At 42.4% G+C, this 71,786-nt stretch overlaps 3 protein-coding genes, 1 long non-coding RNA gene and 1 pseudogene across 7 annotated transcripts; 2 read left to right on the top strand and 3 right to left on the bottom strand.

Annotated features, from left to right (window-relative positions):
- The first annotated feature begins 3,406 nt into the window (after positions 1–3,406).
- LOC111962817 (ATP-dependent RNA helicase DHX29-like) lies at positions 3,407–7,352 on the top strand (annotated as a pseudogene).
- An 8,774-nt stretch (positions 7,353–16,126) lies between these two features.
- On the bottom strand, positions 16,127–33,996 carry LOC111961291 (proline-serine-threonine phosphatase-interacting protein 2). 2 transcript variants are annotated; one of them, XM_023983446.2, is made up of 15 exons: positions 33,868–33,996; positions 32,859–32,959; positions 25,160–25,234; positions 24,264–24,298; positions 24,022–24,128; positions 23,696–23,758; positions 20,040–20,138; positions 18,871–18,916; positions 18,662–18,741; positions 17,384–17,482; positions 17,104–17,200; positions 16,776–16,860; positions 16,565–16,596; positions 16,345–16,407; positions 16,127–16,223 (listed from the first exon to the last, which is right to left on the bottom strand). In XM_023983446.2, the coding sequence occupies exons 1-14, from the start codon at positions 33,898–33,900 to the stop codon at positions 16,352–16,354; spliced, it is 1,008 nt and encodes a 335-aa protein (XP_023839214.1). In that variant the 5' UTR covers positions 33,901–33,996; the 3' UTR covers positions 16,127–16,223; positions 16,345–16,351. The 2 variants fall into 2 exon arrangements, with proteins under 2 accessions (XP_023839214.1, XP_023839215.1); XM_023983447.2 differs by having other exon boundaries at positions 16,136–16,223; positions 17,104–17,155.
- Positions 33,997–34,336: 340 nt separating this feature from the next.
- Positions 34,337–43,754, bottom strand: LOC111961290 (activated RNA polymerase II transcriptional coactivator p15). The gene is made up of 5 exons (XM_023983445.2): positions 42,880–43,754; positions 40,769–40,850; positions 38,394–38,522; positions 35,097–35,205; positions 34,337–34,730 (listed from the first exon to the last, which is right to left on the bottom strand). Exons 2-5 carry the CDS (start codon positions 40,847–40,849, stop codon positions 34,651–34,653), a joined length of 399 nt encoding a protein of 132 aa, XP_023839213.1. The 5' UTR covers position 40,850; positions 42,880–43,754; the 3' UTR covers positions 34,337–34,650.
- Positions 41,851–47,147, top strand: LOC139025538 (uncharacterized). 2 transcript variants are annotated; one of them, XR_011477133.1, is made up of 2 exons: positions 41,851–42,153; positions 45,848–47,147. It is a non-coding gene; the product is annotated as an uncharacterized lncRNA (long non-coding RNA). The 2 variants fall into 2 exon arrangements; XR_011477130.1 differs by lacking the exon at positions 41,851–42,153 and adding an exon at positions 43,754–45,739.
- Positions 47,148–47,301: 154 nt separating this feature from the next.
- golph3b (golgi phosphoprotein 3b) lies at positions 47,302–58,685 on the bottom strand. Of its 2 annotated transcripts, XM_023983443.2 has the most exons (6): positions 58,595–58,685; positions 58,111–58,475; positions 57,770–57,976; positions 57,098–57,229; positions 49,637–49,751; positions 47,302–49,358 (listed from the first exon to the last, which is right to left on the bottom strand). In XM_023983443.2, exons 2-6 carry the CDS (start codon positions 58,396–58,398, stop codon positions 48,934–48,936), a joined length of 1,167 nt encoding a protein of 388 aa, XP_023839211.1. In that variant the 5' UTR covers positions 58,399–58,475; positions 58,595–58,685; the 3' UTR covers positions 47,302–48,933. The 2 variants fall into 2 exon arrangements, with proteins under 2 accessions (XP_023839211.1, XP_023839212.1); XM_023983444.2 differs by lacking the exons at positions 58,111–58,475; positions 58,595–58,685 and having other exon boundaries at positions 57,770–57,973.
- Between the last annotated feature and the right edge of the window lie 13,101 nt (positions 58,686–71,786).

The following is a 71,786-nucleotide window of genomic DNA, read 5'->3' as shown; positions in this document are numbered from 1 at the left end:
TACACCAATGCATATCCTTATTTATATTTAACAAGGCAAGTCAGTTAAGAATAAATTCTTATTTACAATGACTGCCTACCCCGGCCAAATCCTAACCCGGAAGACGCCGGGCCAATTGTGTGCCACCCTATGGGACTCCCAATCACAGCCAGTTGTGATACAGCCTGGAATCGAACCAGGGTCTGTAGTGACRCCTCTAGCACTGAGATGCAGTGCCTTAGACCGCTGCGCCACTCGGGAGCCCTTAAAGCTATATACTGGATTTTGTACAGCTTCTGTACAAAATAAACTATACACCCATAATCAATTGTCATCCTGATTGGAGCTCTATTAATATCTATCAACGATTGTCTGTCAGCACCGCATTCATAACCAGAGACCGAGCGCATACAGTGCATTCGGAAAGTATTCACACCCCTTGACTTTTTCCACATTTTTACGTTACAGCCTTGTTCTAAAATGGATTAAATCGTTTCTTCCCCTCATCAATCTACACACAAGACCCCATAATGACAAATCAATCATTTTTTATTTTTGCAAATGTATTAAAAATAAAAACTGAAATATCACATTTACATAAGTATTCAGACCCTTTACTCTGTACTTTGTTGAAGCACGTTTGGCAGCGATTACAGACTCGAGTCTTCTTGGGTATGRCGCTACAAGCTTGGCACACCTGTATTTGGGGAGTTTCCCTCATTCTTCTGTGCAGATCCTCTCAAGCTCTGTTAGGTTGGATGGGGAGCGTCGCTGCACATCTAATTTCAGGTCTCTCCAGAGATGTTCGATCAGGCTCAAGTCCGGGTTCTGGCTGGGCCACTCAAGGACATTCAGAGACTTGGCCCATAGCCACTCCTGCATTGTCTTGGCTGTGTGCTTAGGGTCGTTGTCCTATTGGAAGGTGAACCTTCGCCCGAGTCTGAGGTCCTGAGCGCTTTGGAGCAGGTTTTCATCAAGGATCTCTCTGTACTTTGCTCGGTTCATCTTTACCTCAATCCTGACTAGTCTCCCAGTCCCTGCCGCTGAAAAACTTCCCCACAGTATGATGCTGCCACCACCATGCTTCACCGTAGGGATGGTGCCAGGTATCCTCCTGACGTGACGCTTGGCATTTAGGCCAAAGAGTTCAATCTTCGTTTCATCAGACCAGAGAATCTTGTTTCCCAAGATGTTGTCTGTACCATCTACATCACAGATACAACCTGTACTCAGGGGTAGACAAAWATCGATGACTTGCTCTCTCATAATCAGTCACATTCACCCCAAAACTCATTTGGAAAGAGGAGAATGTTAGCTTTCTAATGAGACCAACATACAAGGTGTGTCACCAAACCATGTTTTTGAGAAAAACACAGTCAAAGTTTGCAGTTACTTTTAAGACATGTATTCAAATAATTAATAACAACTTAATACAAACCACAATACATGAAATCCATTGGCATGAGAGTCCATGTTCTTCTTTCTCTCACTCACTAACGCTCATTCATACACTCACTCAAGCACGCACACACGCACGCACGCACGCACGCACGCACGCACGCACGCACGCACGCACGCACGCACGCACGCACACACACGTACACGTACACTACCAGTCAAAAGTTTTAGAACACCAACTCATTCGAGGGTTTTACTTTATTTTTTACTATTTTCTACATTGTAGAACAATAAAACGGTGGCTATTTGAAGAATCTCAAATATAAAATATATTTTGATTTGTTTAACACTTTTTTGGTTGCTACATGATTCCATATGTGCTACTTCATAGTGTTGATGTCTTCACTATTATTCTACAATGTAGAAAATAGTAAAAAATAAATTAAAACCCTTGAATGAGTAGGTGTGTCCAATCTTTTGGCTGGTACTGTACATACATATGTATGACAGCGAAACACTCTCTCACACTGCACATGTTCACGCTGTGATATGTTCGAGGACTACATGTGACGTCCACGAATATATCATGGTTGTGGCCCATGGTTTATCATGGTTGTGGCCCATAGGCTTGCAAGGATAAATAATGAATAAATGACCATGTTAAATAACATCTTCTATATATCCATGTCACAGAGAATGTGTACAGGCTATACGTCTTGACACGTCACTGGGCACAGCGCACAAAACATGCAGACGTGCCCAAGCAACCCTCTGACAAACCCAGGACCTGCATTTTTACAACAGTCACACAGAGTAAACGACATCTGAAAAGACCTAAAACAAGGAAGTGGATGGAGAGGGTGAGAGCTAAAAAAAAGGTCAGAGTAAAGTCTGGTCTCTAAGCAGCAACTGAAATGAGAAATATTAAACAAAATCTGACCACAAATACACGGCACCAGAGAGTAAGGACAGACAGTCTCTTTGGATCCGATTCGTAGGGGCTTAGGTTCGTGTCCTTGTCACTGGTCCACTGGCTTGAGCTGACGAACGTTTGATACAAATACAAGTATCAAGATTTTTTTTAAACACTCACCAATCATTGTGCTATCCTATTCTACACTGCTGTAAATAGTTCAGAACTGATCCGTGATCTAGAACAGGAACCAATACGTAACTCATGGTGTTGTGTGTGTTCTTCAGGAGTTCATAGTGAAAGTCTCAAGCTCTGGTGGGGCCTTGGTTCKGACCTAGTCCACTTTAGCTGTTATGGGGGATTTTCTGGTGCATGTGTTGTTTTGTCTCGGAGTGTTGAGCACAATCAATGTGGGCTTGGGGGGAGGCCATTGTGTGTGTGTGTGACTGGGCCATTGTGGGCTTGAGGGAGGCCGTTGTCTGGTCCWGTGGGTGTCCTTGGACATGCACCTGCGTTATGAATTAATGTCTGTATTATTTTTTGTATCGTTGCTATGGTTACGCAGCCAATATAACCTATGCCCTTGAAGTATGTGCCAAGAAGGGGAGGAGAAACCAAGTAAAGRCGGTCGTAGACGGACTAGAAGTAAGATTAGGAAACAATCGTGGCAGAGTAGATGAGAATCGTATACATAAAGAGGAGTGACTGTGTCTSTTGTGTCAGACTGAAACTGTACATAAAGAGATCTCTGAGTCTGAGACCGGCAGTTGCTCCATGGACCAGCTCGGCTTATTACTTTGTAATAAAGTCTMYTTTGAACTCACAAGCTCCGGTGTCTAAGAGATATTTTTAAGAAGTATTTCCACGACACTGACGGACCCACCACGGCAAAAATGGATTGAATCCATTTTAGAATAAGGCTGTAACGTAACAAAATGTGGAAAAAAGGGAAGGGGTCTGAATACTTTCCGAATGCACTGTATTTTGTTGATACAAGCTTATAGCCTTCATGGAGAGATTAGTTCTCTGTAGCTCAGTTGGTATAGCATGGCGCTTGCAATGCCAGGATAGTGGGTTTGATTCCCAGGACCAGACGTATGGAAAACGTATGTACACATGACTGTAAGTCACTTTGGATAAAAGCRACTGCTAAATAGCATTAATAACAGATTGGTTTATGTCTCCCTACTCAGGTTCAGACTGGTAGCTCGACACTGTCGTCCAAGGACCACAGGMAGCTGTGTTTACAGTGCCCTCTGCTGGAGTTAGGAAGGTACTGGGGTTTATTTCTCTAGTGCAGTGATGAATTGAGACACTGCTATGAATGAAAAAAGTGAAACAACAATTTCCTACATTACCCTGTCTCTATTTTAGATTGTGCTGTCCACAAACATRGTGGAAACTGGAGTCACCATACCTGATGTTGTGTTCGAATATCAATACCAGAAAGACCAAAGAAAACAAGTWCMATGAGAGCAGYCAGATGAGTTCCCTGGTGGAGACGTTTGTCAGCMARGCCAACGCCCTCCAGAGGCAAGACAAGGCAGGACACGTACGGAAYGGCTTCTGCTTCCGCCTCTACCCCAAATCCAGGTCAGGTTCTCTCTGTGAACCACAGAACAASTTACCCTCTACAGCCTTATTGAGGTCAGCAGCTCCACAAGTAACAACCTGATTGTGAATGTTCCTTCTAACAGGTTTCTGGCCTTTGTGGATTTCTCCACACCAGAGATACTGAGGGTTCCCTGGAGGATCTGTGACTTCATACCGTGGTACAGTAACAATTATTTTTAATCAGAGGCGAACAATTTTAAAAAACACACAAAGTAACCACAGACCCATACTCAAAAATAACTACTTACACATGGGTATAGAATAATGACTGTCTTACCACTTAAACACAAACACATGATCTCACCCCAAACGACCTCTGTTTCCGATTCTGTCCCCTCTACAGCAGTGTGAGTACGGCTCCCCATAGGAGTTCCTGTGCAGAGCCCTGGATGCGCCCCAGCCCCAGTCAGTGAGTAACGCTGTGTGCCTGTTCCAGGGGATTGGGGCGTGCATACCGGAGGGACATGCCCTCAGCCCTCTGGGTTGCCACCCTGCCCATAAATTGGCAAGATGCTCATCTTCGGCACCATCTTGGGCTGCCTGGAACCAATTGTAAGTTACGTCCATCAACGGTGACATAAATGATGTCTGAATTGCAAAATGAGCAGTTATATGTTGTTACTTTCTCTGCAATACTGTGATGGAAGTCATATCGGTAAAAACTCTATAGCTCTGGGTATAAAAGGTGCTCTTTGAATAGGGTAGTCTCCAGTATATTCTCCATACTGAATGTAATTGTATATCCCAGGCGACTACAGAGGCAGCCATCTCGGAGAAGTCTCCCTTTTCCACACCCATGAACCAGAAGGATCAGGCCAACCTGGCTAAGGCAGCCCTGGCTGTTACCAACTGATCACCTGGCCATCTACAACGCTTACTTGGAGAGGTAGCTCTTTTAATAACAGTATGAACGACCAAAATCAGAGGTAGCTAATGCAGGCACATGTTGATTAGGGCACACGGTAGCAAAACATTTTGCAACGGCGGATGAAAACGAGCGTGTCTTACTCGACAGGTTCACTCAGTACCTCTACATTTCAATCCGTTTTCTTCCATTTTGTGCCTAATGAACAGGACCCTGTTTTCTCTAATATAGTAATATAGTCTAACTGAATGAGTGTATTGTTTCTATGCCCTTCCAACTGTTCAGCCAACATCTTGGTTCAGTATAACATATAATATATGCCATTTAGCAGACGCTTTTATCCAAACAATTGTCTTGCTAGCAGGTGGAAGATCATACACAGGTGGAAGAACAGACGCAGTGAGAGATATCGAGCYGAGACAACCYACTGCAGGAAACACTTCCTGAATCGCACTGCCCTTATCACCATAAAGGTACTCTACTCAATCAATATATCAAATCAATCAAATGTATTTTATAAACCCCTTTTTACATCAGCAGATGTCACTAAGTGCTATACAGATACTCATTCCTAAAACCCCAGAGAGCAAGCAATGCAGAAGTACAGTGGCTAGGAAAAACTCCCTGAAAGGCAGGAATCTAGGAAGAAACCTAGAGAGGAACCAAGRTGGMCAGTYMTTTTCTGGCTGTACAGGGTGGAGATTTGAGGACAGATCATTATTCAAGACGTTAAAACGTTCATAGATTACCAGCAGGGTCAAATAATATCCATGGTGGCTATAGAGGACAGTTCAACACCTCAGGAGTTAATGTCAATTGGCTTTATATAGGCAGGCATTCAAAGTTTTAAAGTGTCTCTCCGTGCGGCAGCAGGTAGGGAGGGGGGTTGAACAGCATGTCTACTCTACTCTATTCTCTCTCACACAAACTTGTGCATGTTTTTCTCATCTTGTATCTTACATCATCATGTATCTTGTAACAATGAAGATGTTTGTAACTGATACGGTATACAGTGTAAGTAGTGATCTGACCTTTAGAGTGGTTAGTGAGAACATTTACCGGAGATGGTGTATAATCTTGGTTTGGATCATGGTGGCTCCAGTCTTGACTCAGTCTCTGAAATTCACCTGGATCTCATCCCCATCAGTACATCAAACAGGAGCTGATAAGGATGATGGACCAGGTCGTATTCTCTTCTTCCTCCAAGTCCAGTCGAGGACCAGCTTCCCGGGACCGGTCTGACCYGAGGGGGCSCTAGGCTTCCCTCACCCCTTTGGGYAAGGCTCAGATCTGTGTACTGAACGCGGTGGTAACGGGAGGGCTGTGTGACAGTGTGGGGCGGATCCTCTACACGCCCTCTGTGGATGCGCTGGACCGGGTGGCCTGTTCTGTGGAAAACTCCCAGGGGAAGGCCCACGTCCACCCCTCCTCCTTCAACCGCTGCCTGCTCTTCCAGGAGAAGATCAGTTGGATAGAGATAACACTATCGCTCTCACTCTCTCTGTTTCTTTATCTCTCTGTATATCTATTAATAGACCATCAATACACCTTTTGTATTTGTCTCTATGGTGGGTCCATCTTACTCAGGGAGGCACTGAGGTAGAAGATGTCCTTCTGATTTAGGATCAGATTACCCAACTCCCTCAATCCTATCCATAATCATTTAAGAAGTGAAAAATCTGACCCTGTATCAGAGGTTAGGGGCAACCTCTAACTACTCCTAGGGAGGCCCCAATAAATTGAAGTACTAAATGTGTTTCCTAATCGGATGTAAAAGACTTGATGTTTTAATGCCATTTGGACTCTTCCTCTGATCTACCTGCGGGACACAACCCTGATATCTCCATTCCCCATGCTACTGTTCGGAGGGGACATCGACGTGAAGCACCGTGAACGACTCATATCTCTGGTCGAATGGATCCACTTCCAGGTCAGAGTTCATCTCTGGGCCAGCTGTATTAAATGTGTATTATTATACTGTATGTGTCATGCATGACTAGAGGGCTGTGTTACTGATACAGCAGAGACATTAGGATACACAAAGATAAAGAAAATCTAACTATTGTAGCCAATTTCCCAGACCCAGATTAAGCCCACTTCTGAACTGAAAATGAGTGTTCTTTAGTCCAATACTAGGCTTAATCTGGGTCCAAGAAACTGACCCGTGCAGTTGTTGAGCATACTGTAGCAAGCAAGGCTCTGTTTGATCTCGGCTCCTCCCTGTCCCCTCCCCCRGGCCCCAGTGAGGATTGGAGTGATMTTTAAACACCTGAGGAAGCTCTTAGACTCACTACTGGAGAAGATGCCGGAGAACCCAAGGATGAATCTAGAAAGTAATATTCTACCCTTTCTCTGTCTTTCCCCTCTTCCTTTTTTATCTTGTATCCTTTTCTCATTTTCTAATTTCAAATGCTGTATTTTGTGTGTGTGTGTGTGTGTGTGTTTATGAAATTAAACATTTAGCTCTGTGTTTGGCACTGTGTAGTGGCTGATGGTATTATTTACTCTCTTTGTCTCTCAACTGTAGATGAGAAGACCATCCAGTTGATTAAAGAACTGATCAAGATGTTGTACGTCTCCTGACCCCTGTGACTTCTCATAGGAGACCTCAGTTATAGAGATGTCCCTGAGACAGGATGGGTGGGTAGATGGGACAGATGGATGACCCAAGGATAAGAGGGTGGTGGTGAGTGTATAACGAAATGTAAATCATGAAACAAAATAGCATATTTCTTCTCCAATGATGACTGTTGCCAAACATCAAATAAAACTATCTTTGGTGTTCATGTTGAATATACGTTTTAGGGAAAAATGATTTATTCATGACTCCCTCGCTCGGGATGTAACAGACATTCTTTGGGGAGTGTTTAATGTTTTTGTTTTCCAAAAGACAGAAACAGAAGTGTAATAGCTTTGTGTTTTGCTTCTAGTAAACATCCTTGAAATATTCCTGCAATTATACCACTGGTGCTGCCCAAACATTATTTATTTAAGAATAGAATAGAACATCTCCAAACAACAACGAACGAGAACAGCTGTGCCCAGTGCTGTAACCCAAGACTTTCTCTGTCTGTGACACAAACAAACAACATTACTTCAATGACTATCAAGGGATCTACCCCCACTAGCTAGCTTCATGTATTATGATGTCATTTACTTGACATTTAGAAACCACAGAAAATAAGTGGCCATGCACACACAGGGTATACAAATCTATTTCGATTTTACTCTGTACACTCTAAGAAAAAAGTGTTTCCTGAAAAGGGTTCTTCAGCTGTCCCCATAGGATAACCCTTGTTGGTTCCAGGTATAACCCTTTTGGGTTTCATGTTGAGCCCTCTGTGAAAAAAGTTCTGCATTGATCCCAAAAGGGTTCTCCTATGGGGACAGCTGAATAACCCTTTTAGGTTCGAAGGTGCTAAGTGTACTGTGTACACATGCGAGTTCTGGCAGTGTGGTTACGTTTACACTTTGATTTCCTGAATATATAATAAAGCTCTTTAGGTCCATGTTCATTAGGCGCCAAATGGAAGAAAACGGACTGAAACAGGGAGGGATTACCTTGACTTCTACAATATAAAAYGCTCAGTTCAAACATTTTGAAAAATGTTCCCCTGGTTAATGAACACAACCCAGGTTGGATACCTCTGCTTTAATAAAGTGCAGTCCCACTGACCCCTCCATGACCACTTGCGTGACAAAACATACCAATATTTATGAACACCGACTGACCTCACACAGTGACTGCTCTCACTTGAAAATAATATTTAATCTCAATAAGATCACCATGTTAAACAAGGGCCACATTTTTTTTTAAACATGGAGGTGACTCCATCATGATCTTCTCCTCCCCYGTGTGACAAAACTCTCCCACACATCACAGTTAAGAAACAAATGTTATGCCGTTTCAACCACCAGTCGGCGTTTTGGACAGTAGTATGTTGAAACATTATTTTGTGTGATTTCCAATTTCTGCTGATTCWATCACTGTGTTTTCTCAAGCCTTACCCACTTCTGTATTTGTGTGGCTGAGGCTCGCTCAAAACACAAAGGCCCAAAAATGGACATTACTGTCTTTCAAGGATATGATGTGTATACTTGGTTTACTGCAATATTAGCTCTTAAGGGGACTTGGATGATTTGGATGTTATGTCGGAGATCTGTCTCACTTTCTATGCATTAAAAAAAACAAAAAAACACATGGTTTATTTGTGAATGACAGACTATGAATCTCCACAGCTACATGCCATGCCACACTGAGCAGAAAACAGGAAGAGATCTTCAGATGAAAACAGCAAAATACCCATCTCAAAGAGTTTGCCAGACAGCTGAACACTTTGCATCCATATTARGGGCTCTATTTTAACAAACCGAACGCAATGTCAAATCTTAGCACTGGCAGTAGTGTTATAGGTTCAGGAGTGTGTCAGAAATATTTKWGCTATTTTTACAACCGGAATTATGGGCGCATTAGCTGGCGATGGTGCRAAAGGGCTGGGTTTTGATGAATAAACAAGTTGTTGATGTGTCGAGCCTGTGTCAGAACGTGCTCTATGACTAAATATGGGGTTGCTTCAAGTTCTGTATTTAAGGTCTGTTAGTCCGTTATAGCCTAGTTTGTTAAATAGCCTGCACCATATTTGCTAAATACGTTGAACATGTTTTCAGTCCACATTGTTGTAATTGCATTGCTTCAATATGAAATACATTGTTAAACATAGGCTATAGCATGCGCACTGATATAGCGGCTAGGTCTACTGTAAATTACAGTCTGGACATGGACATACTGTGCCAAACGTAATCAATAAGCAAGATTAAATTCACTAGGCTATTGATAAGGCCTAAAAATACATTGTATAATTCTAATCAAATTCTAATAAAAATGAAACTTGTTTTAAATAGGCTATGTCTAAATACAGTTCCAGGCATCTTAATTGCTCCCTGTGAATGTCTAATACACACAGGGCAACTTAGACTATGGAGGGTTTTACACACATCCAAACTTTTCACAGGAGCTTGATAAGGATTCAATATAAAGAGAAAGGGGGCTTGTCCATTCACCGTTATACTGCTCATGAATGTAATGTTTTATTGTCACGAACCGGCTCAAAGCCCGTAACAAAAGGGAGACCACATGGAGATAAGGAATATCAAAATAGATTTATTAACTAAGGTAAAGTAAATACAATTAACAATGGTGTGTGTGTAGTCAGTAGTGTAGGTGAGTGGTTGCGTGTATACATGTGATAAGTAAGGGTGTTGAAGGGTGCCAACACAAACGAACCAAATAACCACAACAAGGCCACAACCAAAATCTGTCTGTGTCTGAATGGAGAGAGTCTCCTCAATGACTGTGGAAGAGGTCTATTTATGCTGGGACACACCCGGGCCCAGGTGTTTCCCATGTAGCTGACGACCCTCCATACTCCGCCCACCAACATCCTAATAAGGAAACAAGAGCAAAGAGAGAGAGAAAACRGTAGACAGAGTGGGAGGGTCGTCACATTATAAACATCATGGAAYCATCTGACAGATCATATTTGCWCTTCTCCAGAAATAGCAGACGAAGTTGCATTACATTCGAGAATCTTTCCAATAAATTAGGTTTTTAATCAAATTAAAATGAAAAACAATCRATCTGCTTTTTAAATTAACAACAATATTTCTAAATAGGATCGGGTCAGAAGCATAATATCATARATCGCTTCTCTCATTCCATGGTACTGTGTACACACTTATGCCTAAATGTCTTTATGCATAGGCTCCTGTTAATTGTAACGTTGCCTATGAGGCAGATTCTCAAAACAATTGTCCGTTAATTTGGCATTATATGAGGACAATAGTTTGGAGGAGCATGTCTTTGGTAATCGGACGAGGGGTGCTCTTTGAAAATGGGGATGGATCAGAGGAGGCTGGTGGAMGGAGGTATAGGAGGATGGGCTCATTGTAATGGCTGRAATGAATGGAATAGTTGTATTAATGTTTCTAAATATCAGATTCACTGGCACATCTCTCCTTCCATGAGCACTGTGCGTCATGGCTGAATAGGCTGAGTATCAGCTCTAAAAATCCTTGCCATTATCAACTGCGTTTCTGTTAAAACCTGCATTTTATGAGTCTTAAAACTTCGCAGGTTGACRTTAATTGTCATGAATCTTACCCTGGAGGCTGAACTGAGCTATTTCCACGAGATGCGCAAGCTGCAAAGTCAAAATTGGCTAAATCGTGAAAATTCATAAAAACAAAAATGTTAATTTAATTTAAGGTGAGGGTTAGGCGTTAGGGTTAGCAGTGACGTTAAGGTTAGAGTTAGGTTTAAAATCAGATTTGATGACTTTCTGGCTGTGCCAGCTAGTGATCACTCTGCAGAGCTGTCTCCAGGGCAAGATTTATGACAATAAATGCCAACCTGCTAAAACTTCCCATTAGGGATGCATGAAATTGTCACTTTCACACTTGTTTTGAAGGACACACCTCAAACATTGCCACACCTCGCACCACAAGTGAGCTAATGTTATATAGGTACAGTGCTGAACCTGACATTAGAACTAGAAACCGCCAGTGTGGCAGTTTTTACATGACAAAATTGCTAAATAAAGTGCGTTTGACACAGCCAAAAATAGATCCCTAGATGTCAAGCGTGTCAGGTTCCTGTGCACCCACTCATTTGTTCCTCAATTTGATTGTATGGGGTGTCATGACGTTGCCCTGTTGGTGAGGTTTATGACCCCCATAAATACCTTTCCYCCCTTTCTCTCTCTACTCTACAGATTGGACTCTTAGAAAGCCCTTTGTTAACATAGAGAGAGTGGTAACATCAAAAGGGTGGGGAACGGAACCATATTTTGCTAATCACACCAGTTGAAAGTATCTGTTGGTACATAAAGAATATGATGTCAGATCAGTTGTCGTCTGAGACATAATTACTGCTTATAGGACGACATAAACTGTATCTTGGAAAGTCTACACATTCTAGTTCTCATATTCACATGGAATTGTTGTGCAATTKAAATGTTTAAATATGAAACTGTGTGAAAAGATGAAATGTAATTTTAGCGTCTAAATTAGATAATTATTTTCATAAGTGAACTATGCTCACTCAGTGGCCCCGCCGAAATGAACAGACATTGATCGTAAACTATGAAACACGCCCTTCTCTCCWCCACTACAAAAGCCCATTGATGAAAGTCAACCTTGGGTTCCCGRTGACGTGAGGACTGCTGTCCATGCGTTTAAAAGGGCTAATATCAACTACAGAACTAAGCCAACCTCAGCATAAGCTATGGTTTGCGAATGGTTGAACGACTACAACCTAACGAAATTAACATTGTGTTCCCGAGGACGTAAGGACTGCTGTCCAWACGTTTAAAAGGGCTAATTTCAACGTGGAGGTGACAATCGACACGCTGGAAGGATGAATTTYGACTATACCAGCCAGAATATAGCATGAGCTTATAGTATGGCAACTTGGTATGAACTTTGAACTCTTATTCACTAAAGAAGTGATACATCCTAGACGTTGAGTTTGCAGCAGCAGCTGTAAACGTGGACTAGGAAAGGACGGACAATCTCTTCAGAATGACAGGGTACTACAACGTATCCGTTCTACCACACGACGACGGTACTACAACGTATCCGTTCTACCACAAGACATATTTGTCACGATCGTCGTATTCACATTTGGACCAAAGCGCCGCGTAATATCGGTTCGACTTATTTTATTTATAAGTGAAACGCATAAAAAAAACAATAAAGCATACACGACACATGAAGCTATGGCATGCTCACAGGCAACTACACATAAACAAGATCCCACAAAACACAGTGGGGAAATGGCTGCCTAAATATGATCCCCAATCAGAGACAACGATAAACAGCTGCCTCTGATTGGGAACCATACCAGGCAAACATAGACATAAACATACTAGATCACCCAGCCTAGTCACACCCCGACCTAACCAAAATAGAGAATAAAAAGGCTCTCCATGGTCATGTAAGTCGCTCTGGATAAGAGCGTCTGCTAAATGACTTAAATGTAATGTAATGTAATGTCAGGGCGTGACAATATTCAAAGGACAAGGGAGATCTCAGATCTCACTTTCAGTTCATTGAAAATGGAGCACAATGACTCTGAGCTGCCGAGGAGAGCCCCAGATGGCAACGTGGGCTACACATTCAGTCTCTACTGAGGACATCTGTAAGCCATTCAAACGTGTTAACGCTYGCAAGGCTGCCGGCCCAGATAACATGTCTATCAGTGCCCTCAGAGCATGTGCAGACCACCTAGCTGTTGTATTCTCTGACATGTTCAATCTCTCCCTAGCTGAGGCCTCTATCACCCACCTGCTTCAAGATGTCCACTATCCTCCCTATGCCCAAGAAAGGGAAAGTAACTGAACTGAATGACTACCGACCAGTAGCCTTCATTTTCGTCATCATGAAGTGCTTCAACAGGCTGGTCAAAGACCATATGACCTCCTCCCTTCCTCCCACCTCYTCTCCAACTCGCCTACCGCCCTGACAGATCCACGGACGACGCAATCGCCATTGCACTGCACACTGCAGTTACCCACCTGGACAAAAGGAATGCATATGTGAGGAYGCTGTTCATCAACTACAGCTCATCCTTCAATACCATAGTGTCCTATTAGCTCATTACAAAGCTCACGGCCCTGGGTCTGAACTCCTCCCTATGCARTTGGGTCCTGGCTTCCTGACGGGCCGCTCCCAAGTGGTGAAGGTAGGCAACATTACCTCCTCGACACTGATCCTCAACACGCGGGCCCCACAAGGGTGCGTCCTCAGTCCCCTCCTGTATTCTCTGTATACCCATGACTGYGTGACCTCACACASTTCCAACTCCATCATCAAGTTCACTGACAACACCAACAATGACGAGACARCCTACAGGGAGGAGGTAGGCACTCTGACGGCATGGTGCCATGTAAACAATATCTCCCTCAACATTAGCAAAGAAAAAAAGCTGATTGTGGACTTCAGGACGAACCAGGCTGGACACTCCCTCATCCTCCTCAACGGGGCCGCCGAAGAGACGGTCAATAACTTCWAATTGCTAGGCGTACACATCTCAGAAGCTGAAGTGGTCTAGCGTAGAAAGCACGACAGCGACTCTTCAACCTCAGGATGCTGAAGAAATTTGGCCTGAACAAGCGATGCCCTGTTCTCCCCGCTTTAATCACAGACACAGCCAGGAAAGGAGCACCATGGCAATAACTGAAAGACTGGCCAATAGTTTCTACGCCTCAGCATCAGGCTGCTGAAATAGCCACCCACTAGTCAGCTACCTGCTCCCCCTCCCCCTGTCTGGACATTCTTTCCCCTGCTGCCCCCCCTCCCCTTTCTAGAACAAGCCATCTGCCTCTGTAGAGTTTGAATCTCTTTTACAACAATACTATGCATTGTTCTTGTTAAAAATATTGCATTTGATCAGCGAAAACGATAACAAAGCTTTATCATTGAGTTCATTTTTACAGCGAAAACACAATATAGCATTATATTAGCTTACTACAATAGCCTACCACACTACCGCATTCATTCATCAAGGCACGTAGCGATAGCAATAGGCACGTTAGCGATAGCGAATAAACCAGCAAAATATATTAATTTTCACTAACCTTCATAAACCTTCACAGATGACGTCTATAACATCAGGTTATACATACACTTATGTTTTGTTCGAAAATGTGCATATTTAGAGCTGAAATCAGTGGTTATACATTGTGCTAACGTAGCATCTTTTCCCAGAATGTCGCGATATTTTATGACATTCAACTATTCTGACCAAATAACTATTCATAAACGTTACTAGAAATACATGTTGTATAGGAAATGATAGATACACTAGTTCTTAATGCAATCGCCGTGTTAGAATTCTAAAAATAACTTCATTACGACATCCAGCTTAGTTATAGCGAGAGAGTGCCCAAAATCTGGGCGCAAACTACTAGTTCACATGTTCGACAGATATATGAAATAGCATCATAAAATGGGTCCTACTTTTGATGATCTTCCATCAGAATGTTGTACAAGGGTCCTTTGTCCAGAACAATCGTTGTTTGGTTTTAGAACATCCTCTTCTCCAGTCAATTAGCACGGAAAGCTAGCAAAGTGGCGCGAAGCTCTCCTTCCTGAACAAAGGCACACAACGCAACACGCCTAACGTCCCGAAAAAATTTCAATAATCTAATAAAACTATATTGAAAAAACATACTTTACGATGATATTGTCACATTTATCAAATAAAATCAAAGCCGGAGATATTAGTCGTCTATAACGACAGCTTTACAGAAGGCAATACCAGGTCCCTTCTCGCGCGTTCCAGGAAACAGGAAATGGTGTCACGTCATGCCAAGAGCTTTTATTCCACCTCAGATCAAGATAAACACTCCATTTCTTCTCTCACTCCCTATTGACATCTAGTGGAAGGTGTATGACGTGCATGTATACTAAATATAATCAAGCCCATTTATAGGCAGGCCCTAGAACAGAGCATCGATTTCAGATTTTCCACTTCCTTCAGGAAGTTTGCTGCAAAATGAGTTCTGTTTTACTCACAGATATAATTCAAACGGTTTTAGAAACTAGAGAGTGTTTTCTATCCAAAGTAATAATAATATGCATATTGTAGGGCAAGAATTGAGTACGAGGCCATTTTAAATTGGGCACGATTTTCCCCCAAAGTGAAAATAGCGCCCTCTGTCCTCAACAGGTTTAACTTACAATCTGTAGATACTATGCGATTAGAAAGGTTCAGAATTTATGTGAAACATCACAGCACAGTTGAAATATATATGAAATCATAAGAGGGCAATTTAAGGAAATAGGTGAGATGGACTGAGAGTAGCTGAGGGGTGGGTTTAAAAGCTCATGTTCTATAATAGTTGACTAAAAACACAATACATAAYGTATRCCGTATGCGTTTGGGTACCTTCTATCCGAATGTGATGTATGTCAACTATGTAACTACTGTGAAGAAAAGAAAGACAGATTGTGCCATGTATGAAAGATGTTTGTACAGTAGATGTACATTTAAGCTTGATTTTGGACCAATTAATTTGGTCCTCCGAAGAGGGGAGGTGGTGGATGGGCCAATAAAAAAATAACAAATAATAACAAATAAAGTGATTACATTTATTTTGCTTTAACAACATTTCCTGGTTTAGACTGTACAAAACGAAATATATTACCAATTGATATATATATTGTATACGAGCTATGACACTTAATCTTACTGTTTATAACACAGCTATAAAACCACAATGATGACATAATCAAACATACTGTACTAACATCAGCGGTGGTGGTATTTCTTAATTAGGTTGTCAGGTGTCACTGTTGAATGCACAAAGCACAAAGTCCACTCTTTACATCCATCATTGAAGGGATCCACTCTCAGCATTCCACCAGGCAGTCAATATCAATACCCATAGATAACTGGAAACGAATAGTAAAAAAAAAAAAACTCATACAACCATGGTTTTAGGTGGGCTCAAACTTTTTGTGATGACAATGGTCATTTGACTGAAGCTGTAATACTGAAGAATACACTACTTACCAGTGTGCTAGTATTGTATAACACTGTAGGCTGGATCTAATGCAGTTGAGTTGATCAAATCACCTACGGCAGAGGAAGTCAAAACGCAAATAAATAAACAAACAGACAGTGGCAGGTCATGAAAAGGAAAACAAAGAACAGTTTATTCATATTTTCAATGATGGATTATATCTGACAACTTTGTCATATCTATTTATCTCAGTAATTTTTTAACATATACCTCTGGTGTTGGTTGGATTAGGCAACGGTCTCCTGATTTTCACAAAAAAAGACAAAATAGAAATCGACATGACATGAGAATTATGATGAACATTTTTATTTTTTGGGGGGAGGGGAAAATCATCATCTGCTGTGCGTGTTGTTCCCCTTTCAATATATTATTGGTTTGCCCCCCCCCCCAAAAAAAAAATTATTGATAAAATCGCTCTCACCTGGTGATAGATGGAGCCATTTGGGTGGCTGATGGTGCTACGGGGACCCTCTGACTGCTGTAGAAGTTATCATACAGAATAGGAGCTGAGAAGTGAGGACAGAGCAGGTCAGGGGGTGAGTAGTGAGTACAACTACAATAAACAACTCGACTGTCAAGGAGGGGGACCCGGACACACATAACAAGGCTAATGCCTACATAAAAGCATCAAGGATGACACAAAAAAGTCTGATTTTCATTGTAGCCCTTAGATTACCTATAATGTAGTGTATGTGCCTGTTGCTTTCTTTGGATGACAAAGGCGATCTGTGAAGAGTGAGGAACTGTACCTGGTGGTTTGTCCCCAGTCCGTCTGAGGTTCACAAAGTGTTCAATGTCCTCCTGTATGTCACAATGTTCAAGAGACTTCCTCACTTCCTCATATAGCTGAACACACAGACAAACAAGTTAGAAACAAGCAATATGGAAGGTCACTTAGTCACAATCCTTCATGCTATTCTTCGCGTATCATTTACCATTTTTTTTTTACATTGAATACCAGTAAGTAACTACCGCAGATTGCACCWTGATGAGTCCCTAGGAAATAAAGCATTTGAAGTGTGACTTTACCTCATCGCTGGTGACACACTGCTGGGAGAGCTGGTTGAGGTGAGTCCACACCATGTTCCTTAGAGTGTTGATCCTCTCCACTTCCTGCTTCTCAAATACCTGGATGTAACAGAGCACTAAATTATATACAGTGCCTTCAAAAAGTATTCATTCCCCCACGTTTTGTTGTTACAGCCTGAATTCAATATGGATTAAATATATGTTTTTTTCTCACCGATCTACACACAATACCCCTAACGACAAAGTGTAAACATGTTTTTATAAATGTTAGCAAATTTATTTGAAATAAAAATACATAAATATCTTGTTTACATAAGTATTTACAACCCTGAGACAATACTTGGTAGAAGCACCTTTGGCAGCGATTACTTTCTGGGTAAGTCTCGAAGAGCTTTCCACACCTGGATTGTTCAACATTTGCCCATTATTCTTTTCAAAATTCTTCAAGCACGGCCAAATTGGTTGTTAATCATTGCTAGACAACCATTTGCTGAAAGGTGAATTCATCTCCCAGTGTCTGGTGGAAAGCAGACTGAACCAGGTTTTCCTCTAGGATTTTGCCTGTGCTTAGCTCCATTCCGTTTCTTTTTTATCCTAAAAAACTCCCCAGTCCTTAAAGATTACAAGTATACCCATAACATGATGCAGCCACCACTATGCTTGAAAATATAGAGTGGTACTCAGTAATGTGTTGTATTGGATTTGCCCCAAACATAACATTTTGTATTCAGAACAAAAAGTTAATTGCAAAAAGTTAACGTTTTTTTGCAGTATTACTTTAGTGCCTTGTTATAAAGAGGATACATGTTTTGGAAACGTTTTATTCTGTACAGCAGGGTTTCCCAAACTCGGTCCTCGGGACTCCAAGGGGTGCACGTTTTGAKTTTTGCCCTAGCACTAYACAGCTGATTCAAATAATCAACTAATCATTAAGCATTGATAATTTGAATCAGCTGTGTAGAGTTAGGGCAAAAACCWAAATGTGCACCCCTTGGGGTCCCGAGGACCGAGTTTRGGAAACACTGCTGTACAGGCTTCCTTCTTTTCCCTCAGTCAATTAGGTTAGTATTGTGGAGTAACTAMAATGTTGTWGATCCATCCTCAGTTTTCTCCTATCACAGTCAATAAACTCTRTAACTGTTGCCATTGGCCTCATGGTGAAATCCCTGAGCGGTTTCCTTCTTATCCGGCATAGTAAAAATATGACAAATAATATACAAGTAATACAGTATTTAACTAACAAACCAACAAAATACTATGATGCTTTCTGGCCCTTACCTCGCATGCTTTGACATGCTCTTTCTGCCAGTCCTCCCGGATGTTTCCCAGCGCAGTCACATTCTGCATGTATAGCCTGTCTGGGATTCCAATCAGAGAATATACATCTTTCGAGATCATACTATCAGCACATAGCCCAGATGATGATTTGTGGTTTTCCCTGTTTACGGTGGATAAGAGCCAAAAGGATAATAGGTTGTCATTCTTACCAGCTACTTCTGCATTCATTTTTGCTTGATTTGTTCTTGCAAATAGCTGAAAGATGATAAAGAAGAAAAACACTGAGGACATATTCGGTACTTTATGTAACCCTTCCTTGTGTTCAGGTCGTTACCTTAGTTATTTTTGTTTAAGTATACAGTAAAAGTATGACGTCATATTGGAAAATGTCCACTTCATAAACGGTGTACAAGCTAGATAGCCTTGTTCTTCCTGTGGTCAATGTAGGCCTCTTTTTAAAGCCCCCAAGCAGTCTTTTTAATGGCATGTTTAAATCATCACTGTATGTCTAATAAATCACTGTGTGTGTTTATTTCATGAAAATAACACAAAATGTACTTTTGATCATTTATTTCCCTGAGCCTCCTTTTGCCATTGAAATGCTCAGTCTGATTGTGTGGGCGTGTTGATACAAATGTAARTACAGTATATTTACATACACAGCCCTGTTTGGAGGATAGGATCGTCTAGACTCTAGACTAGAGCCTACCCCACTTATCCCTTCAAAGTAGGAGGATATATGTAAGGGATAATTCACGTGGGGCTATTCGTTCTATGGAAAATAATGAATGACGAATCGTATTAAACAATGCCAATAAGGTTTTTTAATTCGACTTTAGCTTTCAAAAGCAGTYCAAACATAGAACATGTAAGAATTAAATATAGCCATTGAATTCTACCGTGTTGATATACCGTGCGTTATAGGGAAATAATGCACGGTCTAGAATGCCCTTCAAGCCAATCACAAACGAGTATTCAACAATGCATTGGTATAAATGCAAATAAAAGATGACTGCTCATTGGTCAGAATAATCAGATCAGATTGTGATGACATGCTGTGGGACAAAAATTCCATCCCACCTGAACAGGCTGAAAAAAAAATCTTTAAAAAAGCACTAAAAGAGCATTACCATTATTTTCACAATTTCAGAGTGTTTCGACCCCATTGTGTTGAAATATTGTTTAAAAAAAAACAGGAAAACCACAATTTTGACTGCACTGTCACGTTCATGTTTTTTATGTTTTTTTATTTTATACAGTGAATAAGTTATGAAGATGGGGGAGATAGAGGAGAAGGACATAGAATGGAAAGTGGTGCAGTCAGAGTTTTGAAACTTTGCCTTCGGGGCAATGTGTGGTCCGTTTCTCTGAAGCTTACCTTTTCCTGCTGCTTGGCGTTACTGGTGCTTGCATTTCGGTTCATGTTCTGTTCTGCTTCCTCTTTGTCTCGACACTTTTGCTCATATGTCTTCTTTGACTTTGGTTAACAACATGGAACAACAGGGGAAGTGGGGTTACACATGTGAATGTGTGAAAACGCTTTACTGACTATGCTATTCTTCACTGAAAGACTGACAACACGAACGTCTCTAAAACATTGTCATTTGTTTGAGGTCAACTACCACAGTGTTGGTTCTGTCAATTGCTGCTACCATAGGACCAAAAAATAACTGAGGTCTGATATGATGGTGTTAAAGAACTTGAGTGGTGAAGTCTCACAAATCATAGAACCCATTTAACAACCTGTGTTCATACCGCAGCAATATCCCCACCACCAAGCAGAGAACAGGCTAACATGACAACGCATTATAAAGCACAAGGCCCCCCGTAGCAGCACTGGCCAGCTCGTGGTCTCGGACGGATGGGAGAAACTGTCCAGTTACATCAACAGCGATATGAACCACAGGTAAAGTATACGAGTTCCAGCCGAGACACAAACCAAGGGTGAGAGAAACAGCACAGTTCCAGCCGAGATATGCACCACAGCGATACTATGCAACCCCAAACCGTGCCCGTATGAGAAGGTGCTTCCACTGTCATCAGAGCAGATCAGAGGAGTACTGCCAGCACTGCTACAGATGTGGGAGCAGCGACCACTTCCTGGCAGGMTGTCGGTTTAGAAGAACAAGGCCAACCAAAGAGGTTCCTTTAAAACGAAGACAGGTTGCCCCTGTGGAACAGGGAGTAAGCAGTCACACAGACACGTCCCAACACTGTACAACCTGTGGAATGAGAGAAAAGGGCCATGCACTGAAACAGTGTTCATCCTGTAAGAAAACACTCTGCTGTTCGAGAGAATGGCAAATGAACTCTGGGCTGAACACCGAAAATACTGCACACAGAGACGAATGTAACAAAAAAAGACTTCTGCTAAGGTAAACCCACCTTCTACTGTAACTGCCTTAGTAGGAAAACAGTACCTTGTTGAACGCTATCTACAGGGTCAGAAAACTCAAGCCTTGACACTGGCTCTCAGGTGTATATCAGTGATGAACTGTGGAAAGATGAAAACTTACCTGGTSTTAGGCTGAGAAATGGTTCAGATATAATTGACTCACCTGAATCACTGCAGATAGTAGCTGCCAATGGAATGAATRTGCCTCAAGTAGGTTGGATAGAAGTGACTTTCAAACTGGCACCAGAGGCGACATCCCAKTGCTCGCGATGAAGGGCTTTAATGTGATTGAGCAAATYACCAACAACAGTGAACAGTCAGGAGGCACATGCACGGAACAGTTCAATGAGACGGTGAGAATGGCCTTTCCTAGTCTAACGAAAAACAACGTCCAGGTGTTAATAGAGTGAGCGCTAGCGAGTGCTGCACAGTCATACAAGTACCTGGTGAAAAAAACATAAAAGAAAAGATCAACATACCAAAATGCACCTCTGTTCAGGTTCAATGTCGAGTGCAGACAAAGCCTGTTCAAGAGGACACCACACTGATCTTTGAGCCCGCTGTAAACCCTCGGTGGGCAGAAGGACTTGAGTTCTGTGAGACTCTAGTAAAGCTAAGACGCAACTCCACCTGTCATCATTGATGTTCAGAACGTCACAGACCACGACATCATGTTAACAGGGCAACTGTAATTGGCACTGTGCAGGAAGTAAAGTCAGTCTATCCCGCCACCATGCTGGAAAAMTGTAATCAACCCCCCCGTTGTCAACAGAGTGAAAATACTGAAGACTTATGGGATCCTCATGTTGATCTGAGCCACCTCAACACACAGCAGCAACAAATCRTTCACCAACTGTTGAGAAAGGAGTCTAGCTCATTTTCCAAATCAGACAGTGACATCGGCTGCAATGAGCATCTGAATCTGAGCATTTWATTAAAAGACAGTGATCCTGTTGCACGAACCTACCTGTCTGTTCCGAAGCCATTATAAAAAGAGATGAAAGACTACGTGCATGACCTGATAGCACAGGGTTGGGTGGAGAAGTCCAACTCTCCTTACTCTTCCCCAGTCGTATGTGTAAGGAAAAAGGACGGTAGCTKACAACTGTGCATAGACTACAGAGAGCTGAACAGGAAGACTCATCCTGACCGCCAGCCAATACCCAGAGTACAGGATATCATGGACAGCCTTGGAGGACATTCCTGATTTTCACTCTTGGATCAGGGAAAAGCATATCACCAAGGGTTCATTGCAAAGGAAAGCAAGCCCATGACAGCCTTTGTGAGCCCCTGGGGACTGTATGAGTGGGTTCGGATTCCGTTTGGACTCATGAATGGACCAGCAGCCTTCCAGCGCTGTATGGAGGAATGTTTGGATGGCTTGAAAGATGAGATCTATATCCTGTATCTGGACGACACCCTTGTCTTCAGCAAGACCTTTGAGAACCATATCAACATCTTTCGAAAAGTACTACAGAGCCTAAGAGAATATGGGATAAAGCTGAAGCCCAGAAAGTGTGAGATATTCACAGCGGAGGGATCGCTCTTTAGGGGGAATAGTGTCTCAAAACTGCGTATGATAGCCTATGCATCTTGGACCTCGACTGCACCTGAGAAAAACTACCATCTCCACTCAGGAAAATGTGAGTTTCTAGCCATGTACTGGTCAATCACAGTAAAGTTCCGCGATTACTTGTACTACGCACCGACTTTCACAGCCTACAGTSRCAGCAATCCCCTTACCTACGTCTTGTCGACCACCAAGCTGARCGCAACGGAGTGCAGATGGGTTGCAGAACTCGCCAATTTCCATTTCACTATCAGATATCGTCCAGGCAAAGAGAACATTGACGCTGATAGTTTGTCCAGAATGCCAATAGACATSGAAACACTGATGAGAGAATGTTCAGAGGAGTTGAAATCGGTCTCATTAGGAGCAACTGCAATRCACAACAAGACTCAAACATATCCTGGTCAATGRCAGTCTCCGCTGTGTATGCAGCAACAACAGAAACCAGATCCATCATGCCTTTCTCAAAAGCAGAGATACCGACAGACACAAAGAGAAGGTGAGCGCATCGGCCCAGTGATGGAACACAAACTGTCAAGTTCAAAACCAAAAGGGCAAGAACTGAAAACATTCAACATGAAAAGCAGATGTCTTCTTCAAGAGTGAGACAAGCTCAACTTGGATGAGCATGTTATCTTCCATCGCGAGACACTATGGGGTATTGTGTGTAGGCCAGTGACAAAAAAAAATCTCAGTTTAATCCATTTTAAATTCCGGCTGGAACACAACAACATGTGGAAAAAGTCGAGGGGTGTGAATACTTTCTGAAGGCACTGTATGTAATAATAAAATGTACTAACTTATAATAACTTCCCCTTCATTCGAGGTGCCCCAGGACATATAATGTAACTTCCTATTTATTTGAGCGGTTCCCCCCCTTATTCACTTCTCATGGCTGTTGATGAATTCCCCACTTTTTAGAGGAAGGATTTACTTATATTACAATAGTCTGTTTCACATTTTGGTAACACGATGACTGAAACKAGACATGATTTTAGATAACAGGTGTTCACTTGTGGGATGATAAGTGGTGGTTTGACTAATAATATAGGAAAGTTCTCCAGCTTACCTCCATGGTTTTCTTGAACTGAGTGGCCCTCTGTTTGTGTAGGGCATCCATCTGTTGTTCTACCTGCAAAGAAGAAGWGTCAAAGATATTATATTGTACCTAAAACGATAGAGATGATAAATCCCTGATTTGCAATTACAGTGCGCATTATCACATCCATGCAGGACAATTTGATATAAGCAGTTATAAGTGGGTGATCACTATAAACRCATTCACTATTAAGCAGAGTGCACTGTATTAGCAATGCATTATTAGGTAATTAAAGATTTTAAACATTTCCTACATTTATTTCAGGGGTTTAAGTAGTTGATGGAATGCAACGGTACCTTTTTCCTTGTCTCTTTCTGTCTCTCCCTGAAGTCTTCYAGTTTTTTTGCCTCATCCCTCATTGTTTGTGCCAGTTGTAGGTGTGACAAACTCACATGTTCAGTCTCTATGTTGTAAAAGAGGGTTTGAGTGAATGAGTAAATGATGTGGATGACACAACACACATCACATGGAAATACCAACTCATAGCACAGTCATCATCATATATCATCAGGCACATTGTTGCGACTGCGGCACTTACGCAGTTTGAACACATCCAGCGATCTCTTCAGTGTGCTAAACAAACACACAAATAATGTAMAATTACGAAATGTCATTTATGCAAAACAAACTGACCTCACATAACAAAGAATCATTAATAATGAAGAGAATGAGCTGTTTGATGAATCGGTTTAAGGACCCCSGACCACACCTTACCGGAAAAGGCCTTAACCACAAAAACCATTTGAAGCATGTGACCAAACTGAAACAGGATGGACACTCAAACCACTGACAGAATCCTTCTCAACAGAAAAAGGCCCCAACAGTAATTCAGTCGTGTAACACAARTGCACTAATAACGCTCATGCATTAATGCGTACTTGTATCTCGCTGTGTAGTGCTGCATGGTCAATGAGCCAATTGAAACGTGCAGACCATCTTACAAAGCGCAAAAAAAATGGGTTTGGTCAACTTCAGACAGGGCTATCAGTGGGCAAATCCACAGCCTTCTAGTGTGCCATCTGAAGGCTGCATGCCAGGCAATATCAACAACCCAAACATTTTTTTTTWWATTAAAAAAGGTTTTGCTTCGTCATTATCGGTTATTGTCTAAAGATTGATGAGGAAAAAAACTATTGAATCCATTTTTTKAATAAGGCTTTAAYGTGGAAAAAGGCRTCTGAAAACTTTCTGAATTCACTAAGTTTGCATTTACTTGTCTTGTTTGAGACAGACTGGCACCAGGGWAATATGAAGGCTATTAAAACATGTTATGTGATGGCTTTTAAGGGCTTTCAACAAAGCCCATTACAAGGGCATCTCTACCTTTAATAGCAGGCCTTTCAAATGAGTTCGGTATACATTTTTAGTGTCTGACTGATGGCAAGCAATATCGACTAGAGCATGAATAACATCGGCAACAACAGACGGACTTACTTCATCTCACTGCACCCACACACCTTCTTGGAGAGACCCAGYAGCTCTTTGGCATACTTCTCCTCTATGGATGCTCTGAAAGATGACCAAACACATCTCTTCAGAGGTGCATTCAACAAGGCAAACAGTTCACAAATGTTATCTACAATATGTGCATGAGAGAACATTCGGCTATAGTGGGAAGATTTGCACAACAGAAGGGAAGTCCCTAGTGTCCATAAGATACTATATAAAGAAAATCAAAAATAGACAACTTTCACGATAACTGATTTCACTTTTCTTTCTTCTACATGACTGCAATATATTTGCAAAACCACACTTTATATCTTTCAATATGACAGTGGTATAATGGGKCTGTGTCCTGATTGCACAGCCTGTATTGTGCTTTGATTAATGATTACACAGTAYAGCATACCAGGGAGAAAGGAGGAAACKGTAATGATGGGGCGGTGAGTCGGAAGCAGGTGCAGGTGAAACGTTTTAATAAAACAACAAAACCAAGAACACGACACTAACATAAGGCAGAATGCCGATACAGAATATAATACCATGCTGACCAGACCGGACGCGCGAGCRTCGCAAAATATATTTAGAAATCCATGTTATTCAATTATTGCACCCACACTGCTGGCGCGCGCCAACGAGCGTCTGCGATGCCAAGGGATAAAATAGAACTCCTTTCTATTTCTGACGATAAATAGGACAAATTAGCTAGCAAGTGCAAGCTAACTAGCTAAATTGCCATACATGTTTAATGCTTTCTGACCTGTCCCCAAATGAATGTCATTGGTTCAGAGTTTGTTTTGATATTTTAACCTGCATGTCTTGATCGCGTTTGGTGTAGGGGGACAAAATAAATGTATGCACGATAGCACACGATGGCGCACGCACGCAGGCGGTTTGGGTTCCGTGTAACACGGGACTCGTCAGAGAGTGTTTTTTTTTTTTGTGTGTGTGTCAGTGTAAATGACGTCGGTTCCGGGAGCCGCTACAGGCTCTCATGCCTCAGCCAGATCGCCAGGCTCCCCTGCCTCTGCCGGCTTGTCAGGCTCTCATACCTCAGCCGGGTCGCCAGGCTCCCCTGCCTCTGCCGGCTTGTCAGGCTCTCATACCTCAGCCGGGTCGCCAGGCTCCCCTGCCTCAGCCGGCTCGTCGGGCTTTCATGCYTCCGGCGGATCGCCAGGCTCCCCTGCCTCAGCCGGTCTGGCAGGTTCCCGCACCCCATCCRCTCCTGATCMCCGGGTCCGTCCCCTTTTTTGGCGTCCTGCGGCTGGAGCCGCGCGCCGGGGAGGGGGYACTGTCACGTATACTCCCTCTCCAGCCTCTAGGTCATCAGGCTGCTGATTATCYCGCRCACCTGTCACCATCGTCAAGYGCACCAGCGCCACATGACACTCAACTAGACTCCATCACCTCCTTGATTATCTTCCCTATATCKGTCACTCCCCCTGGTTCTTTCCTCAGGTGTTATTGACTCTGTTTCATGTGTTGTTTGTGTTTCGTGTTCATTGTTTTGTTTGTTTATTTATTAAAACRCTCATTCCCTGTACTTGCTTCCCGACTCTCAGCGCAMTCGTACAGAGACAATAAAATCAAACATAGAAATTATTCATAATATGAACATTGGTGAACTATGCTGTATCAGTTGGTCAGGAAAGGATTATATTTAGATTAGGGGGATTCTCCCTCTTCAAATCTTGTGGTGTATTACACAGTAACTAGGTGCTATCTAGAACCTTAAAGGGTTCTTTGGCTATCCCCGTAGGATAACCCCTTGAAGAACCCTTTGTGGTTGCAAGTAGAACCAGTTTGGGGTCCATGTAGAACCCTTCTCTACAGAGGGTTCCACCTGGAACCCCAAATAGTTCTACTTGGAACCACTTCCCACTTTATCTCGGGCCTAACAACACCCATGCCATTATATCCTCCAAACACCGGCTTCTCTGGCATTATCACTTAAATGACTTNCCGTGATTGACTGTAGACCCTGCCACATACCTCTTGTGTCTGAGCTGTTGAATTGCGACTCGATTTTGTCTCTGTACTGAGACTTAGCCTGTTTGATTGCCTTGCGGACAGAATAGCTACACTGTTTGTATTCGGTCATGCTTCCGGTCACCTTGCCCTGGTTAAAAGCAGTGGTTCGCGCTTTCAGTTTCACGCGAATGCTGCCGTCAATCCACGGTTTCTGGTTTGGGAATGTTTTTATCGTTGCTGTGGGTTCCACCTGGAACCCCAAATAGTTCTACATGGAACCACTTCCCACTTTATCTCGGGCCTAACAACACCCATGCCATTATATCCTCCAAACACCGGCTTCTCTGGCATTATCACTTAAATGACTTTCTTATCTTACTTCTGTATCGTGGAACGAATCCTCATGCCCTTTGAAAAGGTCAGCCCACAACAAAACATTGCTGATATTCAGTGAAAATAAACAGACAACAACAAGAACAACATGGCAGCAGAACCTGTGGGCGCTGTCACCTAAAACAGAATGATAGCAATCGTAGTCTCTTTTTCAGAGTTTATTCTCTGTAGAACACTGTTAATAAAATAGAAAGACTCAAAAACACAATTTTGTTGTAAAACCATGAAAAGTAGYGCACCTATGCTGATATCTGGTGTTCGGAGGGTGTTTGAACGTAGACCCAAGTGTTATGACACACTGTATTTCAAAACGGAAGTAYTCTGTATTTCAAAACGGAAGTACTCTGAAGTGGTTCTTTAATCTGAAGAATTGTGTTTTAAGTCAGTGTTGTAAAAACACTTTTTTGGCGTTTCAGTGCATGTAAAAGGCAGCATCAACACATACAGTATGTTTTGGCAGACTCTCGCATCCAATCTGATGGTTTTAAATTGCAAATGGTTTATAGCATAAATATTGATTGATGATGATTTTCTGTCAAAATTTGATTGATGATGATGTTCAGTCAATATTTGAATCAACATTTTAAAGAAGACACTGGGAATTGAATACTTTTCCTAGGATAGACCGTGGCACTAATTATAGGCTACATTTGCCAGGACCCATTGTAAGATGATGATAAATATTGTTACAATCAAAATGTTTAGGGCAATCTAAGTTATAGCAGAGGTACCATGAGGTAATGTGTAAAATGGGCCTTCATCACTGGTATTCATGTGAGGCGGATGTGAACCCGGGTCCTGCTTGTCAAAACACTGCCTTAATGCTCTCAGCCAGTCTTCAGGACTAAACGGTTGTGCTGAACCACCCTTGTTATACTGAGCACATGTGGCCCGATTCAGACTTGAGATAAGTAGACCTAGCATGGACTCAATAAAACATGGATTCAAGTAATGTTGAATCAACTTATCTCAAGTCTGAATAGGGCCTAGGGAGATTTTKGGGGGGGCGAAATTCCATCGTTATTATGGAGTGAAAGTTGGAAAAGCAGAAGAAGGAATTGAACCCCCGAAYCTCCAATTTCTTTGGAATTTGACCCACTCAACCACACAGTCACGTACCGTATGATGRACTTGGGCCCCCTATTTAAAGGCAAAGGTTTAGATTAAAGGCAAAATGTGAACTTCAATCTGTCACACCATGATCTGTTTCACCTGTCTTGTGCTTGTCTCCACCCCCCCACCAGGTGTCGCCCATTTCCCCCTGTGCATTTATACCTGTGTCTGTTTGTCTGTTGCCAGTTCGTCTTGTCTCGTCCAGCCTACCAGCGTGTTTTTTCATGTACTCCTGTTCTCTCTAGTCCCTGTTTTCTAGTTCTTCCAGTTTTGATCATTCTGCCTGCCCTGACCCTGCCTGCTGTTCTGTACCTTACTGACTCTGCCCTGGTTTACTGACCTYTGCCTACCCTGAGCCTGCCTGCTGTTCTGTACCTTACTGACTCTGCCCTGGATTACTGACCTCAGCCTGCCCTTGACCTGTAGTTTGCCTGTCCCCTGTTTTGTTATTAAACATCTGTGATTCGAACTGTCTGCATCTGGGTCTTATCCTGAGTYCTGATACAAACATTGTGCTGCCGTACTGTTCAGAAGTCCCCCAGTCTGAGGCATGGAGGTGGAGAGGGCGCATTCGCGGAAGGTGYGCCCTCCAGCAAACTCTATGGTCGAGTAAAAAAAACTGCCAAGTTTGTTGGTCCTTCACGAACTCAGGTGAAAGCACACCAGACGCTCAGATTAAACTCTCCAAAACAATCCAAGGAAGTATGTGTCAATGAAAATGTGAGTACAAAATGTTTTCACATTAAGGAAGGAAACAGAAAAGGAATTCACTCAATGAGAACATGGGTTTTGTGTAGAATTTCAGCCACTAATGCTTAATAGTCAAAGTCGAACAGCAATTTTGATCAGTTTTCATGATGCCACGTGTCATTGTTTGCAGTTTTGCACCTTTCGTGCACTTGTTTTAAATTAAGGCAGGCTTTTCAGTTAATACTGCTGGCTTGTTTGCCTGGTAACTTTATGAGCTTTATCTATTATTTGATGTATGACCCAGTAAATATCCACTGCAAATGTAGCCTGCTCTAGCATTGGCCTACCCCATTCATGGATGCTAACTGCTTTAGCGCCTATTGACGATCCTTACCAGAGCCAGCGAAGACAAGAATCACAAACTAATGCCAACTGAATTGTCAGCCGTCAATCATATCATCATCTCAACTCTACTGTCATTCAATCCACATGAACAACTTTCCATGCATGTACCATCATCTGAACATAAAGACTCGGGTCTGAGACATTAACGTAATGGATGACTTGAGCTCTGGCCTGAAGTTTTGTACAAGGTTAGTTTAAGTGCTAATGCTCACATAAGCAGTCATTGCATGTCTTTCCCCCCCCCCATTGATATACAATATAATTCTATATTTCTGTTGCTTTTGAAGAATATTAATATGATAAATAGCTTAGAGATCTTTGAACTGTCTTTATGAATATAAAAATATGGAAGACCTGTTCAAGTTGTCATTTGATCATTTGCAAAGAAAAGAAAGCATTTGAAGCCTCAGAATCATGTGTTGAAAAAGTAATTTTGTACTAATGAATTATCGTTCTGGACAAACGTATTCATTCGTTCTTTCACAAAACAATCTTGTGTCCTATGTTAAAGCGTAATGTACATTTGACCTTTTGGATTTACTGTAGAGTTTGTCAACATGCCATATAAGAGCAGTGAATATACACTAAGAAAAGGGATACCCGTTTACAGTATTTGGAAACAAATTCTGCACTAAACAGTAGGCTTAGGCGGTATATCGTATATACCGTATACTGAGGTATTTGGAAATAGCCATTGGATTGTTTTTCAATACCGTTGAAACTAYTTATTTTACGTTTTTCAATACATTTGTATATTTTAACGTTTTTACCAGAGAAAAGTAGGCTAGCTACACAGAGAAAAGTATTGGAGAAAAGATGCGACACATCAGTCAGAGTTAGGGTGACCACATGTCCCGGATTGTGCGGGACAGTCCTGCATTTTGTTCCTTTGTCCCGCAACCAAACAATTATGTGCCACATTTTATCAACAAATGAAAATACCACTAATTTAGACAAAAGGTAGATTTGTTCCGTATTTCATTCAGACTTCCTACTAATTCGATGAGAATTTACATTCCAACCTCTCTTTTGTGGTCACTTTGCACTTATGACATGATATTACATCATAAGGATGTGGTGCTGGTGACAAATACTTCTCCAATCATTGTTGAGATCTGATATTTACATAGGACAATGTCTTATCGTCAACCAATCACATTTGTCAAATCCTCTTAGGCTAAATTCCAGCTAAACTTGGAGAGGACAGTTAACTACCGGTATTTACAAAAAGTGTGCGTCTAACGAAAAGCTACAAAAGTAAGTAAATAGCCGTATTAGACTGAAGGATAAGATTATTTCGTCAAACTCTCAATGCCCATTCAACATATTTGCTGCTACTTCACTCAAGCCCGTTTTAAAAGTCTCCCTAACTAAGACCAACCAGAAATGTTTCCTTGGCCACATATTCCCAGATTGTCATAAAACAGCCACAGTCTCTCATTTCTGGATCACAACATTTTGTGGGAGGCTTGCTCGTTGCAGCGGGAGGGAGATTTTTGTGCGTGTGAAAAACATATTCAGGTTTAGGCTACACTATACTGCAAATGTCCCACTAAATCATCCCGTTGTCCCGCATTAGGGTATTTTAAATGTGGTCACCCTAGTCAGAGCGCTTTCTGCTGACAGAAAGCCCGTTTGTGAATTCTCATCCGAGTGGAAAGTGCAACTGAAGCACAAAATTAGTCTGATGCCGAGCAGAAATTACAAGAAGCATTCTAGATCTTCGTTTATAAAACGCAGCAAGATATTTCTTATGAGTAACAAAAAACCCTGTGTGAAATATGCAGAATTCTGGATTAACGCGACCCCTAATTTATAGTGTTCGCTTTCTTCCTTGTTTAAGAAGTCAAAGCCCTTTGGGTGAGTTATCTGTACAGCTGCCACTGCTCGATTTCCTTGCATTTTTTCTCCTCTCCGTTCTTGGCCTGTCTGCTCCGAGCAGAGTACAGTGTGTACACATGCTGCTTCAGAGTCAGTACTGTTCTTCCTTCAGACATTTATGTGTCAAAAGTTTGTTCATTTGCACAATTTCTCTCGTTCACATTCGCTTGTAAATGTCTAAACTCACCAAAAAACCTATATATATTGATAACTTTATGAGCTGGATTGACTATCTTTGCTATTTATTTATTTTCGTTTGTGCTTGTTAGCATATTTAGCTATCAGCCTCCAAGGAAATTCGCAATTACTTGTGCTAATTYTGTTAGCATTCTGGAACTAGACGCTTAATGAGCTTTTTTGCATTTTTGACTCCACTTACTAAGCCAGTAATACTCTAAATCGAAGTATGAGCGAAGGACTCAATATCTGGATACCGCACAACCCTACTAGACAGGATTTGAAACACCACAATTGTCACGATCGTCTTGCGGTGAGAGAGAGGACCAAGGCGCAGCGTGTGAAAAATACATCTTCTCTTTATTTAGAAGAAGAAAAAACGAAACAAAACAACAAATAGACTAAGTGCAAAAAACATGTAACATAGACATAGACAATTACCCACAAAACCCAACTGCCTATGGCTGCCTTAAATATGTCTCTCAATCAGAGACAATAAACCACAGCTGCCTCTAATTGAGAACCAATCTCGGCAGCCATAGACATACAAACACCTAGACAAGGCACTGACCCATTAAACGTACAAACCCCTAGACAAACCAAAACACATACATTCCACATGTCACACCCTGACCTAACTAAAATAATAATGAAAACAAAGATAACTAAGGCCAGGGTGTGACAACAATAGTGTTTTAGAAGATTTAGAGAGAGGAAACGACACCAAAAGAGAAGTAATCTAAATCTTCACCACATAGGACTCGAAATGCCATAATTTCAACCTTTTCCGGGTTAGTGCTCCCAGGCTATGGCAAGGTGTTGCACAACTCTTGATTATGTGGTGCTGCAACACGCCACGTCATATTCCATAACACCTCAGGACGAATGTTTCAGTACCCTCACAACCATATGTTTCAATAGCAGCAAAGTTAAGATTTTCTTTAAGGTGGTGGCAGTTCAGTTGGGCACTAGTTAGTGTTACAAAGCACTTCATTTTTTAACAGGGTAATCTGAGGATTCAATTCATGGTTTCTATTGGACGATATCTTACATGGTTTCTCACCTGGCTTTCATGAAGTCTTCTATCTCCTTGCATGTCTTCTTGCCATCGTTGAGGTGCTGGATGATATTGTCATAACCCCCAGTGCTGGTGAAATCCCCGTTCTGGCAATTTTGGGAATGTGGAAAAGCAATAGGTAATCATGGCACCCCATGGAGTGCCTCTCACACCCTCCCAGTAGTAGTCATTCGAACCCCTACACACCTCACTGCATTGCCTTTTAACAATCTATCAAAAAGGAAACAACTCATTCCAGAAATTCAGAGAGAAGACCCACCAAGTGCTCCAACCAAAATGATCCATAATGTAAAAGATTCCCAATAGTACAGCACACAAGACATCAAACAATGGAAACAATAAAGAAAACAGTAATGAAGCAATAGAAGTATTTTGTGAGCGTGAATAAATTTGTGTTTTGTGTGCTAAACTGCAGTTGAAGTTACCTGTAATGTATGTCTGCATGAGAGAATGACATTATAATTTTTAACCACACGTGATTTGAGAGGTACAGTAGGCCTACAGATGTAGAATATTTAAATTTGAGCCAGTTCGCTACAGCAGGAAAATAATCCGGCAGCAACAGCAAATGTGAATTATTATGTGGATTAAAATTAATGGACGTTTTTGTCAGTTTACGTATGGTAAAATCAAATTAGATTAAATGGCCAACTACAGAAGACTTTTAAACCTCAAATACATTACAAGTTTTACATTTCCTGCATTGATATAGCCTACACTGTAGGGGTATACTCCTAAACCCTGCCATTCTGATTTGCATCTAGACATTACAAAGTTTTCAAAAGGACCAGAACCAAATCCATGCAGTATGTAATACTCTAAAAAAGTACAATTACTTAACAAATAGACATACCTAGACCTGTTCTATTATTGTGTAGGCGTATGTTGTGTTTACAACCTTATAAATGAAAGAACACATTTGCATAACTTACTACATGAAAATCATATTTAGATCTCTAAAAACAAATAGCTCTGCAATCACATTTGTACTCACCCAAAAGCAATCCTTAAAGTGAAGTTCTCTCATTGTAGACAAGAATAACGGCAGTAGAACTCTTCAAATTCCGCAGCTTGTTACCGTGTGAGTGACTGGCGAACTTCTCAATGGAGGGTGCGTCTACGACTCCACTCATACCGCAACGGAACACTAAACTCCTTCTCTGGGTACTAACGACCGAAGAGAAACTCCTACCGACCTACGAGCAAGATAGATTCTGTTGGATTTGGTGCCACTTGGTGGTCACAAGCAGATGAGCAGGAAGGACCTGTCAGCCAATTCATATATTATATTGCCTCTTGGTTCCTCTTTTATGTGTATTTATACCATTCTCTTGTAAATATGCTTTTAATAGATATGATGAAATCGGGATATATCTGGAGAAGTTAAACATCCTCATTTACAAGCTGACATACAGAAGTGATACAAACTACTGTAATAATACAAACACTTCAAAAAAATGTAGTCCCTTTAAATGGCTTTTATTGATTACTTATTATAGCAAACCCAATAAGACACAAACACACACATACAGCTACATCTGAAGTACTCAACAAGCATAACATACATTGGGTTTTCAAACACAGCACAAGAAGAAGTAAAGAGAAACTTAAAACTTAAAATATACACAATGTTGTCTTGGTCCGTCACTTAAAAAAATGTGGGTCTCTTCCTTTAAAAATGTTTCAATAACAATATAAAAAATGGTGGCAAAGTTAAGAACAAAAACAGATTGTATGGGTGTGGATGGTAAATCCCAGGCATCCAGAGGCCTCCCTCTTATATCGCCTTCACAGCGTCGTCGATCTCAGAGATTTGATCCTTCAGCTGGCTCCACTGCTCTGGGTTTAGTGAGATACCTGGGCACGGAACAGAGGAAAGTTAGACAGAGGAAAGTAAACTGATCTAGGTTCAGTTACTGAATCCAAAAAAGTAGCATCACTGGGCTTGATGTCAAACATGACATCTGGGTACCACTGTGTCTCGGTACAGAGGTGGAAAAATACACATAGAAATTGTGATAACACTTAACATTTGTTATCCTTTTAAAATGTTTGTAACGGGCTTATGGAGTTGATAAATCATTCATAAACAGTTTCAACTCATTATTTGAAGCCGAAACGACGATAAAATTATTTCAACCAACGATTCATCATTCAAAATCCATGTGTGTGTTTGTTTGACGGTGGGCTCAGGGGCCAGGGTCCTGCTGTGACAGATCTTACCTTTCCTGCCCGGCTTCATCTCTCCCTCCTGGTCCATCCAGTACTCACGGATGTCAATCAGACACTTCCCTTTGAATTCACGAACACTCACATACCTCATCTTCCCAATCTGAAATAAAAAAGATGCACGTGAAGACACAACCATATCACAGACCTTCCAACTTTGAATAATTTTTATGAGTACCACACCAGCGGCCCCCACCAGCCCCCATGCGTGCAACACCCACCCTGCTAAAATCATAAGCAAATGCACTCTTTTTTTATTGACCTAATAATGATACTGGCAGAAGACTGTCTCAGCAGGAACGGTAGCCTACAAGGTGACCGTATTACCGCCACATCGGCAGTCAGGAGTCACGACCTCAGTCAAATTCCACGTGACCCTTTGAGACACCGTTGAGCTCGGATGCCTCTGATGGTCATTAGTAGCCTACCAAACGTGCTAACGGCCAGTTGCTAATGGCCGGTACTCAGCACTGCATTGTCCCTCTAATCACTCTGGCATCAATGCAAATGCGACCGAAAATCATATCAAACTCTTCATGAGAGCCCTGGCTTTCAAAGTTGGAGCGGAATAGGATCCCCTGTTGCGCAGGGAGAGCCAGCTCCTCATAGCTGGTTGATGCACGGAATAAAATGTTCCTGTTGCGCAACATATCTATAGGCTATGCTATGCAATTGAGTGAGAAAGAGTTTTGCTGGCCTCTATTAAAAAGAGGGTGCCATCAGCTTTCGATAGGCTAGGACAATATTTACTTCTCAACTTTCCATATACTAAGCAAATTGCGTTGCTTTACAACCGGAGCAGCCTACCTGGCTGAGAAAAGCATCCTCCATTTATTATTCAAGTGCATAAGGGTGACATGTATTTCTCCCCCCCTGCCCCAAGAAGTGCATGACAACGGTCCATTCTAAATCAAAACTAACTTCACAGATATTATTTAGTATATGTAAAGACAAGATTCAATTGAGAATTGTCTGAATGTTGATAATATTATCACTTGCGATTGATGCACAGCGCGCAAATTTTTGGGCCGACTTTAAAAACAAAATCATAGTCTCATTCATCATGTAGCCTAGCCCATAGGAGTAGATGTTTTGTATCACAACTGAAGTAACTCCAAACGTATCCTATAGGCCTAGGAACCCTGGAACATGGTTGGAGAGCCCATAGCCTACAGAGCCTAGTGAAACATGTGTTCTTATAGGCCCCTTCATTGCGCAATCCCGTTTGAAAACAGAGTTCTGACAGGCCACTATTTAATAAAAGCATATCCATCTCTGCCTGGCCGGTTCCCCTCTCTCCACTGGGATTCTCTGCCTCTAACCCTATTACAGGGGCTGAGTCACTGGCTTACAGGTGCTATTTCATGCCATCCCTAGGAGGGGTGCGTCACTTGAGTGGGTTGAGTTACTGACGTGATCTTCTTGGCCATGTTCTGTTATAATCTCCACCCGGCACAGCCAGAAGAGGACTGGCCACCCCTCATAGCCTGGTTCCTCTAGGTTACTTCCTAGGTTTTGGCCTTTCTAGGGAGTTTTTCCTAGCCGCCGTGCTTCTACACCTGCATTGCTTGCTGTTTGGGGTTTTAGGCTGGGTTTCTGTACAGCACTTCGAGATATTAGCTGATGTACGAAGGGCTATATAAAATAAACTTGATTGATTGATATCCCAGCTTTCTCGTGCTGTTTTACTTATTGCTAAATTCTTACAAATTAAGCACATTAATCTGCTTTACAAACAGTGCAGCCTATTAGGCATATTAAAAAAAAGTTGCTGCATGTTACCTACATTTCGCTATGCTAGGAGACAGAACGGGTCTCCGTCCTGAGCGGTATGACGGCTGCGTGGTCCCATGGTGTTTATACTTGCGTACTATTGTTTGTACAGATGAAAGTGGTACCTTCAGGCGTTTGGAAATTGCTCCCAAGGATGAACCAGACTTGTGGAGGTCTACCATTTTTTTCTGAGGTCTTGGCTGATTTCTTTTGATTTTCCAATGACGTCAAGCAAAGAGGCGCTGAGTTTGAAGGTAGGCCTTGAAATACATCCACAGGTACACCCCCAATTGACTCAAATGACATCAATTAGCCTATCAGAAGCTTCTAAAGCCATGACATCATTTTCGAGATTTTTCGAAGCTGTTTAAAGGCACAGTCAACTTAGTGCATGTAAACTTCTGACTCACTGGAATTGTGATACAGGGAATTATAAGTGAAATAATCTGTCTGTAAACAATTGTTGGAAAAATGACTTGTGTCATGCACAAAGTAGATGTCCTAACCGACTTGCCAAAACTATAGTTTGTTAACAAGAAATTTGTGGAGTGGTTGAAAAACGAGCTTTAATGACTCCAACCTAAGTGTATGTAAACTTCCGACTTCAACTGTAACTTTCTGTGAAGGACGGTATTAGCAGAACAGCTCTCTCTGCCATGTCTGTTTCCAGACATAGCGGACTGAACTACTGCAACACAGCACATTTCCTTGCTCGTCAATGCGCTCGCGCCTACTACCGTTGCGGAGATTACAGCATGTGCAGGGGAGTAAGTGTTCTCGCTTAGTTGACTAAACGCTGTAGCTAACTACCTTTGTTGTAATGACGCCTTAGCTAAGGAGCGAAAGACTAAATAATAGTGGTTGTGCGCTTCACTAGCACATAAAATGTAGGAAAATGTATTTGACAAACAGTTCGTTCTCCATTTTGCCTACCCTTTTCTCCTCACTGGTATCAACGGACAAAGTGGAGAGCTGCCATCCAGCTCGAGGTAGGAAAATAGTGTTAACTCGAAATGACACAACGACAAGGTTCCAGTTTAACAAAGTTTACTATACCGTATGAACACACTACAAGGTAGCCATCGCACACCAGGCTAGGTCAATCAACAGAAAGCCTTCCCGCGCAGGCGCACTCTTGACAGAGTGATAGCCCCGTAATAACAGAAATATAGGGATACTTAAAACATGAACTTAACAAATAGTACTGCGACTACGGGGCGGACGGAGCGGAGAGCTAGAGATTTCTCTCCTTGTCCGTCCTCCAATTGTCTCAGCTCCAACTTCAGACAGTCGAGTCAAAAACCACAACGTGCAAACTAGAAGCCTATTTTTTTTGCGTATTTTAGGGTCGTTTTTCATACCAGCATGCGTTGACCTCAAATCTCATCCATGGTATGCAAAAGGTCTGATATCGACATGCTACTAATGTTGCATCTTTTGTACTGGGGATGGACGGACACAGTGTTCTTCTGCGCTGGAGTCTGGTCGAGCAGCAACACAGAGCTCTGATCTCCTTACCTGGAACTTGTTGTCATCCTTGTCCTTGTTGCCGCTTCCCTTGGAGGTTCCACCAGGTTTGGAACTCTCCCCTCCTTTCGGTTTCTTAGCTGCTGGTTTCTCTGGCGCTGCTTGCTTTCTCTTCTTGGTCTACAACAGGGGTTCATTTCCATAACATTTAACTTTCTCTTCAGAGTACAAAAGGAAACCTCTGATTGTAATACGAACTGTAGCAGGTTAGCGCTTGTCGTCATGAATCTTGTTCAGGAAGCAGCTCTGCAGTGGTCACTAGCTGGCAAGGCCACAAAGTCACAAAATCTGAGTTTAAACTTTACCCTAACCATAACCCTAACCACACTGCTAACCCTAACCATAACCTTAAATTATGACCAAAAGGCACATTTTTGTTTTCATTCATCTGTATAATATCGCCCCCTTTTCTTTTTACTTTGCAGATGGCCCATCTAGAGGATATCGCTCAGGACTGCCTCAAGGACATGACTCATCTCAATAAACGTCAACCTGCTTTGGGCTCCCGAGTGGCGCAGCGGGCTAAGGCACTGCATCTCAGTGTGAGAGGCATCATTACAGATACCCTAGTTCGAATCTAGGCTATATCACAACAGGCCGTGATTGGGAGTCGCATAGGGTGGCGCACAATTGGCCCAGCGTCGTCCGTGTTTGGCTGGCATTGTAAATAAGAATTTGTTCTTAACTGACTTGCATAGTTAAATAAAAAATCTAATATATGCAGCTATATAAAAACACGGCTTTGAATCTACATACCCCAAACTTTCAAACGGTAGGGTGACTTAGGAATGTCCTTGTTCTTGAAAGAAAAGCAATTTTTTTGCTATTAAAATAACATCAAATTGATCAGAAATAAAGTGTAGACATTGTTAATGTTGTAAATTACTATGTAGCTGGAAACAGCTGATTTTTAATGGAATATCTACATAGGCGTACAGAAGCCCATTATCAGCAACCATCACTTCTGTGTTCCAATGGCACATTGTGTTAGCTAATCCAAGTTTATCATTTTAAAAGGCTAATTGATCATTAGAAAACCTTTTTGCAAATATGTTAGCACAGATGAAAACTGTTGTTCTCATTAAAGAAGCAATAAAACTGGCATTCTTTAGACTAGTTGAGTATCTGGAGCATCAGCATTTGTGGGTTCGATTACAAGCTCAAAATGGCCAGAAACAATAGCCACGAAACTGAAGATCTCGTATAATGCTGTGTACTACTCCCTTCACAAAACAGCACAAACTGGCTTAACCAGAATAGAAAGAGGACTACAAGAGGCCACGATGCACAACTGAGCAAGAGGACAAGTACATTAGAGTGTCTAGTTTGAGAAACAGTCCTCAACTAACAGCTTCATTAAATAGTACCCGCAAAACACCAGTCTTAACGTCAACAGTAAAGAGGCAACTCCGGGATGCTGGACTTCTAGGCAGAGATCCTCTGTCCAGTGTCTGTGTTCTTTTGCCCATCTTAATCGTTTCTTTTTATTGGCCAGGCTGAGATATGGATTTTTCTTTGCAACTCTGCCTAGGCCAGCATCCCAGAGTCGCCTATTCACTGTTGACGTTGAGACTGGTGTTTTGTGGGTACTATTTAATGAAGCTGCCAGTTGAGGACCTGTGAGGCGTCTGTTTCTCAAACTAGACACTCTAATGTACTTGTCCTCTTGCTCAGTTGTGTCCCGGGGCCTCCCACAACTCTTTCTATTCTGGTTAGAGCCAGATTGCGCTGTTCTGTGAAGGGAGTAGTACACAGCGTTGTACGAGATCTTCAGTTTCTCGCATGGAATAGCCTTCATTTCTCAGAACAAGAATAGACTGATGAGTTTCAGAAGAAAGGCCATTTGAGCATGTAATCAAACCCACAAATGCTGATGCTCCAGATACTCAACTAGTCTAAAGAATGCCAGTTTTATTGCTTCTTTAATGAGAACAACAGTTTTCAGCTGTGCTAACATAATTGCAAAAGGGTTTTCTAATGATCAATTAGCCCTTTAAAATTATAAACTTGGATTAGCTAACACAATGTGCCATTGGAACACAGGAGTGATGGTTGCTGATAATGGGCCTCTGTAAGCCTATGTAGATATTCCATTAAAAAACAGCCGTTTCCAGCTACAATAGTCATTTACAACATTAACAATGTCTACACTGTATTTCTTATCAATTTCATGCCATTTTAATTGACCATTTTTTTGCTTTTCTTTCAAAAACAAGGACATTTCTAAGTGACCCCGAGCTTTTGAACGGTAGTGTATATCTGAGCATTTTGAAATATTTGTGTCCTTCTCAGTTCTTTTGACGGAAACACAATGTCTTTGCGTTGTGGCTTTGGATACAACACAGGAGCAGGGGGTGTCTGTTTACCTTGGTCTCAGCCTCACTGTCTGAGTCACTGGCACTGGCACTGCCAGAAGTAGATGACAGAACTTCCTTTGACTTGGGCATCCTGGAAAAAGATGCAATGACAGAATAAATACCATCCTTTCGTAAGACTTCAATGCACAATGTTATCAAAATAAATGTACATTCCGAAGAGCATGATTTTGTTCTATTGCAGTGTAACCTCTGATAAATCTGCTTTATTATGTCTGTTTGTTACTGTGTGCAATGCATTATACAATAGTTAGCAGATTAATGATAATCAGTGACCTAGTCTATAATGCACTCGTAGAAACAAGGTGCTAAGTAGAACCATACAGGGTTCTTTGGTTTGTCCCCATAGGGGAACCCTTTTTAGTGCTGGGTAGAACCCTATCTAGAACCTATCCATCTAGAACCCTCTATGTACGGTTCCTCAAAGAGCCCCCTGTATATGGTTCCACCTAGAACAATAACCATTTTGTCATCGAAAGGTTCTTCCTAGATCCCTCTATGAACGGTTCCACCAACTTTACTAGCCTTTAAAATTGTATTATTTAGGACAAAGCGTTACAATTATCATCAGGCCTTTCTTTGAGGACCTGGTCAAAGATTTGTATAACTAAACCAAGATAAACCACAGCCTGTCGTTTCAAATGGGAACAAATGAGCCATAGTGGGCAGAACAAGCAAGGAGGTTGGCAGAGGCAAGCACGAGCTAGCGAAATCCTATTGGCGCATTCTAGCATGCATTTGCATATTTCCGTTGGGGAACCCCTACTCTGTAAAGTGCATGTGTGTAATAACTCAATTTGCCTTTTTACTCCATCTAAACAACCCAACTTTGGCAAAGGATAAAGTCTACAAAACATTGTCCACTCTGTTCGTAACAGATTGTAGTTTTGGGAACAGAAAACTGTATTGAGATCAAATGCTTAATCGATGAGTAAATTAACAGAATGTCGGCCAAAATCCATCTCGTTCCATCACTGCCGGCCCCTGCCTTCCTCTTGCTACCATATTTGGTAGCGAGTGGAAACGCCAACCGGGTGCTTCACATTTATACATCCAGTGAAATATCTGTTTCATTGTTCTCTGTGGCCTAGTTATACTCTAACACAGTGGTGTTAGGAATCTCCTGGTTTACAGGCCACATCAGGCCTTCAAGTCACATTATGCTGGTTTGCAAAGTGATGTGGAATTCTTATTGGAATCCAGCCAGAGTTAGCATATCCAGTAAGTGGAATTGTTAATCAATTGCAACCTGCATTCAGAATGACTGCCCGGGTATGGAAGACTGAATATTGAGACTACCTCAGTCATCTAAACTGGAACAACCATCTAAGTAACGGGGGCCATAAAAGCAACAGATTGGATTAGTTCATAAAACGGTATGTTATTTATCTTTGTGTAGCATAAAATGTATTAACCAATCAATGTACATGCAAAACATATTTTACAGTAAAACAAACAATTCTAAAAATCTCCCTACATGCTGGGAAACATGATAGATGGTTCTATGTAGAACCCTTCATGCCTTCCAAAAAACATCCAAGAACCCTTTCTTCCAAAAACGGTTCTTAGGATGTTAAATGTTTCAGATAGAACACTTTGCCTAACAAAGGATCCTTGTCTTCCAAAAGGGGTTCTGATCAAAATGGTTATTGGTAGAACCCTATCCCTCCGCAAAGAACCCTTTACTACAGGTAGATAGATAATGTAAAACAACTGATGTCGATATATACAGAAATCTATAACATTTCCACTGGACATTTTCCTACCTAAAAAAAATTGCTACACGGTTCCCTCACGCTGACCCAGATGTAGTCCACGTGACCACCGAATATGTACGTTCTAGTAATTTTTATGTTTATTATTTCAATTTGCAATCTAGGACTGATTCGCTCGAATTATTGCACAGCTCGTCGAGCTACTGTAGAAAATAGCACGCGCATACTCTGGATAGGTAGGCCTGAATTAACCAATAATCCAACAATTTATCACGATCAATCGAGTTTGTAAAGTTCTTGCAGCACGGCTACAATGTTGCATTTAGGTTTGCACCTTTGTTTGCTCCAGGTATAAAATCTACATAGTAACAACAATACAGTACTTACGTGCAATATTTCACTGTATTGAGCTCGAGTGTCGTGTACGCGGATACTGCTGAAGGCGCGAGATAAAGGCCTGCAAATCAATAATTTCTTGTCTTGTCAAAACCTGCGCGGTTTACCAAATCTTCCTTTCAAATGAACTGGACGAAGTAAAATCAGCACGAGGCTTTCTTCCTGTTCATGTGATCTAGAAATCAGTGGCGCAAGTTTGCTGCAGCTTCGATGCATCCGGAGGTAAACGGTATTTGTGGGAAATGGTGTTCTCTGATTGTGCTCCTGCTTACAGTTAAAGGCGCTGCATGGTCAATTCTGTTTTTATTTAACTAGGCAAGTCAGTTAAGAACAGATTCTTACTTACAATGACGGCCTAGGAACAGTGGGTTAACTGCCTTGTTTAGGGGCAGACTTTTACCTTGTCAGCTCAGGGATTCGATCTAGAAACCTTTCGGTTACTAGCCCAGCTGTAACCACTAGGCTAGCTGCCGCCCGGTGTCTGCATTGGCCGTGCAGCATTTACAGTGATATAGCCTCTACATAAATCAGGGCATTCGTGCTTCTTGCGATTCGCCGATCAGCGCAGAGCTGTCGTAAAGGAAGTTGACAAGGAAGTGAGTTTGTGTTTATACATTCGGAGCCCTCCGCATTGTTACAACATTTGAGACTGTATGGAGCTAAATTTGGCCTCAGCGTGCCTTATGCTACATGTACAGTCTTTATGGCGTTACATAAAAAGTATGTCAACAGAAAGTGTCTGCACTGTCTGAAAGGATACATTTGGTAACAGGTCATTTTTTTTTTAAATGCATAAATTTTGGCAATCACTATGAAAGTAATAGGGCCTGAATTATTCTATCAATGACCTTGTAATATAGTTGTAGTAGCAGCACATAATAAATAATTATTTGGTGGGTGCTTATATTTGTCAAATTTCACACATGTGTATAATTTTTTGTTTGGCGACCCTGGAGCAATTAGGGTTAAGTGCCTTGCGCAAGGGCACATCAACCGATTTTTCACCTTATCAGCTCTGGGGTTTGAACTAGCGACCTTTCGGTTAGTGACCCAAAGTTCTAACGGCTAGGCCTGCCATGTTCTGTGAAGTACAGTATATAATATGATACAGTATACTGTGTGTGAGCCTTATATTCACTAAAAACAAATTTCCTTTGCATCAGTTCATTATAAAACTAAAGGTAAAAAATGATAGCATTTTAAAAACTAATTCATAAACAGAATCATGTTTGCTCCACGTCTAATGTGAAAACATCCTCTAAAATCTTCCTTGACACACTGTTTAGGATGTGTCATAAAGTACACGTAGTTGACCGTAAGGAAAGATAAGATGATTCTGCTAAGTGCCTTGGAACAATGGTTTATTGGGCCTCTGGGTTCAACCAAGGGTCATATTCTTTAGGCACCAAACGGAAACAAAACAGACTGAAACAGGGAGGGACTACCTGAACTTGTCCAATAAGAAAGTCTTGTTTTCCTTTTCTGTTGCAAAACGTTTTGCTACAGTGTGCATCAATGAATATGACACAGGAGTCAGCTGACAACAGGTGCACTCATTGCAGACACTATAGAACTGTACAGTACTTCCCCACATCTGATAGGCACGCCCACAATACAGGACAAGCCATAACATGTTAGTCACTGCTATTACTGTTGTGACCAGGGATATGAGAACACTCATGATAGGAGGGAAAGTATGTCCACATCAGTTCTGAATCTGGTGCCAGTGCAGGCCTTTGAAACATATGTAGTATTGTTTGAAAACCCATAAACATTTGCAGTGAGTGCCCTGGCCTGAAATAAACCAAAAAAATGACATATTTGGAGAACTAGCCTAGGGTCAAATGTGCTCTGTAATGTTCATTAAAGACACACATTCCTTGGCATGTATTAGAAACAACCTGCCAATCAATATTGCACAATCTAGCCTTATCAATCGTTGTTTGTCATTTTATCAATTGAGGTATGTTCCAATCACAGTTGAACTGTTTTATAAGACATGGACAGATGCTCTTGTCCTGTGTTGTTATTCCGTCTATCAATGAGTACATTGAGCAAGCCAATTCATTTGGTCAACTGTTTTACGTAAGTGTGCAAGCATTCTCCCAGTGATATCAATCAAATAACATGTTGTGTCCTAACCCAGCATGCTATTGATTGCAGGTGTGGTGTTCCTAACATACACAGCATCACTTTTGACAGATTATATGGACTGTCGCTTGCTGCAGTGGAAAGTGTACTGTGCCAATCAACTTTCAAGTGGAGACCAAGAGAAAGAATTTACATTTTCCAATATTCCATTTAATTTGGTAACTGTCTAATATTTTATGAATCAATATTTCAGATATTTATGAGTATCTTTTTGTTCCACAAAATAATATAAAATAGTGTAACTATCTATAGTCCTTAAATCATCTTTACTTGGGTAATTGGGCACCCATAGTCAGTGAGGGCCAAAGGAATATCCAGAATTAGTTTATGGATAGTGTAATGTATGATTTTTTAGCCTACAATTAGCCTACAATGATAATCAGCTGCCTATTTGATTGCAAAGTCATCTTTGAGGAAACACAGCACACAACATTGTAATAACAAAGAGGACTGAGCATAACCGTAAAACAGCAGCTGATTAGGAGGCGAGACTTGCACAAGGGATCCACAATTTACGTCACCAAGGCTATATAACGAAGTTAACTTCTGACCTTAGCAGAAACCTCACTGCTGACTGATAAGCCTTACAGAGCTGCATAAATTCCGATACTCAATCTACTCTGTACCACAAGCACAACATAACTCTGGAAGAGGTCAACAAAGAAACAGAACGCAAGCCCAATCAATATGACCGGAAAAGGTAATTCATATTTCTGCCATTTCATTTTGTACTTACGATTTTACCACAAATGAGACATTATCCTATGTTAAACTGACCGACTAAACTATGACTTTCTCTTCTCTCCAGATCTAACTGCCGTTCTGGACTGTGCGCATCAGCTGCGTAAAGTTGGAGACGGCCTCGCTAGTGACGTCCTGGACTGGAGATTCAAATTGTTGGAAATATTGACAACACATTACAAGAATATAATCAAAGTGAAGTGAGGAACTTCAACCCACTCACTGAAGATCACGGAAACAAGAAGACGGAATACTACCTCAGTGCCCGAGGGCAACGGTTTTGTTAACCATGCTGTGGGCGGGATGGAGGGTTCCAGTTCGCCCTCGGTGATTCAAAGGGTGCATTTGCGGCAAGAGGATACTCTGCCTGGACCTGGCCCACAATCAATGCCAAGGTGGCTGGTGCTCCCCACGAAGTCATGGAGAGAGTGAACAGTGAACCTGTGACATTGTAATGGCAAAACCAGTGGACCACCATGTGTCGTTTGACATTTGGCCAGTGGTGGAAAAAGTACCCAATTTTCATACTTGAGTAAAAGTAAAGATACCTTAAAAGAAAATGACTCGAGTAAAAGTGAAAGTCACCCAGTAAAATACTACTGGAGTAAAACTTTTAAAGTATTTGGTTTTAAATATACTATAAGTATCAAAAGTAAATGGAATTGCTCAAATGTAAAATAGTATCAAAAGTAAAAGTATAAATCATTTAAAATTCATTATATTAAGCAAACCGATTTTGTTTTTAAAATTTACAGATAGCCAGCGGCACACTCTAATACTCAGACATAATTTACAAACTAAGCATTTGTGTTTATTAAGTCCGCCAGATCAGAGGCACTAGGGATGTTCTCTTGATAAGTGTGTGAATTGAACCATTTTCCTGTCCTGCTAAGCATGCAAAATGTACTTCTGGGTGTATGGAGTAAAAATAACATAATTTTCTTTAGGAATGTAGTAAGGTAAAAGTTGTCAAAAAATATAATTAGTAAAGCACAGATACCCCCAAAAAACACTTAAGTATTTTTACACCACTGCATTTGGCAGACCTGTGGCCAGTCATATGGACGATCTGACTCAAAACGGGGGTCCAGAGCCCAAACAAAACTATCATACAAAGTGTGATGAAACAAATGATTATCTGTTGTTGGGGACAAGTGTCCTATCATGTTCAACTAYGTAGAGATCATGGACACAAAGTGGCCTTCAAAGTGCTTTAATGTGTTATGTGAGGCCAGTGAGTTATTTTTGCTTCCATTAATTACTACACGTACCACTAAAAGCTGTGTTCAAAAACTGCATCTTGTGAAGTTAGTTATCCATTGTTAGTGTTTTTGATTCTCATGTTAAAATAAAAAAAAGTCAGACAACAGGCTATACTGTATGTTTCAGTCAGATTGTGAGTCCTTTTTACACTTTGTTGTAGTGCAATCAATCTGGAGGCGTTTGTTTTGAGTACTGGTAATTCATTCAAGGAATTATCATACAAAGGAGGCAGATAAAGACAGGAGCGCTACACAGTGCTAAATTCAGGCACTTAAAAGATCCATCCTTTATTGTGGTAAAAAAAAAAAGCATTCAGAAGATCCCTTTCATTACGCTGTACATTGATCAAATTTGATATTATAATCAGTTCCTCTCAGGAAATCAATACTATATAATCATCCCCATCCAATCCCTCCACCATACTTTGTCTGTACACCCTCCAGATGAGTCAAATGCTCAAGGTAGAAGTTAACCCTAACCACAGATCTAGGATCAGATTAACCCTTCCCCCTGTCCTAACCTTTAGGCAGATCAAATAGTATCTGACCCTGTATCAGCAGTTAGGGCCAACTCCAAGTGATGAATAGTACAACCAACTAGCAGGCATAAAAAGAGAAAATAAAAAGCCCAAACCATGAATGAAGACCAACTACATATGAACGTAATCATGTGAATTATATTAAAGCAATAGAAATTGGCCTAGTAGAAAATAAAATATACATATTATGGCATAAAATCAAAAGCGTTAAGATTATACTGCCAGAGAGGGACACGTATAAAATACAATTAGCCCATTTTAGGAGATGTTTCTTCTACCTAGTCATATGCCACAATATCTTTTTTCTCTCTCAATACACTAACTAAATGACATAGATATTTGGCCAATTTGAGAGAATTTCTTTCTTGGAAACTGTGCCTCTTCAAAACATGACTTTGCACACATGTACACCCGAAACCAGTTTGCCTGCAAAGAGGAGACGTGCAGTGTCTGGAATAGGATGGTAGAGTTGCAGAGAATAGTCTCCCATTTGAAACGGATGGTCAGCACAAGCTACGATTCTTTAGTACATGGAGAGGGGAGATAAAGTAAAATTGAACAGGAATAAAGCATGCACTGGTTGGTACCCTGAACAAAATAAATGGTGCTCGGAATTCAACTTCAATGTTTTTTCTGTTTGTTTTTACAAATAGTAAACTCTTCTATATCCCGTGTTGAATGTGCAAAATGGTTTGGAGATGGTTAACATTTATTAACAACAAACAGACGTGAGATCTATAGGTCATGTCTAAAAACCTCCTCAAAGTGACTAAACGCAAAAGAAAAGACAAAAAGAATGACTTATGTTCTGTATGGTCATATCAGGTCATCGCGGTAGGTCTGGGCCATGATGGTCAAGCAAAACCTGGCGGTTTTAAAAGTTCCTCCTAAAAGGAAGGACACAGACCTGGGTGGGTGCCAGCTACTGACGCAAGTGCTTAAAGTTACACTAGGTCTCACAGTGAACAGAAAGGCCAMAACCCAATTGGCACCCCATTTCCTATGTAGTGCCTACTTTTGATCAGAGCCATTAGGGCCCTGCTCAAAAAGTGCCCTATATTAGGGAACAGGGTGCCATTTGGGACGAACCCACAGGGTACTTGATATCAACCAACTGGCCAGGAGATAACAGGACAGTGACTCCGAGAGGTCAGGGGTCACAGCACTGTCAATACAGAGGGAGAGCCGTGCTTCGTGATCTTCATCGCCGTCTTCACCACTGCCAACACCATCATCATCATCATCCTTGTCGTCATCGTCATATCAGAAACATGGGAGATCTGAGAGCTCTGAGCCCCAGAGGTCTGTAGTGTTTTTTAAAGTTCCGTCTCACGTTGGTTTCCGGTAGGGCTTCATTTGGTGAAGGCGGCCACCACGGCCCACAGCAGCTCGTTAGCGTTGGCCTTGGTGCTCTCCGCCTCTGGCTCCAGGTCCAGCAGCAGACGTACCCTCTTCATGGCCAGGTCATACTGTTCGTCCAGCAGCGGGGCGAAGGCGTTCTCCAGCACGTCTGACGAGTGAGCCAGGAAGATCAGGGCCAGCACGCGCTTGTCGAAGCGCCCCGGATCGTTCACCCACTTGTCCAGGACGGACTCCTGGACCTTCTTGACCAGCCGCTGTTTGATGGTGTCGTTGGTCAGTGGGTGTGTGGTCATGTCGAAGAGGAGGAAGTTCTGTTTCTCTGTGGTCAGAACGCCTTTCTCGACCAGGTTCTTGGCCAGACGTTCACGGACATTCCTCAGCTGGTAGTGCAGCTTCAATGGGTTCCACGTCTCACCTGGACAACAGAACAAATGACGGGTCATTCCTGTACAATTTCACTTGGAAACCTAATAGGCTAGCTATTGTTTTAAAAAAAACATCAAGACAAACACATTTAATTTCAAACAGAACTGGGAAGGGGAGGTGGCACAGTGTGGTAATATCAAATAATCATGATGACAATAAAGAACAAAACACTAAGAACGGAAGACAGGCAGATATAGCACAAACAAATACAGTTGTTTAAAATAGGGGGAGTAATGGTGGGTGGGCGTATTCAATATGGCTTCTCACCGCTCAGCAGCTCTATCCAGCTCTGGACTGTCTCTGGGGGCTGGGTTTCTTTGACATGCTTCAGAGCCTCGTCCAGCAACATGTCTCCTGTAGGGGCGGCTGACTTACAGATAACCTGACAAAAATAGATACCAGTTTTTTTTAAAAGGTTGATTTCACACACAACAAAACCTTACTGTAACATTGGGATACACACACATTAGCATAAACTGCTAGGGTTGGCAGACTCTGCTGGTCTACCACATTGCAATGCCACACACACACGGCAGGTAGCCTAGCGGTTAACGCCATGGATGATGAAAGCGTTCCACTGGGATGCTGGCCTGTGTTGACTCCAAAGCTTCCCACAGTTGTGTCAGGTTGGCTGGATGTCCTTTGGACGGTGGACCATTCTTGATACACACGGGAAACGGTTGAGCATGAAAAACCCAGCCGCATTGCAGTTCTTGACACAAACCTGGTACCTTCTACCATACCCCGTACAAAAGGCACTTAAATCCTTTGTCTTGCCCATTCACCCTCTGAATGGCACACATACAAAATCTGTCTAAATTTTCTCAAGGCTTAAAAATCCTTCTTTAACCCATCTCCTTCCCCTTTATCTACACTGATTGAAGTGGATTTAACATATGATTTCAATAATGGATCATAGCTTTCACCTGGATTCACCTAGTCAGTCTTGGAAAGAGCAGGTGTTCTTAATGTTTTGTACACTCAGTGTATAAGCAAGTGGGTTTGTAGGCTGTTGACACTTGAGAGAGAGGTGGAAGAGGGTGTTCTGTGTGAAACTGACAGCTGTGGTGCACATTGGAAGAAGATAAGTGTGTCAAGAGTGGCGAAAAAAGGAAATAAGAGAATTAAGGTTCCGGTGGAATCTTGTAAAACCAAGTTCTGACGCGTTTTTAGTCCGAGTGAGGGTTTTGGACTGATGGAGTTTCCCGGGACATCTGATCAACAAATCATGGATGCATTGGGTAATGTGGCATCAGTTAGGGTAACAAGAAGGTACGGTGCCTTCAGAAAGTATTCACGCCCCTTTACTTTTACCACATTTTGTTGTGTTACAGCCTGGATTTAAAACGGATTTTTAACAAATTGTGTCACTTATGTACACACAATACCCCATACATTATCAATTGGAATTTTGTTTGTAGATTTACTTAAAAAAAAATAAAAAAAAATTGTTGAATAATTAAGCACTTGGTGGCGATTACAGCGATGAGTCTTTTGGGGTAAGTCTCTAAGAGCTTTGCACACCTGGATTGTACAATATTTTGTCCATTATTGTTAAAATTATTCAAGATCTGTAAAGTTGTTGATCATTGCTCAGGGGGTGTGAATTCTTATGTAAATGGAATATTTCTGTATTTCATTTTCAATACATGTGAGAACATTCCTAAAAACATGTTTTCCCGTTGTCATTACAGGGTATTGTGTGTAGACGGGTGATAAAAGAAATCTATTTAATACATTTTGAATTCAGGCTGTAACACAACGAAAATGTGGAATAAGTCAAGGGCCAAGGGGTATGAATACTTTCTGAATGTACTGTAGCTGCTTAACTAACAAACCCTTGACCTGCACTTTCTGGTGTGCTGGTGTAGGAGTGGATAGGTATGGGGAGTGGCCGGGTGTCACGGAGGCCAGTCTGCGAGGCACTGTCACAGACTATTAAATAACTCTGCATTCGATTGAATAAAGACAATGATGTCAGATGAAACTACGTAGGAAATAGTGATAAATAAATAAAAATATTGAAATACGACTAAATCAAATCAAATTTTATTTGTCACATGCGCCGAATACAACAGGTGTAGTAGGCCTTACCGTGAAAAGCGCCTTACCGTGAAAAGCTTACTTACAAGTCCTTAACCAACAATGCAGTTCAAGAAATCGAGTTAAGAAAATATTTACTAAATCAACTAAAAGTTTTTTTTTTTTTAAGTAACAATAAAAGCACATAACAATAATGAGGCTATGTACAGGGGGTACCGGGACTGAGTCAATGTGCGGGGTGCAGGTTAGTCAAGGTAGTTTGTACAGGTTGGGGTAAAGTGACTACGCATAGATAATAAACAGCGAGTAGCAGCAGTGTAAAAACCAAGGGGTGGGTCAATGTAAATAGTCTGGGTGGCAATTTGACTAATTGTTCAGCAGTCTCCTAGATTGGGGGTAGAAGCTGTTAAGGAGCCTTTTGGACCTAGACTTGGCGCTCCGGTACCGCTTGCCGTGTGGTAGCAGAGAGAGCAGTTTATGACTTGGGTGTTTTTTGGGGCCTTCCTCTGACACCGCCTAGTATATAGGTCCTGGATGACAGGAAGCTTGGCCCCAGCGATGTACTGAGCCGTACGCACTACCCTCTGTAGCGCCTTACGGTCGGATGCCGAGCAGTTGCCATACCAGGCGGTGATGCTACCAGTCAGGATGCTCTCGATGGTGCAGCTGTAGAACTTTGAGGATCTGGGGACCCATGCCAAATCTTTTCAGTCTCATGGTTGGGAAAAGGTGTTGTCATGCCCTCTTCTCGACTGTCTTGGTGTGTTTGGACCATGATAGTTTGTTGGTGATGTGGACACCAAGGAACTTAAAACTCTCAACATGCTCCACTACAGCCCCATTGATATTAATGGGGGCCTGTAGCACGCCTTTACCTGTAGTCCACGATCATCTCCTTTGTCTTGCTCACATTGAGGGAGAAGTTGTTGTCCTGGCACCACACTGCCAGGTCTCTGACCTCCCTATGGGCTGTCTCATCGTTGTCGGTGATCAGGCCTACCACTTGTGTCATCAGCAAACTTAATGATGGTGTTGGAGTCGTGCTTGGCCACGCAGTCGTGGGTGAACAGGGAGTACACGAGGGGACTAAGTGCGCACCCGAGGGCCCCCGGTGTTGAGGATCAGCGTGGAAGATGTGTTGTTGCCTACCCTTACCACCTGGTGGAGGCCCGTCAGGAAGTCCAGCATCGACTTGCAAAGGGAGGTGTTTAGTCCCAGGGTCCTTACTATGGTGTTCAACGCTGAGCTGTAGTCTATGAACAGCATTCTCACATAGGTGTTCCTTTTGTCCAGGTGGGAAAGGGCAGTGTGGAGTGCGATTGAGATTGCGTCATCTGTGGATCTGTTGGGGCAGTATGCGAATTAGAGTGGGTCTAGGGTTTCCAGGATGATGGTGTTAATGTGAGCCATGACCAGCCTTTCAAAAGCACTTCATGGCTACCGACGTGAGTGCTACGGGGCGGAGGCCATTGAGGCAGGTTACCGTCACCCTCTCTGGGGAAGGGACCATGATGGTCTGCTTGAAACGTGGGTATTACAGACTCGGCCAGGGACAGATTGAAAATGTCAGTGAAGACACGCCAGTTGGTCTGTGCATGCTCGGAGTACACGCCCTGGTAATACATCTGGCCCCACGACCTTGTGAATGTTGACCTGTTTAAAAGGTCTTGCTCACATCAGCTACGGAGCGCGTGATCACACCAGTTATCCGGAACAGCTGGTGATCTCATGCATGCTTCAGTGTTGCTTGCCTTGAAGCGAGCATAAAAAAAGGCATTTAGCTCATCTGGTAGGCTCGCGCCACTGGGCAGCTCGCGGCTGGGTTTCTCATTATAGTCCGTAATAGTTTGCAAGCACTGCCACATCCTACGAGCGTCAGAGCCGGTGCAGTAGGATTCAATCTTTGTCCTGTATTGACGCTTTGCCTGTTCGATGGTTCACATGAGGGCAAAGCGGGATTTCTTGTAAGAGTCCGGATTAGTGTCCCGCTCCTTGAAAGCGGCAGCTCTAGCCTTTACCTCGGTGCGGATGTGGCCTGTAATCCATGGCTTCTAGTCTGGAATATGTACGTAAGGTCACTGTGAGGACGATGTCGTCAATGCACTTGTTGATGAAGCCAGTGACTGAGGCGGTATACCCCTCAATGCCTTTGGATGAATCCCAGAACATATTCCAGTCTGTGCTAACAAAACAGTCCTGTATCGTAGCATCCACGTCCATATAGAGTGAGTCACTGGTACTTCCTGCTTTTGTTTTTGCTTGTAAGCAGGAATCAGGAGGATAAAATTATGGTCAGATTTGCCAAATGGAGGGCGAGGGAGATCTTTGTACACGTCTCTGTGTGTGGAGTAAAGGTGGTCTACAGTTTTTCCCCCCTTCGGTTTGCACGTGACATGCTGGTACAAATTAGGTAAACCGGGTTTAAGTATCCATGCACTAAAGTCCGCGGCCACTAGGAGCGCCGCTTCTGGATGAGCATTTTCTTGTTTTCTTATGGCCTTATACAGCTCGTTGAGTGCGGTCTTAGTGCCAGCATCAGTTTGTGGTGGTAAATAGACGGCTATGAATAATATAGATGAAAACTCTTGGTAGATAGTGTGGTCTACAGCTTATCATGAGGTACTCTACCTCATGCGAGCAATACGTTGAGACTTCTTTAATATTAGACATTACGCATCAGCTGCTATTGACAAATAGACACACAACTTACCAGACGTAGCTGCTCTGTCCTGCCGCAACTTTATGTACAAAATAAGTTCAACAATGCGGGGGGGGGGGAAATAAAAATAGCAGTTGGGTAGGAGCCTGTAAAACGGCAGCCACCCCTTCCAGCGCCATTATCAATGTAGACCAATAAGTTTATTTCAACAACCTATTTAATACCAATGTTTGTACCTTATTTTTACGGTTGCTTTTATAATTATGTATGTTTATGACTTTATTATTATGATTTTGTCTCTTTTCCCAGCCATAGGCAAGAGATGGGTTGGTGGGGTTGTGGGTAGATGGAAAATTGGTTGAGGTTAAAAGTGGGTGGGTAATTAAAAAAATCCTGTAGGATGAATGTGGGAATAATTGTGAAAACATAGCATTTTTTTGTTTTGGTTTTATTTGGGGGTTTGTGTGTACGTGCTAGAGGTCAACCGAGGTGCTCGGCCATGGAAACCTATTTCTCGAAGCGCCCGATGAACAGTTATTGTGTTGACGTTACACCCAGAAGCAGTTTGGAACTTGGTAATGAGTGTTGCAACTGAAGACAGACGATTTTTACGCGCTGTGCAGATCAGCACTCGGCGGTCCCGTTCTGTGAGCTTGTGTGGCCTATCACTTCACGGCTGAGCCATTGTTGCTCCTAGACGTTTCCACTTCACAATAACAGCATTTACAGTTGACCAGGGCAGCCATTTAACAAACTGACTTGTTGGAAAGGTGGCATCCTATGACGGTGCCACGTTGAAAAGTCACTGAGCTCTTCAGTAAGGCCATTCTACTGCCAATATTTGTCTATGGAGATAGCATGTGCTCGATTTTATACACCTGTCAGCAAAGGGTTTGGCTGAAATAGCCGTATCCAATCATTTGAAGGGATGTCCACATACTTTTGTATATATAGTGTATTACATGTTAAAAAGGTGGACCTTGTATAATTTATTGCAATGGTCATAAACTGTACAGCACAAGTGGAGAAGGAATCTGAGAAAATGTGCATCATTGTGAGTGCGGCTAAATGTTTTTGGACATTGTGATTTCAGAGCCGAGGCCTTCGAAGGAATCCTGCTGACGACTGTTCCACCCTCACAAGACCCTGTGTAGGGATTGTGTGTTTTGGTTTGGACTGGGACTGAAGGAGTTGGATGGGTTTTGTTTGAAGAAATGGCCCACCGCCTCCTTTCCCCCGCAATGGATAAAAAATGACTACTCCGTACAGCAGGTGGCGGCAATACACCTTATATGTTGTAGTCTGCCAATAAGACTCAAATGATAAAAGACGCAAGCACAGTTAGAACAATGAGACAGATCTTTCACTGGATGTGTAGCATCCGGCTGGCATTACCGCTCACCACCAAATATGGTGACGAGAGGAAACCATGGAGCGAGGTGGATTTTGGACGACATTCTGGAAATGTTCTCATCGACGAATCGTCTGATCTCAATACAGTTCTCTGTTCACAAAACTAGAATGTATTACGAAGAGAGTGGACTAAGTTTTGTAAACTATTGCCTTTGCCGAAGTAAAAAAATTAAAAAGGTGTTGTTTAGGAGGAGTGCGAGGGCGAATTGAGTTATTGCACACGCGCACTTCAGAGTAGGAGGTGCCAAACAGAAATATACAAATACACGATAGAACGTGCCAATAGGATCATGCTTTGCCCACTTCCTTGCTTGTTCTGCTTTTTATGATTCATGCTCCCATTGGAAACAACAGGCTGTGGTGGGGAGCAATGGCGGAAGCATTGTGTGATTCTGTGGGCGCGAGTAAAATTGGTGAGAATGAGAGTGGACGACGGTGAAGAGTGGAGTAAAAAGGCCCCAAGTTGGAAATGAGCAGAAGTTTGTTGGAGTGCGATTCACCAGCATGTTTTTTTGGGGTGACACGTTTGCGTTCTCAAAGATGGTGAAGGACGAATTGGGAAAAGTGGAGTATAGAGTGACCAGGAGCGGTATGATGTTGGTATGATGTTGATTTTGTGTGTCAAAATTAGCTATGATTTTCTGAGTAGGGCACCGATTAAAAGGTGTCATCTCTGGTGTCTCCTTGGACAGAGGCTTCATCGTTTAGGGAGAACATGCCAGGAGTGGTAGACGCATGTCGCGTGACCCGAATGATACACCGGAAGAAGGTGGAAAGTCTATCGGCTTTACTGTTGTTTGAAGAAGTGATTATCCCGACTCAAGTAAAACTTATGTGAGATATGCGGTGAGACCGTATGTACAAAAACCACTGCAGTGTTACAATTGTAAAAGGTTTGCAGAAGGAATACATGTAAATTGGTGAAGATTCTGAGAAAGCATGGTGCTGCAATTGTGGTGGGAACCACATTCCCAAGTTCCTGGAGTGCCCAGTTAGGGTGAAGGAGGTCGCAGTATCTAGGATCAGGGCTTGCTCCAGCAGTTCTCCTTTGTGAAGGCAGTACAAATAGCTGAAGGAGCGAGTGGAGATTAAATGGTAGTGGATGCCCCACAGCCTGTAGTGAGATGGTGTTCATCAGAGGGATCCTGAAATACTAATAGTTGCATTTTTGCGCAATCGATCAATTGCACTGGACAAACTAATATATAAAAAATATATGAAACTAGGCATCATTGTTAAGGTGGCAAAAATATGTTGGGATCTCCAGGACCTCAGGACTGAAACGGTGCAGGGAATATTGAATGAAGATGTTCCCCCCTCTCAGGCTCCCGAGCATGTGTAGGGATCTGAGTACACATTTGAGTCTGACTGAAGGAGTACATTTTTTCCTTTTAGAATACTAGGAGTATGTTTTATTTTCACCTATTATTTCTGTTTTAAAGTTTCTCCGTTTTCAACCTATCCAGTAGGTGCCGGCATGCACATCTAATACTTGTTTGCGAATCACCATAATAGCATGGAAGAAGATGACAGGCGGTGGTCTATCTTGGGTTATTTAAAATATATATTTGCCACAAGTGTGGTAACCAAGTTAATCCGTGTGTTTCACTCACCTTTCTGGCCAGCAGGCTTTTCCTCCTCATGCCACAAGCCTCTAGCTGCAGTCTCCCTCTCAAAGCCAGTTCGATGAGCATACAACCTCGGAGACCAGAAGAAATGCAGTCATTCCAGAATGAAGTGTAGCCCTGTTGGAGAAAAAAAAAGTCAAGCATTTGGTGAATACTTCACACGATGACACGTCCTGGTTAAATTAAGCAAACATCCTGCTGATGACATAAGTGACACGCACAAAGTGACACGTTTGAAAACCTTATACCGCGTCAAAACAACTGGGAACTCGGAAATCTCCAACTTCGGAGAGTTCAAGACAACTGGGAACTCTGGAAAAAAACGAGTTTCGAATGGAAAAAAATAGTTTTCGACGGTCATTCAACTCGGAAATTCGGGCATTTTTCTAGAACTCCGACTTCCCGACCTGAAGATCACTGACGTTATGATTTTACCTCGTTCCCGCCCCCAAGTTCCCAGTTGTATTGAAAGCACTATTAGTTTGCAATGTTGAATAGGCATATGACATGACGGTAAAGCTAGCTAACGTAGGAAAAGCGCATTAGCTTAGCTAGCTATGTTAGCACATAACGTAAGCTGGTTGGAACGTAAACAAACAGCTACTGTAGCTAGCTAACGTTATAGCAACATGCTAACGACGATAACTAACACCATACCTCTCGATCTTTCAATCCCAATAGCAACACTTCTTCCATCAACGTCAGTCGAGTTTCTTTGGAGTCTCCTTTCTCATCCTCTTCCTCTTGACGTGGCTCGTAGTCCTCATCATCGGACCCCCTCTCCTTGTCGACAGCTGCATTGCGAGAGGCCTCGGTCCTCCTCTGCACCAGGCCCGAACTTCGCTGTGTTAGGGAAGTCATACTCTGGATGCACGTCCCAACAACAGGTAAATACAAATTATTTGGTATCTCCTGACGGTTTTAGTGTTTCCGATGCATAAATAAACCCGGTTGATCGTAAAATTGGGTGTATATCAAATGAATATTCGAATACCTACAACAGCAAACCTGCAACAGATTTCCACTTCAACACTTTCCACTTCCTGATCCAATATGGCGACACGTGATGACTGGATACACGTGATGACGTCAGATGAGGATATGCCTCTCTCTTTCTCTCTCTCACACACACAAGGTATAAACATGGTTGAGTGGGCATACTTAAATCCATAGACTATTGTAGGTTGTAATATATTATGTTGATTGTACAGGCAGTAGGTCCTTGTTTTTAATGTTGTGATGCAAACTCCAATTGCCTTCTGACCTCTCAACATTTGGCAAAACATGTATTACTGATGCATTCACTCATGTCCTTTTCTTCTTATAGTTCCATTCATGCAGTCTAATTGAGAAGCACCTCCGTCTGATGAGAGAAGAAGACTTGTCATAATCCCTCCACAGTAAACAAGATTCATTCAGACGGATCTGTTGCAAAACATTTCTTAAACGGAATCAAATGGAACGAAGTGAGGAGGGACCTACCTGAATTTGACTTCCATTTGGTTCTTAAACGGTTTCCGTTTCAACTCCTCTTAAGTGTATTCCGGCTCAAATGAATAGGGCTGTATGTCCCTATGTAAAAAAACAACAACATCCAAAACATTTTTGTCCTCCGTCAGTTTTTACAAAGCCAGGTTAAATGTGTCAACCTAGATGTCCTGCAATGGCTCTATTGAACAAGGACAACTATAGCTACTTGCTGCTAGGAGGCGTGATTGCGCAATCGGCAAAACACAAAGGTCACAATGATTGCTACAAAACATAAATGTTTTGATCAGACAACAGGTTCAATCAACCAATGACACCAACCAATGTGTGTGTGTGTGGCCTGCAAATCTGAAACAGCGTTGATCTTTATTGCTCTCTGTTGGGGAACACGAACCTTCATGTTTTTCTTCTTTGGGAAATAACAGGACGAAATACACATTCAGTCTGCCCGCTAAGTCATCTGTGTGTAATACATAATTCATACCACAAGATGGCAGACTAAAAGCAAATAATAAGATGATACCTTTTCAATTACTTGCTGTACTGATACTGGTAGCACTGTTGTTGTAGAAGCTGTTAGTAGTTGTAGTCATAGCATTTTATCTTTTCACCTGTTTCTCTTCTACTAGCCAGAAAAACGAACATGTGAAATTAAACTTTTGACATACCAATCTAAAAAGGAAATGTATTTGATTTTCAGTACAAAAAACAACTCTGGAAATTGCTCCCTGATATATCCCATTTATTTCCCCTGCAAATAGAGATGTGCTAGTCTTGGTCTTAATCACATCAGTTTGGGAACATCAGGGAATCAACAAGTAGCAACATATATGCCACATGGCTTCGAGTGGCACAGTGGTCTAAGGCACTGCATCTTGAGGCGTCACTACAGACACCCTGGTTCAAATCCAGGCTGTATCACAACCGGCTGTGATTGGGAGTCCCATAGGGCGGTGCACAATTGGCCCAGGGTCGTCCGGGTTTGGCTGGTGTAGGCCGTCGTTGTAAATAAGAATTTGTTCTTAACTGACTTGCCTAGTTAAATAAAGGTAAAAACATGTATAAATGGCCCTTGATTCCCATTGTGAGCAGAAAAGCTGCCCTTTCGTGCTCACAGTGAAATGAGAGAGCTTCAGCACTCCTGTGAGAAAACGGTGGAGAAGCTTTGGCCCAGTATTAAAATACACTCTCAATTCCCAGCTTTCAGAAAGAATTTCTGGAAACGAAAACTGTGTTTTAGGGACATGAGGATGATGAGAATGAATGTTTCTTTTTCTTTTCATGTACAGCAAATTCTCCAGCGTTAAATCAACACAGAATGTTGGAACACCGAAGGTGTGGACCCATATAGACGTTGCAACAGTGTTGAATTAACACACTGCTTGGTGTAAAGCCCTATTTCCCAGAGTGCCATGCCTTTCGAGTGAATTGTAGTTACCACCCATGACTGTATTTGTCAGTGACAGAGATGGTTATTGCATTCATCTATTTTCAGTCCTAGGGACTTCACCCAGTGAAATCCTGAGCTAATATATCATCATTAAAATGTCATTGTTTAACACAATACAATATGCATTTCTTAAGGCAGGGGTATTCAACTCTTACCCTACGAGGGATGGAAACTGCTGGTATTCTGTTCTACCTAATTAATTGCACACACCTGGTGTCCCAGGGGAACAATGAAAAAAATGCAGTGGAACTGGCTTCGAGGTCCAGAGTTGAGTTTGATAAGCCTTATAAGTCTTATTTTGAGGGCCTACACTCTAAACATAACAATTCACTCTGTAAGTGTTGAATTAACACTCACTGGTCTAAAATAACCACAGTGTTTCCATCATGCTCTATTGCAGGTTCATTTTAACAATTGATTGTTTTAATATCTATGTTTTTGCATGTACATTGATTGATTAATTAATCTTATGATTCTCAAATATAAATGACAAACATTTTCTAAACTAATCCAATCTGTTACTTGTACTTATTGCTCCCATTACTGAAATGGTTGTTCCAGTTTAGATGCTTTAGGTAGTCTAATAATTCAGTCTTTCCAACCCAGGCAGTCATTCCGAATCCACGTGATTAAAACTATATGTTAGATATCCCCACTCCGGCTGGATTCCACTTGGAATTAACATCACTTTGCAAGCCAGCTTAATGTCACAGGTTGTGTCAATAACCTGAAATGTTGGTTGTTTGGGTTACCCAAACATGGGTAAATGTAACCATCAATTGAGGTTTTATTCACTTTCATGCTGGGTTGAACGAGCAGCTATTTAAAAAAAATGTAATCCATAGATTGTTTTCAAGAGGCATGGCTTATTAGAGGCATGGCTTTTATATAGTTACCTTTGGCCACCCGTGAGAGTAAATGTCAATCCTGTTAAGTTTGTACACTGCAATGTTACATTTCACTTGAATATTATTGCACATTACATATAATATATTTACATATTGCAACAAAGTGGTTAGTATCACATTGGAATTTGCAAAGGCTTTTAAGGAACACATACACTTCTGTAAAAGGTCATTTTATTTGGCTATTCCAAAATGTATTATAGTTTAAAATGTTCTACAAATTAAAATTCAAACCATCATTCATTAAAACAATAAAACAAAAGCAGTCAATTAATAAAAAAATAATCTGAAAGAAATGTCAGTCTATCCAGTCAGTCAATCAGTCAGTCAGTCCACAATGTGTCTTTGTGATGGGGGAGGGGAATGGGTGGGTTCTGGGCTGGCAGTTGCTAAAATAAATTGGCAGTTGTGGTAGTTCGGTGCTGTGTCCAGGGTTGGTGCTGGCGTTGGGGCCGAGACTGGAGTCCAAGGGTTGTTGCTGAGTCTGGTGCTAGGGACAAAAAATAGGAACCGGGAACTGGGGCTGCTGCAGGTGCTTGGTCGGGATCTGAGTCTGTACAGGGGAGGAAGGACAACCTGAGGAGCAAGCAGACACACCTGGAAGCACAAGACCCGGAGGTCAGTGGTGATACTCCCCTGTGGTATGCTCGCTCCAGGCATAGGTCTAGAGCTTTAGTCCTTCCTCCGCGCCTCTTTTGGTGTGGTGATGAATGGTTCCTGGTTCTGGTGTGGTTCTGTGAGAGCGAGGAAGGGGGAAAGGGATGGAGAGGGAGAAGGGGGATGGGTATGTCCATTGGCCTGGGCTGGTTGGTGTTAGGGCAGCAGCGATGCGGCAGCAAGGCTGGACGCTGGAAGCTGGAAGAGAGGGAGCAAACAGGGCCCAGACTCACCTGGCCAAGGAGCACTCACAAATAGTTGGTAGGTGTGTTCAGTGGGAGTGCCTCCGTAGGGGCAGCTCTCTATACATACAATGAGCCATCTATAGATGGATTCCCTTGAGGGGAGGCAACCATGAACAGCCGTCTAGGGAAAAGTCTTCTGTTTGGAGTGTGTTGTCATGGTCATGATGATGGATTATTGGGGGGAGGTTGGTGTTGGCCATGTCATTGCATATTTGGATGAGGGCATATAGTGGGTTGTTTGTGTTAGGTGGTTATTGGCTGTTCCTTGGTCTTGGCATGCCTCCCCACTGACTGCCTGGTGAAACCCTGCACTGTCTTGGTGATGGTATGGGGATGCTGGGAGGGGTGAAGGTGGTTTGGAGGGTTTGAGAGGTCTGGACTGAGGCAGCCTGGTTTGATGCTGTGCGGGCTCAGGGGCCGGGAGGGATAAGGGGTGTGGGTCAGGTGCCATTTGCGGTGGGAGTGAGGACAGTAAGGGATAGGGAGGAGCGATCAGAGGGCATCTCAGTTTGGGTTCTGGGGTAGTCTTCTGGTCTGGTCTCTTGTTGGTCTTTTCTGTTTGGTAAATGTAGTCCAATTTGGGTCATCGTCGTCATCTAAGAACTGGAGTTGTGTGGTCAGGGGGTCTTCCGGTTGTATGACCTCTCTCGAAACCAGCTCCTCTTTGACCAGGGGTTTGGAGGGGGTGGAGGTGGCAAGGAAGGGATTTGTTGGGACTGTAACGGTGGAGGGGCCAGCAGGGGTGGGGGCTGTGTCTGGGGCGTCTAGTGTGGTGACAGGGATGAGGGCCGTTTTTGAGACATCTTGGGTGATTGGTTGGGTGTTGCCTGTGGAAAGGTCTGGGTCTTCGTTGTTGTTGTCTGATGGAGGGAGCTGGGGAATGGTGGGTTTGGGATTTGGGTTGATGACGTTGATGTTGGCACTTGCTCTGCTGGCGTAGGAACTGGGGAAGGTTCTGATGAAATGGCCCCCTTTTCCTCACAGGTTGCAGGGGCGTGTGGAGGTACAGTCTGAGGTAGGGTGGTTGTCTTTACAGATCTAGCAGATGATGGCTGTGCAGGCTGCGGCCAGAAGGCCCAGTTGGCTGAGGGGAGACGACGGGCTGCAGGCCAAGGGTAGAGGGCTAGAGGGCTGCAGTCCGTCGTCTCCCCTCAGGTAGCTGGTCCGTTGCCTGGTCTGGATTCTGGGGGGGTTCCGGGTGATCCCTGGACTGGGGAGTCAGTTGCGGTCAAGCCACTGTTACCCTTCCATCATCCCCAGTCCTTCAGGCTTTCCCGGACTTTTCCGCTGGACCAGAAAGGCAGCGCCAGCTGTGGTCAAGCCACTGTTACTGTTGCTGCCTCCTGGTTCATGCAAAGGAAATGATAAAAGAGAAAGAGAGTAGAGAAAAGGACACAACCAAAGAAAATATCCACCAAACAGTGTTGGGCATAATGACGAAAAACCAGCACCAGCTAACATTTCTGTAAGCTTTATTAAAGCTACAAAAGTATTGGTGTTCACCCATTACACGGGATAACAATTCAACAGAACAGTTTAACTAGAGTGACATTTACTCTCACGGGTGGCCAAAAATAACTTCCCCTTAAGCTATGCCCCTACTAAGCCACGCCTCCAGTCTTCTGATCTGACCCGCTGGGTCATATCTCAATAACCCAGCATCAACAAACCAACCTTGCTCTTTAAAAAAAATTATAATAAAATAAGTGGCCCAATGCCTACAACATGGCAGTTTTTTGTATTTAAAAAAAAATACAATAGAAACAACCATGAATAAAAGTACTTTTTCTTGTAAAACATCCAATCTGTAAAAGCCATTTAAAATGTGTACGAATGATTTAACAAAAGTAAAACATTTTTAAGACATGAAAACATATAAAAAAGTAACTTTGTTTAAAAGCTGTCTAGTCCTTTGTACAGGAATGGGGTGAGTCCTTATCAAACTCGCCTCCTCCTGCTCTTCCGAATCAATAACCGTCCTGTCCTTCAGGGGCCAGAGGAGGTCCCTCCCCTAGGTGCATCGCCCTAGGCGCCGCAGCGCTGTCAGGCCGTGGCCGCCTGGACCTTGGGTCATCCAAACAACCCAGTATTTTTTAGTGTAAGCCCTCAAAAGAAGAACTGAAAATGGATGAATGCAACAGCCATGTCTCTGTCACTAACAAATTCAGTCATGGGTGATAAACTCTACATTTCACCTGAAAGGCAACACACTCTGGGAAATATGCAAATAAAGCTTTACACCTAGCATAATGTTAATTCAACACTTCAGTGTACATACGGGTCCACATTTTCAGTGTTCGTTTAACACTGAGGAATTTGCTGTGTGAGAAAGAGTTGGCTAAAACATTCATATGTTTATTTTAACTAGGCAAGTCAGTTAAGAACTAATTCTTATTTACAATGACAGCCTACCCCAGCAGAAGCCCAGACAACACTGGGCCAATTGTGCACCGCCCTATGGGACTCCCAATCACGGCCAGATGTGATGCAGCCTGGATTTGAACCAGGGATTGCAGTGACACCTCTTGCACTGAGTTGCAGTGCCTTAGACTGACTGCTGTGCTACTCGGGAGTAGAGATATACCTCTGTTAATTAAAACAATCTCATTAGAAACCACTTCTAAGATCCTATCATCACGCCTTAGTTCAGTTCCAAGACTGTTTCACCCACGTCTGCAGTCAGAGTCAAAGCTGAAGCAGCTGTGTTGTACAATGGGGAGGCCCATTGGCTGAGAGAAGCCTCAGAAGCTCTCAAAGAAATTATCCCCAAAAGGTATTGAACTATGTCCAGCTTAGACAAAACGCCTCCTGTAGACAATCTCAGCCAAAGCGCATGCAGCTCGTCTCTCTGACCATGTAAGTAACATATTTGCACACTATCCAAGATGACAAGATACACAAGCAATGCTCTCTGGAGAGAATCTGTTATATGTAGGAGTAGCAGCCTATGTCCCAAAGGGCAGCCTTATTCCCTATATTTTGACCAAGGCCCATAGGGTTATTTTCAAAAGTAGTGCACTATATAGGGAATAGGGTGACATTTGAGACACCGAATCTGACTCCTAGCTTTATCTTCACACACAAAAAAAGCCAACTGTTGGAAACTGAAATTGTTGACAGTTTCTATATTTGCAGCAGGTATTAATCAGAGGAGGCTGATGGGAGCAGCTGTAGAAGGATGGGCTCATTGTAATGGCTGGAATGGAATTAATGGAACTATTTCAAACACATATACAATGAACCTGTCCTCCTATACAATAAACCTGTCCTGCTATACAATGAACCTGTCCTCCTATACAATGAACCTGTCCTCCTATACAACGAACCTGTCCTCCTATACAACGAACCTGTTCTCCTATACAATGAACCTGTCCTATACAATGAACCTGTCCTGCTATACAACGAACCTGTCCTCCTATACAATGGAGGACAGGTTCAAACTATCTCCGAGAATATATATGATCGTTTACAATCTATTTTTGAATGAGATAATAACAAGGTCCTAGGCATTCTTCTCCAAAACGATTGTTTGGCTTGTACGTATGACTCAATAAAAGCGAAGCACCATTTTTCACTGCACATTTTTGCTTGCTGAACCAGAGTTCCATAGCCTGACAAGAGCCTTCAATCACTCTCTGGGGTTTTAAGAGAGCCACACTCATAACTGAGCCATTTCCTGTCTCTTGAGTAGGCGAGAGGGGGTGACCTGGACCCCCAGACCCAACACCCAGAGCCCAGGGCTCAGGGCCCGCAGTGCACCCCTCTTTTAAGTCAACACCCCCACACTGAGAAACAGGGGTGTCATTTTCCAGAACAGGAGAAAAGAACCCAACTGCAGAAAGGAAATATCTGAATAGTTCACACAGATCACTGAGGTCACAGGATGTGTCTTACATAGAATTAATAGGTGTCAGAAAAATGCCATCATCTTTAAAAGGTCATTATATTGCTCAATTTGAAAAGCCCAGTGAGGAGATCTAAGTGAATAGAGGACTGAGAAAAAGCAGAATCACCGTTTATGGTCTGTGGAACTCTCCAATGACTTCCCAAAGACGTTTCTTGCTCCCTGTTACAGTGATAGAGATGTGGGCTATTCTCTAGTAAAGGTGCATGGAAACATCTGAGATCTGAGACGAGAGAATTAGTGCCCAATCTATCCATATCCAGGAGTTCGTTTCTCTCTACAGGATTCAGTTACTTGGCTGATCTTGCAGAACGTTGGTCTGGTGGTGTGAACTTGACACGCACAGTGAAACAGAAGCCTGTTGGTTTTCTGCTGCTGTGGCTCAATCATGGTCCTATTATGGTAAGAGTCGAGGACGCATTATTGTTAATATGCTGAGTCCACGTTCCGGATGGACTTAATAAGGCCCTGCCATCGCTTCACTACCATGGCACTGAAAAACTAGACAAATGAGAAAACTAGGAGAATGAGAGAGAGAGGGAGGTGGGGGGAGAGTAGATTGAGTTGAATTGAGTGAATGAGAAAGATGTAGAGAGAGAGAGAGGAGAAGAACGAGGAACGAAAGAAAGCGATGGCACGTTTCAACATCTGCTCTTTGCCTTGACAATGGTAGGGAGTGGGGTTCTGTAGCTTCCCATCGGTAGACTGTACTGTACCATAACAATAACGTTATGGGGAATTGGGAGGGAGAGACAACAATAACACTGATGCAATCTCTACTCATGGCCATTCAGTAAGAGGAAGTCACTTAGTCCATCGGTGTTTGTTTGAATGTTATGTCATTGTGACTTTTCATATCGGTGTTAAGTGTTACATTCATTCAGGCGATACTGATTGTCCAACAATATGATCGTCATCTTCTCCCATGCTTAACCAGAGCATGATTTCCTCCAGGGTTGGGATCAATTCCATTTCAAAAGCAAATTCCTTTATCTCATTTCCACATTTTTTTCACATTGAAAATCATTGAAGAGAATTTGAATTTGAATTTCAGTGCACTTCCTGAATTGCCTGGAATTTAAATGGGATTTGACCCTAACCATGGTTTTCTCCATAGCATTCAAGCCTTTAATGGTATGTAGTTCTTAAAAATTCTCAAGACTGGAACAAATTCTCAAGGCAAAAGAAAACATATGCTACACCTTGGAATATCTCCAGAATATCAGACTGTTTGTTTGGTTTCATTCTCACTTGGGGAGGAGGGGTAGCCTTTTTGTTCAGCGTAAGTAGGCTACTGTGCGGCTTGCGGCTTGCTGCCAAACACTGAACAGTGAACTACATGATCCTCCCTTTCCTCCAGCCCCAGGGGATCTGCTCAGGAAACACTTAACAATAGAACCCCACCGCCTCCAAAACCCTTCTGAAACCCTTCCCACTCTGCTTTGAAGAAAGGGAGAGAAACCTACATACAGGCCCCTGTGGGCTAGCATTCAGTCACTTCATAAGAAGTCACGTGTTCTATTCTCTATTACCTCTCTACTAATAAGGTTGCCGACTTTCTATCCCTCTCCCAGATTTTAGTGCAAGCATGGGCTGGAGGGAGTTGGGAGTTTCCGTCAATGCTAAATCCATGACAGTGAGTGTGCAAATGTGTCTCAAACAAGAAGGCTAGCACTCAGTCCCTTTATAAACTGCAATAGAGCATGCTGGGAATATGATAATGATGAGTGTGATTTTGCAGATCAGTTTGACCGGCTAGCTAGGTCATGCTGGACCAGTATACACAAAAAGTTATCGAGGGGTTCGTTGTCAGGAGTGAGGGCAATACAGCATGTGTAACACATTTTTTGGCATATCAGGAAGGGTTCTTTACTGCTGTGATGGTTGTGAAGAATCATCCTGTTCTTTCCCTCTCCACCATGTTTTCCTTTTATCGATTAAATGCTACACTGTTAAAAAGTTCCTGTAAATTTACGAGACACTACAGGCTAGTGGTTGCAGTGAAAGTATGGTAAATTAAGGTGTTATTGCTGTAAAAGGACAGTATGCTGCTGAATGCTGGTTACTTGAAAATATGCCTCACTTGAGATTATGAACTCACAACCTCTTGGTTGATAATAACCGGAAATTCCGCTTACGCCAACATGTCTCTGGGCATGACAGAGATTGCATAGTGACTATGCATAGATAATAAACAGTGAGTAGCAGCAGTGTACAAAACAAATGGAATAGGGGATCTGCAAACCATTTTGCAGATCCCCCATTGTTGTCATTTTTCCCAGCATGCTCTATTGCAGTTAGATCTTTAGAATTGTTTGTTTCAATAGCTGTGTTTTTGCATGTTCATTGATTGATTAATTAATCAATTCATTTATCTACACAAATATAAATGACATAACATTTTCTACACTAATCCAATCTGTTAGTCGGGTTTATTGCACCCATTACTGAAATAGTTGTTCCAGTTTAGAAGGGTTAGATAGTCTCATTCATTCACCTTTCAAACCCTGGCAGTTATTCTGAATGCAGATTGTGGGACTTCACTCTGGCTGGATTCCATTAGGATTTACATGTCACTTTTCAAGCCAGCATAATGTGACTTGATGCTGGTTTTGCTTATGCTGGTCACCAGTGTTAAAAATACAGTGAATGCTGGTCACCCGCAAAAACACAATGAAGGCTATTCTTCTAGCATAACCAGCTAGACCATGCTGGTCAGACTAACTTGACCAGCTAGACCATGCTGGTCAGATCAGCTTGACCAGCATCCAACCAGCATTGACAAGCATGGAACATCATAGACCATTATGGACTAGCTTGACATTTATGCTGGTCTATGCTGTTTCTTTTAGCAAGTTCATTCTCTACGCTTCTCCTGAAGTATTGAGTTCTACCGAAGTATGACTGATTCCCTGTCACGAATTTACAGTGAACACATTGGATTGGTGTAATTATTGGCTGGAGGTGGAGTTTCCACCATTGGGAAACCATGAGAGGGAGCACACTTCAGGAGAAGTCTAGAGGATCTGGAATGCACCCTCATCTACAAAACAGAGGAGTCACTGCCAGCCCTTTTGAGTTTTGAGTCTCTCCCAGACAAAGTCGTTAGGGTATATCAGTTATCCCGTTTAAGCTTTTGCGCAGAATCCGCTGTGCTGTTTTAGGTGCAATGTTTATAGTCACGTTGCAGCAGTGTGCAGGAGGGAGATTCCAAGTTGTGGGAAGTGTGCAGGAGGACATGGGACAGAGGACTGTGCCGTTTCGGTGGATGTGTATCAACTGTAGGGGTGCTCATGTCGCTGGGGGACGGAAGTATTGTGTGCGAGAGAGGCAGCTTGACGTGGCCAGAGTCTGAGTAGTGCAGAGGGTGTCGCATGGTGAGTCAGTGAAGAAAGGGGAGGAGGATGGGTCAAGGGTGAGGGTTCCTGAGAGGATCCCGGTGAGTAGTAGATTTGTGCCAGCACAGAGAGATAGGGCAACGAGTGAGTTATGCTTCAGTGAGGTGGGCTTCTTTTCGCATTCATAGCAATGGTGATCAACTGTACAGCAGAAATGGAACGTAAATAGATGGTTGTGGTGGCAGCTGCAGACAAGTATTTGGTCATACGAGATTTGACGTCAGAAGAGTTCCAGGGTGTGTTGAGGGGTGGTGTCCCGTCCTCCCAGGCCGTTGGCATGGTGCAGGAGCAGACAGGGTCAAAGTAGTGGAATGGGGCGGTGGATTTTAATGAGTGTAGGTGGTAGCAGCAGAGAAGCACCTGGGTGTACGAGATTTTACTGCAGAAGAGTTAATGGGGTGGTGATTTTTATTTTTGATGAAATAGTGGTATATAGGTGTAGGGTTAGTTGGTGGTGCAATTTGTCCCTTTTAGGAACAGGAATAATGAAGAGAATTGAATCTAGGTTAGCTGTGACTGGCCTCACACTTTAGTACAGTAGGTGGCGCTGTATGCACCTTTGAGTTGGATGCGATCCGCCAACCCAACCCCATAGAAGATGAAGATAAAGAACCTAACTTACGCTCAACCTAGACCTGCTTGCTAAACCAAAAAGACAGTCAATGAAAACCAGTGACAGATGATACAATGAGAACAGAACTACAGTGCTAAGGATAAGCCAGTCTTGTTCTATTTCATCTCGACCATGATTACTCTGCCTTTGGCCGCCTTCTATCCACGGTGAACCTGCCCTCCGGCCTATAGGCTATCTATCAATGGTCAAAGGCTAACTTGTGTTTCAATCTGAAATGAAAGTGTTTGGAGGTTAGAAGTCAATTTAGCAGCTTCTACAACATGGTTCAACTCCCCATCACCGGAGAGCAATATCGCAGACACTTGAGGAGATTTGACTCCCCTGAAGTGTATCAATTCGAATGACACACAGAGCCCTGGGTAGATTGAACTCACTATGGTCAAAGGAAATGTGTCAAACTAGAAGTAACTAAACGATAAAAGTACAGTTTAGACTGCCATACTGGTCCCGCATGAGAGATGTTGTTTGACAATCAAACGTGTCACAAAATGAAAGCAAGCAGCATCACTGGTCCTCTAGTTGTCGTTGTTGTTGATGCTGTCGGCTTTGTTGTTATCGCTGTGCTTTACAAAGGGCCACCCATGTCCACATTAATAATTGAAATGCTTTGCTGAAGGGAGTGTAGATCCTAGAAGCCTGACATTTGTTGGAATTGACCTTGTGCTCACAAGTCTGATCCCCGGACCACTTCGCTACAGCACTCTGGCATGCCATATGTCACACTTGGGACTTCTTCTGTTCAGAACTGCAGAGGGGCAGAATCTGATATCCTCCAATCCCACTGAGCGACGGAAATGTGCGGAATGTGATGTCACATGTGGTCGACTGGGAGTCGTAAAAAGAAAAGAGAAACAGTCTCTGAGTTCCTCAGACGATATTCTCACAGGACCACTGCTGGCATGCTGTAACCTGGGGAAAGCACTGCGGTGTAGCCTGGCATTCATTACAATTGTAATGGTTCACGCCACTTACTGAGGGAACACAACAAATTATTGCAGGAGCTGATTGAAAAAAAAAATAATTTACGGGCGCCGGTAGAAATAGCTTTCATAAAAACATAGAGTTCACTTTTGACTCTGCTTTTCAGGTCTAAGTTCACAATGTAGTGCATTGAATAACATAATGGCTTCTAACTTTTGAACTCTCCCTTCACAACAATACAGTTTAGCTCCATCAAATATGTCAACGGTGAACGGATCGCAGAGAACATATGTTTCACAACACCAAAAGTAACTGGACCACGGGAGAGAGGTCATGACCTTGCTGTGACCTCCAGATTTGAGCCATTGTTGACAGAGCCAAAAGGCCAGGGCACCCTGATGGCCTAGGCATGGTTGTGAAGACATGAGACGAGAGACGAGAGACTATGTTTGAGCCATTAAGAGAGAGAGACGAGAGACTATGTTTGAGCCATTAAGAGAGAGAGACGAGAGACGATGTTTGAGCCATTAAGAGAGACGAGACGAGAAGACGATGTTTTAGGCCATTAAGAGAGAGAGACGAGAGACGATGTTTGAGCCATTAAGAGAGAGAGACGAGAGACGATGTTTGAGCCATTAAGAGAGAGAGACGATGTTTGAGCCATTAAGAGAGAGAGACGAGAGACGATGTTTGAGCCATTGTTGACAGAGCCAAAAGGCCAGACCACCCTGATGGCCTAGGCATGGCCATTAGGCCAGAAGGGAAGATAGGGCATCCAGGGGCCTCAGGAAGGTACATGGGGGAACCAGAGTGTTTACATGGCCCTAAGTGGCCAAGATAAGGTTGTGTCTCATCAAACACAGAAAATTTTAAGTTTCAAAGTTTATTCACCACGTACACAGGATACAACAGGTGTAAAACAGCACATTAAAATTCTTACCTAGAGAACTCTTTCCCAACAATGCAGTGACAATAATAATAATAGAAAATATAATAAAAAAATATCAATAATAATAGAAAATAATCTCTGGAAGTACGATATAGGTTAAAGAAACATGAAAAATGTGAGTAT

The sequence above is a fragment of the Salvelinus sp. IW2-2015 genome, linkage group LG4q.1:29, assembly GCF_002910315.2.
Source record: "Salvelinus sp. IW2-2015 linkage group LG4q.1:29, ASM291031v2, whole genome shotgun sequence".
NCBI classification, from domain to species: domain Eukaryota; kingdom Metazoa; phylum Chordata; class Actinopteri; order Salmoniformes; family Salmonidae; genus Salvelinus; species Salvelinus sp. IW2-2015.
Note: the sequence above shows the minus strand (reverse complement) of the source record. Positions and strands in the feature narration are given on the sequence as shown.

What these genes read in the sequence shown, in the direction of transcription:
- LOC111961290 (XM_023983445.2), bottom strand. Translation starts at nt 40,849, where the DNA reads ATGCCCAAGTCAAAGGAAGTTCTGTCATCTACTTCTGGCAGTGCCAGT. An exon ending in ACAGTGAGGCTGAGACCAAG is followed by an intron (nt 38,523 to 40,768) that starts GTAAACAGACAC and finishes CCCCTGTTGTAG; the next exon opens with ACCAAGAAGAGAAAGCAAGC. An exon ending in AGGATGACAACAAGTTCCAG is followed by an intron (nt 35,206 to 38,393) that starts GTAAGGAGATCA and finishes TTTTTATTTCAG; the next exon opens with ATTGGGAAGATGAGGTATGT.
- golph3b (XM_023983443.2), bottom strand. Translation starts at nt 58,398, where the DNA reads ATGTTTTGCCAAATGTTGAGAGGTCAGAAGGCAATTGGAGTTTGCATC. An exon ending in TGGGATTGAAAGATCGAGAG is followed by an intron (nt 57,230 to 57,769) that starts GTATGGTGTTAG and finishes TTTCTCCAACAG; the next exon opens with GGCTACACTTCATTCTGGAA. An exon ending in AAAGCCTGCTGGCCAGAAAG is followed by an intron (nt 49,752 to 57,097) that starts GTGAGTGAAACA and finishes TATTTTTGTCAG; the next exon opens with GTTATCTGTAAGTCAGCCGC.